The 72,089-nt window shown below is 45.5% G+C and overlaps 2 protein-coding genes across 2 annotated transcripts; both read right to left on the reverse strand.

The window, feature by feature from the left end:
• Positions 1–27,649: 27,649 nt before the first annotated feature.
• Positions 27,650–27,988, reverse strand: LOC109786612 (antimicrobial peptide 1b). Its single transcript, XM_020345190.4, has one exon. It carries the CDS (start codon positions 27,986–27,988, stop codon positions 27,650–27,652), a length of 339 nt encoding a protein of 112 aa, XP_020200779.2.
• Positions 27,989–34,326: 6,338 nt separating this feature from the next.
• Positions 34,327–43,989, reverse strand: LOC109786614 (multiple C2 domain and transmembrane region protein 5). The gene is given in 7 exon segments (XM_045233512.2): positions 34,327–35,883; positions 36,164–37,305; positions 41,408–41,578; positions 42,121–42,244; positions 42,349–42,968; positions 43,038–43,793; positions 43,887–43,989. Coding segments are annotated over 6 exon segments (3,444 nt in total). The 5' UTR covers positions 43,200–43,793; positions 43,887–43,989; the 3' UTR covers positions 34,327–34,658.
• Between the last annotated feature and the right edge of the window lie 28,100 nt (positions 43,990–72,089).

Consider the following 72,089-nt stretch of genomic DNA (forward strand, 5'->3'; position numbering starts at 1 on the left):
AAACCTTCACAAATTTACATAAGGTTCCTGAATTTTTAAAAAGTTAACTAATTTGGAAAACAAACATGAACAAAATTGTTTGCAAGTGTCAAAAATATTGGCAAATTTGAAAAAAAAAGTCATCAAATTGAAAGAAATGTTTGTGAATTAAAAAAAAGTACGAATTGGAAAAAAGCTCCAAAGCTCAAAACACAGATTTTGTTTCTTTAATGCTTTCTCTTTCGTTTTTTTTGATTTGTTTGTGTTCAACCGTTTTTCTTCATTTCTTTCCATGGTTTGCATTCGTTTCAACAGATTTTCTATTCTTTCTCATTGTTATTCTTTTTTCTTTGCTTTTTTTCTTGGTTTTGAATTATATTATTTTTTTCATTGTTCCTTTAGTGGTTTTCATGGTTTTCCATGCTTTTTGCATTTGTTCCTATGGTTTTATTTTTTGTTTGTTTCTTTATCGGCTTTCAGTCTTTTTTTTATTTTACTCTGTTTTCTTTTAATTTCATTCTACATTTTTTGTAAACGTGAAGGACATTTTTCTAATACAATTCTAACATTTTTAATACATGGTCAATATTTTTTCTATAAATATTTTTAACTTTTTTGAAATTCTTGATTAAAAAAATTAAGTACATGATAAATAGTTTTTGAATACAAGTTTGATATTTTTGGTTAACATTTTCCTATTCACTTTTCAACATTATCGAATTTTTGGTTAACATTTTCCTAATACAATTTTGATATTTTTCTTAATAAATGATCAAAAAATTCTATACACATTCAACATTTTTCTAATGTTTGACTAACATTACTCAAATACTTTTTTAACATTTTTTTAAATGTTTGATTAACATTTTCTTAATACTTGAGCAACTTTTTCACACATATTGTACACATGAGCAACTTTCTGTACTGTTAAAATTAACTATAAAGTAGTGAAACTTCAATAATACTCCATCTGTCCATATAAATAAGACGTTTTGGCAGCTCAAACAGAAATGTTTCATATTTAGGGACAAAGGCAGTAGTTATTATGAAAAAAAAGAAATTGACTTAAAGTTCAACAAAACATTATAGTATTATGTGATTGCAACATCAAATCGCTGCCGCATGCACATATGTGACGAGAAAACCCACTGAAAAAAATTGACCAAGTAATAGCCAAAAAAATAAGCACAAAAAAAATTTATTAATAAACAAAGATACCTAGCAAAAAAATATTAACAAAAAATTACATATGTTATTCTAAGGTGGAATGAATTAAGGGCAATGGTATTAGCCTAAAAGAAGGAAGAGAATGAAAACAAATACAAAGACAAATGTTATTCTAAGGTAGAATGAATTAAGGGCATTGGTATTACCCTAAAAGGCGAGAAAGAAAATGCAAAAACTAAGAATAATGATTTTCCTATGGTAGAATGAATTAAGAGATGAAAGGATGACTAGAGAGGGAGTGAATAGCTAACATTTTTTAGATTTTCTTTACCAATTTAAACTTGGGAAACACTTTCCGTCAATAGTCTGATACAAAGAAATCGTCAAACCAATCTCGCGACGTTGATTTCTTCGTTCATCCCACGGCTGGGATTTCCCACCAAATCATGTTTCAACCTTCCGCTTTTACGTGCCCACGTCTCCTCTAATTACTCCGGGTCATTAGGTAAGTTGCGGTCTTCCCCATTTAATAGATGTAGGCTACGGCATCGCCTTCCCTGCTACAGATCAACCGCCGCCGATGGCTCCAGATCCACCATATCATCCAGCTCTTTCTACAATGCGCCTCCTCCACTATGATTAACGGCGTTCTCTAGCACCCCCACCGGATGCTCCTCTGGTTCCACCGCATCGAAGCGCTGCTGCCTCGGTACGTGGTCTCGGTGCCCATAACCAACATGGGATTGCCCCCATCAGGCTCTAGAAGGTTGATCCCATCTCCTTTCGCATGTCGTTTTTAGCAGCTACGACAGTACGCACAGCCGATTGTGAACAACACACGCAGCCGATTGCATGAATTGACTCGTAGCTAATATGTGATTCTGATTTTCGAATTTCTATGCTACGAGTCAGAAGCCTTCTGGTGCTATGACCTATGTTCTAGTTCATCTATTTTTCTATATGGTTTGTTGATCACAAATATCTACACCTACGCTTGGTGCCAAGTATACTGATATGTGATTTGAAATTTCTATAGCTCCAACAAGTCTTGCATGTATTGTGATAACATCAATTGTTTGCTTCAGAGCATCCATGCAGTGCTTATGATGTATCCTGTGTATATATATGCTTTTGCCGCACTATAATCATGCTTCTCAAATTTGGTTGATACATCCTATCACTTATGTTTTAGATCAAAACTGTCTTTTTTCTCACATGTGCTTCCAGTGTACAGATTTTGTGCACCGCATGATGCCAAATTGCCAACAATGCATCATTGGTTTCTCAAACATCCCGTACTACCCACTCCCCCACAATGTCGATGGTGTCGGGAGGTGGTGGGGTCACTGATGTTGCTAATATCAAATGCCGATGCTTCTAGATGCTATTAGTTATGTTGTGATAGCTCAAGATTAATGCTTCCAATATCCATGATTCGTAAGCATCGTACATTTATCTCCTTACAACAGTTTGTACTGTACATGCTTCTTCAGTCCAGATAATTTGCTTCCAACCCAAATTATGTTAACTTTTTGGAATGTAGGTGACATAGGCATCTGTGAGTTCTGCTCGCCGCCGCCCTCGATGACGTGGTGGCCATAGCCTTAAGTTGTACCTGCGACATTGATGGTGGCATGGAAGCTGTTGATGATGATGTCCATAGAAGGGATAATGTGCTAGCATCTGGACCAAGTTGAAGCCAATTTTGATTTCTTTGGATGAAAATAATATTTTCTTCAGAAGAAGATTCTAACATCTCAGGAAGCAATGTTTTATTTCTGGAAACAAATATTTTTTGCTGTTGGAACCAATTCCATGTTACAGTAGAAACAAATTTTCGGTTCTTGTATTGTCTATGCATAGCAAACATAATACAGTGCTATATTGTACATAAATTTTCACTCGATAGAAGCAATCATCCGCTGGCATGGAAGCAATTTCTCAGCAAGTAATGTGACTAGTTACATGTTTTTTCTGCTTCATACAACTTGTGTTCATGCTTCCATGGAAGCATGCTTCGAGTACATTTTGTTCCTCTGCTGCATACAACTTCCTTTCAGCGACGCGGAGCACGTAATGAAGTATATAAAGCACGTATGGAAGTATCACATGTAAGGAAGCAAGCACATGGATAACGGAGTAAAGCAAATATTATTGTGCACACATGTTTATGAGAATTAGAAGCCTACGATTTTGGCTATCAGAATGAAGCAAATATTTAGGTCAACGGAAACATGTTATACGAACCGATGAAGCAAGTTAATTTCAGTCAATGCGGAATCAAATTTTCAGCATAGTTTTGGTACACTAGAAACGAATGGAAACTAGAACTTTTTTTGGTGTAAACAAATGTTTTAGTTGCATTGGAAGCAAATTTTGGTAACATTGGATACAATTTTCGCTCCATATGGAAACAAACTGCATGGTGCGGAAGCTTTATTTCGCTAGATTTATTATTTTCCTTTAAAATATAGAATTAGTTTGCTAAGATTTATTTTGCTTCCTTAAAGCATGGATTTGTTTCCTCAAATCTCGCGACTTGTGGGCAGTTATTACTTTCCTCTTATCACGTAAGGGGAAAAGGCATTACTGACGCGGGTCCGTCCCTTTCAATCGTACGCTCAGATAGTTTTCAATCTAACGACAACTAAGTGGTCTGATGGATAGCTAGGGATCAGTAGTCTGATCCCTAGCGGTTCCCAAGAAGAAACATGAGTTGTAAAATGTCAAGAAATACATATACTTTTTCCTTCTTGAAGTGACGTGTGAACATTGTTTAATGTCATGAACACCTTTTTTATTGGTACAGACATTTTCTACGAATTACGCGAACAAAATTTTACATTCTTATGAACATTTTTTGAAAATTTCATTCACAAGTTTTTTAAATGTGTCGACATTTTTATTGGTATGAATATGTTTTTAAATTACGTGAAAAATTTGTTTACACGGTGTTAACATTCTTAAATGCACTGTGACATTTTTAATGTAAATAAATTATTTTTAATATATATTTAAAATATTTCAAAATAGAAATAAAAATCCAGGAAAAACGAACGGACTAAGAAATGAAGGAAAGATGAAACACGCTAAAGGGACTGCCCACTAAGCACTAATGCGTCGCTTGATGTAAAGCTACACAACCAAGTTAGACACATTCTTTATTTTCTTTCTTTCACTAAGATTTTGATCGTCCGTAGGTCAAAAAGCATCGTTCCTAGCCCCCGTTCCGGAGGTGCGTCTAGCATCGTTGGTGGGCGTGTGGAGGTGTGTCTCCGGCAGATCTATCTTTGGTGGATTTGCTCGGATCTCGTCGTTGTTCGTCTACGTTCGTGTGTCTTCGGTTTTTTTATCAGCGGCGGTTGCTGTTCTGGGGTGCTGGTCCTATGGGGCCTTAGCACGACAACTTCCCGACTGTCTACTACAATAAGTTGTGCCCGGCTCTGACGATGGAGGGCGATGACGGGCGCGCCTTCGGCTCGCCTCGGTGCTTGTAGTCGTCGCTAGGTGGTCTACGGATCTGGATGTAATTTTTATTTCTGGTGTTCGTTATACTGTCATGATTGAAGATGAATAAATTGGAAGTTTTTCAGAAAAAAAGAGCAATAATTAGATTTTCTTTTTTTAAGGTGAAAGAAAGATTTAGAGCGTCCGGTGATCCATACCTAGGCCGAGCGACATGGATCCGTTGAAGCAAACAATAAACACGCAGATAACAGGTTTGTTTGGTTGAAAAATATTAAGATCGGTCGATTATCTACCTAGGCCGGGAGACAGGGATCCATCCAAGCAAACAATAAACACGCATATAACAGGTTTTTTAGGAGAAAAAAATGATTTAGATCATCTGATGATCTACCAAGCCGGGAGACAAAGATCTGTCAAAGCGAACAATAGACGCGCAGAAAACAATTGTTTGGAGGTGAAAATAAAAGATTTAGATCGTTCAGTGATCCACCTAGGCCGCGATTGAAACAGGGATCCATCCAAGGAAGAAATAAACACGTAGATAGCAGGTTTTCGTAGGTGAAAATAAGATTTAGATCGTCTGATGATCAACCTAGCTGGAAGATAGAATCCGTCCAAGCAAACAATAAATGCGCAGATAACAGGTTTATTTAGGTGGAAAAGAAGATTCAGATCGTTCGACGATCCACCTAGGCCAGGAGACAAGGATCCGTCCAAGCAAATGATAAATGCGTGGATACCAGTTTTATTTAGGTGAAGGAAAAGATTTAGATCGCCTGACGATCCAACTAGCCCAGAAGACAGATCCGTCAAAAAATAAATGCGCAGATAACAAGTTTTTTTAGGTGAAAAGATAGGTTTGGATCGTCCGATGATCTTTTTTAGGGCAATCGTCCTATGATCTACCTTGGTTGAGAAGACAAGGATTTGTCAAAGCAAACAATAGACCCGCAGATAACAGGTTTTGGGCCACTCAACCAATCCCACAACTTGAGCTACATTCTTTAATTTTGGAAATCTCACCTCTTGGGCTGGTGTGCCCAAATCTATTTGTACTAGAAGGGTTGGAGGCGCTTTGCTGCGTCATTGGTGTTGTTTAGATTTTTTTAAAGTACTCCCTCCGTCTGCAATTACTTGTCGCATACATGGATGAAAATGGATGTATCTATAACTAAAATATGTCTAGATACATCCATTTCTATGACAAGTATTTTCGGATGGAGGGAGTACTCGTTTTGTTTTAAAATATAAGGTGTATTACTTTTTTGAGAAGTCCAACCTCTTTAGGTTTGATCAAATTTACGAAGATTTATATCAAACATTGTAATATCAAATGGTGTTATTAGATTCATCATGGAATGAATTTCCATATTTTTTTGGCTTGATATTGTGATGTCGATATTTTTGGCTCTAAACTTGGTCACAGTTAAAGAAATTTGACTTTCCAAAGAACTAACACCCCTTGTATTTAGGAACCGGTGGAATATTTAGTTTGGCGGATGGGGGAGACAATGGAGTGCCTTTTATGTTTATTTATAATGTGGTTATTTGGTGAGTCTGTCATGGTGTGATTCTGTGTTATGCGCTAATTAAGTCATTCTTTTGAGGGTATATTTTTGCGTTGGTGGCTACATGTACTATATTGATGTTATAGTATCATTACATGGTGGCGTTTCTTTTTTTTTAGGTAATAAAAGGGTGCACGCGGTCGATATGTTTTTCCAGCCGGTTGGTGTTGATTGATTTGAAAAATCCTTGGCCTGATCAAAATCCTAAACCAAATTCAAAATTGAATATCTCAATCGAATAAAAGAGCTTTAAAAGTAAGGATTATGATGAATTAAAATAATTAAATAGGAGTGCTTCTTGAGAAATTATTGACCTGGTCAAAATCAGGTGACGAAGTGTAAACTGAAAACTCAATTAATTGTGAGAACATAAAAATTAGGAAGCATAGTATACAGTATAAAAGAATAGAATGAGAGCTTTGAGAAATTGTTGACTTCGTCAAAATCGGGTGATCCAATTTCGGTTGGACACCTCAATTTATTGTGAGGCTTTTTACCCCTAAGAGCTTAGTGATGTAGTAGATTGCGCCACGCATGTGATGGTGTTATGGGTGTGCACAGAGCCTAACTCTTTCCGATCTCGCGTGCGCAGTTATTCTGTGGCCATTATTTTTTTTATACACCATAGAAGCCCATTTTCAAAGACTACCTGCACAAAAATATAAATAAACAAAAGTAAATACTCAATCATCAACATCAGCTTGATATAGATGCCAAAATTTTCATGTGTTTTGCGAAAAATGATTTCCAAAATATTGTCGCTTGACACTACAGGAAAAATGGTCGTTGCCGAGTTCCATAACACGGGATCATGGAAAATGGGATGTAAGCCAAGTACGGGCCTCGGTAATCAGTAAGAGATGACACAGATAAGGTGTTACTAAGGGCCTCGCAAAGAGTAGTCGGCAAACAAAGATATTTTGATGATATTATAGTTATAACTTCTTCACAAAGTGCTACTAATGCTCTTCTGCATGATCTAAGTTTAAAATTTATCTTGAAAGATCTTGGTGATCTACACTTCTTCCTAGGCATTAAAGTTAAGAAGATTCAAACTGACATAGTATTGAATCAAGAAAAATATGCTAATAAACTTCTAACTCGCATGGGGATGAAGGATAAGCCTTCACCCACACTATTATCTTCTTAGAAAAACTTTTAGCATTTGAAGGGGAGCCACTTAAGAAAGAAGAAAGCACAAAAATACAGGAGTGTTGTGGGAGCACTACAATACTGTTGGAATTAGCTAATTTTTTTAAATAATACATTTTTTTATTAAATTACAGAAATATTACGCTGAAAAAATAATTTTCAAAAATAATACACCGTCGGCCCGCTGCAGGCCGACTGAGCCTAGTCAGCCCACAGCAGGCCGACTGGTGGCCCATCTGCTTGCTGCTAGCCGATTGGGCTGTCGGCCACCAGATCAAGTCCAGTTGGCCGACAGGGTCAAGTCGGCCTGCAGTTGGCCGACAGGGTCCAGTCGGCCTGCAGTGGGCCGACAAGGACTAATTGGCCTGCTGTGGGCCGACTGGTGCATGCCACCATTTTTTTCCGAATGATCCCTGGTTTTTTTGTAAAACTATGACGTATTTCGCACAACCCTTTCCCGCCATATGTTCGCGCCAACTATTTCCCGCCACCCGTTTCCCGCCACCCATTTCCCGCCAACCCTTTCCCGCCATACCGCAGTCGTTCTTTCCCGCCATTTTCTCCTCTCTACCTATAAAATCCCCTTCAGACGGAGGTGGATAAGCATTGCAGTGTAGTGTAGTTGAGATGTCCCATTATCCTTTCGATCGTAGTTTTCACCCTGGGATGAGCAGGACTCTTCTGAGGCTAGCTACCGATTTCAGGATGGATAATAGGATAGTTCCATGGGACGAACTCACCGGTAGTGACACCATAATGAATGAGTTGGCTCACCAATTACGTAGGTCTGGGTGGCCTGAAAGGACTTATGAGGAGGTACGTAAAGAACTTCTTAGGTTGCATGATAGGTGGAAGAAGGTAGTGGTGCCGAAGAGTGAAACTTTCAGAAGGATTGCAGCAAATAATCCATGTTTATGGACTGAGGAGAGCGAGGACGAAGATGATATCTTCATGCCGCCGCTTCCGGGTTCTGCATCGTCGAAGGGCAAGAGTTCTTCATCATCAAAGGGCAAGGTTTCTGCATCGTCGAAGGGCAAGAGTTCTTCATCGTCGAAGGGCAAGAGTTCTGCATCGATCGAGGATGACGATGATGACTTCATGTAGTTTTATGCTGTATGTTGTGAGTTCAGTTACGTACCATTTAATTTAGATGTAGTTCTATCTAGTTGTTTGTAATGTCTCGTTGTATGAATATTATGTTCTATCTAAATATGATCTTGTAGTTCGGATAACAGAGTACTAAAATAGAGTAGGCATATGTCTCGTACATAAGTACATAGTCATTTGTCTCATACATAGAATAGACATAAGTCTCACACAGAAATAGATGGTAATGTCTTGGAATGAGTGATCCACACTTGAGCAGTTAAGAGGGGTGATTAGAGACTAAATCATCAAATAATTCAATTCAGAAAATTGGAAATAAAAAAATCAATTTTTTTCCAAAATTTTCAAAAAAAACCAACCGGTACTAAAGGTCCCCCATACCACGGCGCGAGCTCACGCCACGTGGTGGGCCTTTAGTGGCGGTTCGTGCTGAACCGGTACTAAAGGGGGGGTCTTTAATCTCCACCCTTTAGTGCCGGTTGCAGAACCGGCACTAAAGGCCCTTACGAACCGGTTTTAAAGCTCTGTTTTCTACTAGTGGCATCGCAGCCCCAAACTTTAAGAAACGGCAACTTTGGTTTCTTGCCAAATCACAGTTCATAAGGCGTCGTCTCAACGGATTTTGATGGTGCCCTATTTAACATGAATGCAGCCGTCTCTAAAGCATAGCCCCAAAACGATAACGGTAAATTAGTAAGAGACATCATAGATCGCACCATATCTAGTAAAGTACGATTACGACGTTCGGACACACCATTACGCTGTGGTGTTCCGGGTGGCGTGAGTTGTGAAACTATTCCGCATTGTTTTAAATGTAGACCAAACTCGTAACTCAAATATTCTCCTCCACGATCAGATCGTAGAAACTTTATTTTCTTGTTACGATGATTTTCAACTTCACTCTGAAATTCTTTGAACTTTTTAAATGTTTCAGACTTATGTTTCATTAAGTAGATATACCCATATCTGCTCAAATCATCTGTGAAGGTGAGAAAATAACGATATCCTCCACGAGCCTCAACATTCATCGGACCACATACATCAGTATGTATGATCTCCAACAAATCAGTTGCTCGCTCCATAGTTCTGGAGAACGGCGTTTTATTCATCTTGCCCATGAGGCACGGTTCGCAAGTACCAAGTGATTCATAATCAAGTGATTCCAAAAGTCCATCAGTATGGAGTTTCTTCATGCGCTTTACACCGATATGACCCAAACGGCAGTGCCACAAATAAGTTGCACTATCATTATCAACTCTGCATCTTTTGGCTTCAACATTATGAGTATGTGTATCACTACTATCGAGATTCAACAAAAATAGACCACTCTTCAAGGGTGCATGACCATAAAAGATATTACTCATATAAATAGAATAACCATTATTCCCAGATTTAAATGAATAACCGTCTCGCATCAAACAAGATCCAGATATAATATTCATGCTTAACGCTGGCACCAAATAACAATTATTTAGGTCTAAAACTAATCCGAAGGTAGATGTAGAGGTAGCGTGCCGACGGCGATCACATCGACTTTGGAACCATTTCCCACGCGCATCGTCACCTCGTCCTTAGCCAGTCTTCCCTTAATCCGTAGTCCCTGTTTCGAGTTGCAAATATTAGCAACAGACCCAGTATCAAATACCCATGTGCTACTGCGAGCTCTAGTAAGGTACACATCAATAACATGTATATCACATATACCTTTGTTCACCTTGCCATCCATCTTATCCGCCAAATACTTGGGGCAGTTCCGGTTCCAGTGACCAGTCTGCTTGCAGTAGAAGCACTCAGTCTCAGGCTTAGGTCCAGATTTGGGTTTCTTCTCCTGAGCAGCAACTTGTTTGTCGTTCTTCTTGAAGTTCTCCTTCTTCTTTCCTTTGCCCTTTTTCTTGAAACTGGTGGCCTTGTTAACCATCAACACTTGATGCTCCTTCTTGATTTCTACCTCCGCAGCCTTTAGCATTGCGAAGAGCTCAGGAATAGTCTTTTCCATCCCTTGCATATTATAGTTCATCACGAAGCTCTTGTAGCTTGGTGGCAGTGATTGGAGAATTCTGTCAATGACGCTATCATCCGGAAGATTAACTCCCAGTTGAATCAAGTGATTATTATACCCAAACATTTTGAGTATATGCTCACTGACAGAACTATTCTCCTCCATCTTGCAGCTATAGAACTTATTGGAGACTTCATATCTCTCAATCTGGGCATTTGCTTGAAATATTAACTTCAACTCCTGGAACATCTCATATGCTCCATGACGTTCAAAACGTCATTGAAGTCCCGGTTCTAAGCCGTAAAGCATGGCACACTGAACTATCGAGTAGTCATCAGCTTTGCTCTGCCAGATGTTCATAACATCTGGTGTTGCTCCTGCAGCAGGCCTGGCACCCAGCGGTGCTTCCAGGACGTAATTCTTCTGTGCAGCAATGAGGATAATCCTCAAGTTACGAACCCAGTCCGTGTAATTGCTACCATCATCTTTCAACTTTGCTTTCTCAAGGAACGCATTAAAATTCAACGGAACAATAGCATGGGCCATCTATCTACAACAACATAGACAAGCAAGATACTATCAGGTACTAAGTTCATGATAAATTTAAAGTTCAATTAATCATATTACTTAAGAACTCCCAGATAGATATCCCTCTAATCATCTAAGTGATCACGTGATCCAAATCAACTAAACCATGTCCGATCATCACGTGAAATGGAGTAGTTTCAATGGTGAACATCACTATGTTGATCATATCTACTATATGATTCACGCTCGACCTTTCGGTCTCAGTGTTCTGAGGCCATATCTGCATATGCTAGGCTCGTCAAGTTTAACCCGAGTATTCTGCGTGTGCAAAACTGGCTTGCACCCGTTGTAGATGAACGTAGAGCTTATCACACCCGATCATCATGTGGTGTCTCGGCACGACGAACTTTGGCAACGGTGCATACTCAGGGAGAACACTTTTATCTTGAAATTTTAGTGAGAGATCATCTTATAATGCTACCGTCAATCAAAGCAAAATAAGATGCATAAAAGATAAACATCACATGCAATCAATATAAGTGATATGATATGGCCATCATCATCTTGTGCTTGTGATCTCCATCTCCGAAGCACCGTCATGATCACCATCGTCACCGGCGCGACACCTTGATCTCCATCGTAGCATCGTTGTCGTCTCGCCAACTATTGCTTCTACGACTATCGCTACCGCTTAGTGATAAAGTAAAGCAATTACAGGGCGATTGCATTGCATACAATAAAGCGACAACCATATGGCTCCTGCCAGTTGCCGATAACTCGGTTACAAAACATGATCATCTCATACAATAAATATAGCATCATGTCTTGACCATATCACATCACAACATGCCCTGCAAAAACAAGTTAGACGTCCTCTACTTTGTTGTTGCAAGTTTTACGTGGCTGCTACGGGCTGAGCAAGAACCGTTCTTACCTACGCATCAAAAGCACAACGATAGTTCGTCAAGTTAGTGTTGTTTTAACCTTCTCAAGGACCGGGCGTAGCCACACTCGGTTCAACTAAAGTTGGAGAAACTGACACCCGCCAGCCACCTGTGTGCAAAGCACGTCGGTAGAACCAGTCACGCGTAAGCGTACGCGTAATGTCGGTCCGGGCCGCTTCATCCAACAATACCGTCGAACCAAAGTATGACATGCTGGTAAGCAGTATGACTTGTATCGCCCACAACTCACTTGTGTTCTACTCGTGCATATAACATCAAGGTATAAAACCAGGCTCGGATGCCACTGTTGGGTAATGTAGTAATTTCAAAAAAAAAAAAATCCTACGCACACGCAAGATCGTGGTGATGCATAGCTGTTGGAAATATGCCCTAGATGCAATAATAAATGGTTATTATTATATTTCTTTGCTCATGGTAATTGTCTATTATTCATGCTATAATTGTATTGTCCGGAAATCGTAATACATGTGTGAATACATAGACCACAACCTGTCCCTAGTAAGCCTCTAGTTGACTAGCTCGTTGATCAACAAATAGTCATGGTTTCCTGACTATGGACATTGGATGTCATTGATAACGGGATCACATCATTAGGAGAATGATGTGATGGACAAGACCCAATCCTAAGCATAGCATAAAAGATCGTGTAGTTTCGTTTGCTAGAGCTTTTCCAATGTCAAGTATCTTTTCCTTAGACCATGAGATCGTGCAACTCCCGGATACCGTAGGAGTGCTTTGGGTGTGCCAAACGTCACAACGTAACTGGGTGACTATAAAGGTGCACTACGGGTATCTCCGAAAGTGTATGTTGGGTTGGCACGGATCGAGACTGGGATTTGTCACTCCGTGTGACGGAGAGGTATCTCTGGGCCCACTCGGTAATGCATCATCATAATGAGCTCAATGTGACTAAGGCGTTAGTCACGGGATCATGCATTACGGTACGAGTAAAGAGACTTGCCGGTAACGAGATTGAACAAGGTATTGGGATACCGACGATCGAATCTCGGGCAAGTAACATACCGTTTGACAAAGGGAATTGCATACGGATTGATTGAATCCTCGACACCGTGGTTCATCCGATGAGATCATCGTGGAGCATGTGGGAGCCAACATGGGTATCCAGATCCCGCTGTTGGTTATTGACCGGAGAGGCGTCTCGGTCATGTCTGCATGTCTCCCGAACCCGTAGGGTCTACACACTTAAGGTCCGGTGACGCTAGGGTTGTAGAGATATATGTATGCGGAAACCCGAAAGTTGTTCGGAGTCCTGGATGAGATCCCGGACTTCATGAGAGGTTCCGGAATGGTCCGGAGGTGAAGAATTATATATAGGAAGTCAAGTTTCGGCCACCGGGAAAGTTTCGGGGGTTACCGGTATTGTACCGGGACCACCGGAAGGGTCCCGGGGGTCCACCGGGTGGGGCCACCTACCCCGGAGGGCCCCTTGGGCTGAAAGTGGAAGGGAACCAGCCCTTAGTGGGCTGGGGCGCCCCCCTTGGGCCTCCCCCCATGCGCCTAGGGTTGGGAACCCTAGGGGGGGAGCTTCCCCCTTGCCTTGGGGGGCAAGGCAACCCCTTCCCCCCTTGGCCGCCGCCCCCCCTTGGAGATCCCATCTCCCAGGGCTGGCGCACCCCCCCAGGGGCCTATATAAAGGGGGGAGGGAGGGCAGCAACCTACAGCCTTGGGCGCCTCCCTCCTCCCCTGCAACACCTCTCTCTCTCTCGCAGAAGCTTGGCGAAGCCCTGCCGGAGACCCGCTACATCCACCACCACGCCGTCGTGCTGCTGGATCTCCATCAACCTCTCCTTCCCCCTTGCTGGATCAAGAAGGAGGAGACGTCGCTGCACCGTACGTGTGTTGAACGCGGAGGTGCCGTCCGTTCGGCACTCGGTCATCGGTGATTTGGATCACGGCGAGTACGACTCTGTCATCCACGTTCATTGGAACGCTTCCGCTCGCGATCTACAAGGGTATGTAGATGCACTCCTTTCCCCTCGTTGCTAGTAGACTCCATAGATGCATCTTGGTGAGCGTAGGAAAATTTTAAATTATGCTACGATTCCCAACAGTAGCATCATGAGCCAGGTCTATGCGTAGTTACTATGCACGAGTAGAACACAAAGCAGTTGTGGGCGTTGAGTTTGCCAATTCTTCTTGCCGCTACTAGTCTTTTCTTGTTTCGGCGGCATTGTAGGATGAAGCGGCCCGGACCGACCTTACACGTACACTTATGTGAGACAGGTTCGACCGACTGACATGCACAAGTTGCATAAGGTGGCTAGCGGGTGTCTATCTCTCCTACTTTAGTCGGAACGGATTCGATGAAAAGGGTCCTTATGAAGGGTAAATAGAAATTGGCAAATCACGTTGTGGTCATACGTAGGTAAGAAACTTTCTTGCTAGAAACCTACAAACCACGTAAAAACTTGCAACAACAATTAGAGGACGTCTAACTTGTTTTTGCAGCAAGTGCTATGTGATGTGATATGGCCAGAAGATGTGATGAATGATATATGTGATGTATGAGATTGATCATATTCTTGTAATAGGAATCATGACTTGCATGTCGATGAGTATGACAACCGGCAGGAGCCATAGGAGTTGTCTTTATTATTTTGCATGACCTGCGTGTCATTGAATAACGCCATGTAAATTACTTTACTTCGTTGCTAAACGCGTTAGCCATAGAAGTAGAAGTAATCGTTGGCGTGACGACTTCATGAAGACACAATGATGGAGATCATGGTGTCATGCCGGTGACGAAGATGATCATGGTGCCCCGAAGATGGAGATCAAAGGAGCATGATGATATTGGCCATATCATGTCACTATTTGATTGCATGTGATGTTTATCATGTTTTTGCATCTTATTTGCTTAGAACGACGGTAGTAAGTAAGATGATCCCTTATAATAATTTCAAGAAAGTGTTCACCCTAACTGTGCACCGTTGCGAAGGTTCGTTGTTTCGAAGCACCACGTGATGATCGGGTGTGATAGATTCTAACGTTCGAATACAACGGGTGTTGACGAGCCTAGCATGTACAGACATGGCCTCGGAACACACGCAATACACTTAGGTTGACTTGACGAGCCTAGCATGTACAGACATGGCGTCGGAACACGGAGGACCGAAAGGTCGAGCATGAGTCGTATAGAAGATACGATCAACATGGAGATGTTCACCGATCTTGACTAGTCCGTCTCACGTGATGATCGGACACGGCCTAGTTAAACTCGGATCATGTTTCACTTAGATGACTAGAGGGATGTCTATCTGAGTGGGAGTTCATAATCAGATGAACTTCATTATCATGAACATAGTCAAAAGGGTATTTGCAAATTATGTCATAGCTTGCGCTTTAGTTCTACTGGTTAAGATATGTTCCTAGAGAAAATTTAGTTGAAAGTTGGTAGTAGCAATTATGCGGACTGGGTCCGTAAACTGAGGATTGTCCTCATTGCTGCACAGAAGGCTTATGTCCTTAATGCACCGCTCGGTGTGCTGAACCTCAGCGTCGTCTGTAGATGTTACGAAACATCTGACATACACGTTTTGATGACTACGTGATAGTTCAGTGCGGTTTAGAATTGTGGCATCAAAGACGTTTTTGAAACGTCGCAGAACATGTGAGATGTTCCGAAGACTGAAATTGGGATTTCAGACTAGTGCCCACGTCAAGAGGTATGAGACCTCTGACAAGTTTCTTAAGCCTGCAAACTAAGGGAGAAAAGCTCAATCGTTGAGCATGTGCTCAGATTGTCTGAGTGCCACAATCGCTTGAATCGAGTGGGAGTTAATCTCCCAGATAAGATAGTGATAGTTCTCCATAGTCACTGCCACCAAGCTAGTAGAGCTTCGTGATGAACTATAACATATCAAGGATAATTATGATGATCCTTGAGCTATTCGCGATGTTTGACACCGCGAGAGTAGAAATCAAGAAGGAGCATCAATTGTTGATGGTTAGTAAAACCACTAGTTTAAGAAGGGCAAGGGCAAAAGGGATACTTCATGAAACAGCAAGTCGTTTGCTGCTCTAGTGAAGAATCCCAAGGTTGAACCCAAACCCGAGACTAAGTGCTTCTGTAATGAGAGGAACGGTCACTGAAGCAGTACTACCCTAGATACTTGGTAGATGAGAAGGCAGGCAAGGTCGACAGAAGTATATTGGATATACGTTACATGAATGTGTACTTTACTAGTACTCCTAGCAGCACCAGGGTATTAGATACCGGTTCGGTTGCTAAGTGTTAGTAACTCGAAATAAAATCTGCGGAATAAACGGAGACTAGCTAAAGGTGAGATGACGATATGTGTTGGAGGTGTTTCCAAGGTTGATGTGATCAAGCATCGCATGCTCCCTCTACCATCGAGATTTGGTGTTTGCGTTAAGCATGATTGGATTATGTTTATCGCAACACGGTTGTTCATTTAAGGAGAATAATGGTTACTCTGTTTATTTGAATAATACCTTCAATGGTCTTGCACCTGAAATGAATCTCGATCGCCGTGATACACATGTTCGTGCCAAAAGATATAAGATAGTAATGATAGTACCACATACTTGTGGCACTGCCACTTGAGTCATATTGGTATAGAACGCATGAAGAAGCTCCATGTAGGTGGATCTTTGGACTCACTCGTTTTTGAAAAGATTGAGACATGCGAACCATGTCTATTGGTATATATGCATGAAGAAACTCCATACAGATGGATCGTTTGGACTCACTTGATTATGAATCACTTGAGACATGCAAATCATACCACATGGGCAAAATGACTGAAAGTCCTCGTTTTCAGTGAGATGGAACAAGAGAGCAACTTATTGGAAGCAATACATTTTGATGTACGCAATCCAATGAGTGCTGAGGCATGCAGTGGATATCGTTATGTTCTTACTTCACAGATGATTTGAGTAGATGCTGAGTGTATTTACTTGATGAAACACTAGTCTGAATTGTTGAAAGGTTCAAGTAATTTCAGAGTGAAGTTGAAGATCGTCGTGACAAGAAGATAAAATGTCTGTGATATGATCATAGAGACGAGTATCTGAGATACGAGTTTGGCGCACAATTGAGACATTGTGGAAAGTGTTTCACAATTAATACCGCCTGGAACACCATAGTGTGATGGTGTGTCCGAACATCATAACTGCACCCTATTGGATATGGTGCATACCATGATGTTTCTTATCAAATTACCACTATCGTTTATGGGTTAGGCATTAGAGACAACCGCATTCACTTTAAAAGGGGCACCACGCAATTCCGTTGAGACGACACCGTTTATAGAAACCTAAATTGTCGTTTCTTAAAAGTTTGGGGCTGCGATGCTTATGTGAAAAAGTTTCAGGCTGATAAGCTCGAACCCAAAGCGGATAAATGCATCTTCATAGAATACCCAAAAACAGTTGGGTATACCTCCTATTTCAGATCTGGAAGCAAAAGTAATTGCTTCTAGAAACGAGTCCTTTCTCGAGGAAAAGTTTCTCTCGAAAGAATTGAGTGGGAGGATGGTGGAGACTTGATAAGGTTATTGAACCGTCGCTTCAACTAGTATGTAGCAGGGCACAGGAAGTTGTTCCTGTGCACCTACACCAATTGAAGTGGAAGCTTATGATGGTGATCATGAAACTTTGGATCAAGTCACTACCAAACCTCGTAGGACGACGAGGATGTGCACTACTTCAGAGCAATGCGTGATCCTGTCTTGGAAGTCATGTTGCTAGACAACAATGAACCTACGAGCTATGGAGAAGCGATGGTGGGCCCATATTCCGACGAATGGCTCAAGGCCATGAAATCCGAGATAGAATCCATGTATCAGAACAAAGTATGGACTTTGGTGAACTTGCCCGATGATCGGCAAGCCATTGAGATAAATGGATCTTTAAGAAGAAGACGGACATGGACGGTAATGTTACCGTCTATGAAGCTCGACTTGTGGCAAAGAGTATTTTCACAAGTTCAAGGAGTTGACTATGATGAGTTTTTCTCATCCGTAGCGATGCTTAGGTCCGTCGGAATCATGTTAGCATTAGCTACATTTATGAAATCTGGCAGATGGATGTCAAAACAAGTTTCCTTACCAGTTTTCGTAAGGAAAGGTTGTATGTGATACAATCAGAAAGGTTTTGTCGATCCTAAGGATGCTAAAAGGTATGCTAGCTCCAGCGATCCTTCCAAGGATTAGAGCAAGCATCTCGGAGTCAGAATATACGCTTTGATGGAGTGATCAAAGTTTTTGGGTTTATACAAAGTTTGTTAGAAACTTGTATTTACAATAAAGTGAGTGGGAGCGCTACAACATTTCTGATAAGTATATGTGAATGACATATTGTTTATCCGAAATGATGTAAAATTTCTGGAAAGCATAAAGGGTTGTTTGAAAGGAGTTTTTCAAGGAAGACCTGGATAAAGCTGCTTACATATTGGGCATCAAGATCCATAGAGATAGATCAAGACGCCTGATGATACTTTCAAAAGACAGCATACCTTGACATGATTTTGAAAGAGTTCAAAATAGATCAGCAAAGAAGGAGTTCTTGGCTGTGTTACAAGGTGTGAGTATTGAGTGAGACTCAAGACCTGACCACAGCGGAAGATAGAGAAAGGATGAAGGTCGTCCCCTATGCTTTAGACATAGGCTCTATAGTATGCTATGCTGTGTACCGCACATGTAGTGTGCCTTGCCATGAGTTGGTCAAGAGGGTACAATGGTGATCCGGGAAAGTATCTCATGACAGCGGTCGAACTTATCCTTAGTACCTAGTGGATTAAGGAATTTTCTCGATTATGGAGGTGGAAAGGAGTTCGTCGTAAAGGGTTACGTCGATGCAAACTTTGACACTAATCCGGATGACTCTGAGTAGTAAACCGGATTCGTATAGTAGAGCAATTATTTGAAATGGCTCCAAATAGCGCGTGGTAGCATCCACAAGATGACATATATATTCGTAAAGCACACGGTTCTGAAAGGTTCAGACCCGTTGACTAATAACCTCTCTCACAAGCATAACATGACCAAACCAGAACACATTGAGTGATAATCACATAGTGATGTGAACTAGATTGTTGACTCTAGTAAACTCTTTAGATGTTGGTCACATGGTGATGTGACCAGTGAGTGTTAATCACATGGTGATGTGAACTAGATTATTGACTCTAGTGCAAGTGGGAGACTGTTGGAAATATGCCCTAGAGGCAATAATAAATGGTTATTATTATATTTCTTTGTTCATGGTAATTGTCTATTATTCATGCTATAATTGTATTGTCCGGAAATCGTAATACATGTGTGAATACATAGACCACAACCTGTCCCTAGTAAGCCTCTAGTTGACTAGCTCGTTGATCAACAGATAGTCATGGTTTCCTGACTATTGACATTGTATGTCATTGATAACGGGATCACATCATTAGGAGAATGATGTGATGGACAAGACCCAATCCTAAGCATAGCATAAAAGATCGTGTAGTTTCGTTTGCTAGAGCTTTTCCAATGTCAAGTATCTTTTCCTTAGACCATGAGATCGTGCAACTCCCGGATACCGTAGGAGTGCTTTGGGTGTGCCAAACGTCACAACGTAACTGGGTGACTATAAAGGTGCACTACGGGTATCTCCGAAAGTGTCTGTTGGGTTGGCACGGATCGAGACTGGGATTTGTCACTCCGTGTGACGGAGAAGTATCTCTGGGCCCACTCGGTAATGCATCATCATAATGAGCTCAATGTGACTAAGGCATTAGTCACGGGATCATGCATTACGGTACGAGTAAAGAGACTTGCCGGTAACGAGATTGAACAAGGTATTGGGATACCGACGATCGAATCTCGGGCAAGTAACATACCGTTTGACAAAGGGAATTGCATACGGATTGATTGAATCCTCGACACCGTGGTTCATCCGATGAGATCATCGTGGAGCATGTGGGAGCCAACATGGGTATCCAGATCCCGCTGTTGGTTATTGACCGGAGAGGCGTCTCGGTCATGTCTGCATGTCTCCCGAACCCGTAGGGTCTACACACTTAAGGTCCGGTGACGCTAGGGTTGTAGAGATATATGTATGCGGAAACCCGAAAGTTGTTCGGAGTCCCGGATGAGATCCCGGACGTCACGAGAGGTTCCGGAATGGTCCGGAGGTGAAGAATTATATATAGGAAGTCAAGTTTCGGCCACCGGGAAAGTTTCGGGGGTTACTGGTATTGTACCGGGACCACCGGAAGGGTCCCGGGGGTCCACCAGGTGGGGCCACCTATCCCGGAGGGCCCCGTGGGCTGAAAGTGGAAAGGAACCAGCCCTTAGTGGGCTGGGGCGCCCCCCTTGGGCCTCCCCCCATGCGCCTAGGGTTGGGAACCCTAGGGGGGAGCTTCCCCCTTGCCTTGGGGGGCAAGGCAACCCCTTCCCCCTTGGCCGCCGCCCCCCCCCCCCTTGGAGATCCCATCTCCCAGGGCTGGCGCACCCCCCCAGGGGCCTATATAAAGGGGGGGGAGGGAGGGTAGCAACCTACAGCCTTGGGCGCCTCCCTCCTCCCCTGCAACACCTCTCTCTCTCTCGCAGAAGCTTGGCGAAGCCCTGCCGGAGACCCGCTACATCCACCACCACGCCGTCGTGCTGCTGGATCTCCATCAACCTCTCCTTCCCCCTTGCTGGATCAAGAAGGAGGAGACGTCGCTGCACCATACGTGTGTTGAACGCGGAGGTGCCGTCCGTTCGGCACTCGGTCATCGGTGATTTGGATCATGGCGAGTACGACTCCGTCATCCACGTTCATTGGAACGCTTCCGCTCGCGATCTACAAGGGTATGTAGATGCACTCCTTTCCCCTCGTTGCTAGTAGACTCCATAGATTCATCTTGGTGAGCGTAGGAAAATTTTAAATTATGCTACGATTCCCAACACAACGAGAGGGGAGAGTGTGTCTACGTACCCTCGTAGACCGACAACGGAAGCGTTGACACAACATAGAGGAAGTAGTCGTACGTCTTCACGATCCGACCGATCCAAGTACCGAACGTACGGCACCTCCGAGTTCAGCACACGTTCAACTCGATGACGTCCCTCGAACTCCGATCCAGCCGAGCTTTGAGGGAGTGTTCCGTCAGCACGACGGCGTGGTGACGATGATGATGTTCTACCGACGCAGGGCTTCGCCTAAGCACCGCTATGATATTATCGAGGTGGATTATGGTGGAGGGGGGGTACCGCACACGGCTAAGAGATCCAAGGGATCAATTGTTGTGTCTCAAGGGGGTGCCTCCCTCCCCGTATATAAAGGAGTGGAGGAGGGGGAGGGGGCCGGCCACCCTTGGCGCGCCCCATGAGGAGTCCTACTCCCACCGGGAGTAGGACTCCCCCCTTCCATGTTCGAGTAGGAGAGGAGAGGGAAGGAGAGAGAGGGGGAAAGGAAAGGGGGGGCGCCGCCCCCCCTCCTTGTCCAATTCGGACTTGGGGGGGGGGGGGAGGGGCGCGCGGCTGCCCCTTGGCCGCCTCTCCTCTTCCACCACTTGGGCCCATAAGGCCCAATAACCTCCGAGGGGGTTCCGGTAACCCCCCGGCACTCCGGTATATATCCGATAACCCCCGAAACCATTCCGGTGTCCGAATATAGTCGTCCAATATATCAATCTTCATGTCTCGACCATTTCGAGACTTTTTGTCATGTCCGTGATCACATCTGGTACTCCGAACTACCTTCGATACATCAAAACACATAAACTCATAATATAACCGTCATCGAACTTTAAGCGTGCGGACCCTACGGGTTCGAGAACTATGTAGACATGACCGAGACACGTCTCCGGTCAATAACAAATAGCGGAACCTGGATTCTCATATTGGCTCCCACATATTCTACGAAGATCTTTATCGGTCAAACCGCATAACAACATACGTTGTTCCCTTTGTGATCGATATGTTACTTGCCCGAGATTCGATCGTCGATATTTCAATACCTAGTTCAATCTCGTTACCGGCAAGTCTCTTTACTCGTTCCATAACACATCATCCCGCAACTAACTCATTAGTTACAATGCTTGCAAGGCTTATAGTGATGTGCATTACCAAGTGGGCCCAGAGATACCTCTCCGACAATCGGAGTGACAAATCCTAATCTCGAAATACGCCAACCCAACAAGTACCTTCGGAGACATCTGTAGAGCACCTTTATAATCACCCAGTTACGTTGTGACGTTTGGTAACACACAAAGTGTTCCTCCGGTAAACAGGAGTTGCATAATCTCATAGTCATAGGAACTTGTATAATTCATGAAGAAAGCAATAGCAGAATACTAAACGATCAAGTGCTAAGCTAACAGAATGGGTCAAGTCAATCACATCATTCTCCTAATGATGTGATCCCGTTAATCAAATGACAACTCATGTCTATGGCTAGGAAACATAACCATCTTTGATCAACGAGCTAGTCAAGTAGAGGCATACTAGTGAAACTCTGTTTGTCTATGTATTCACACAAGTATTATGTTTCTGGTTAATACAATTCTAGCATGAATAATAAACATTTATCATGATATAAGGAAATAAATAATAACTTTATTATTGCCTCTAGGGCATATTTCCTTCAACTCCCACTTCTATTTCAGAAGCTTATTCATCTCCGGATGCTGACTACTAGAAATAAGCTGTGCATAGTGAGATGGATTCCATCATGGCTAACGGGACATGGGAGATCACTGATCGTCCTTATGGGCTAAACCTGTAGGGTGTAAGTGGGTGTTTAAGAAAAAGCTTAGGCCCGATGGTACAATTGAAAAGTACAAGGCGCGGCTTGTTGCCAAGGGATATACCCAAAAAGAAGGTGAAGATTTCTTTGATACTTATGCGCCTGTGGACAGATTGACCACCATTCGAGTACTACTCTCATTGGCCGCCTCACACAATCTTCTTGTCCATCAAATGGACGTTAAGACAGCTTTCGTAAATGGAGAGTTGGAGGAAGAAATTTACATGGAACAACCCGATGGTTTTATAGTAGATGGTCATGAAGGAAAAGTGTGTAATTTGTTGAAATCTTTGTATGGTTTGAGACAAGCACCTAAGCAATGGCACGAGAAGTTCGAAAGAACTTTGACATCTACGGGATTTGTTGCAAACGAAGCCGACAAGTGTGTGTACTATCGCCATGGTGGGGGCGAAGGAGTTATATTATGTTTGTATGTTGATGACATACTTATATTTGGAAGAAATCTCAACGTCATACAGGAAGTGAAAGATTTTCTGAATCAAAACTTTGAGATGAAAGACCTTGGAGTAGCTGATGTTATCTTGAACATCAAGCTTTTAAGAGGTGGTGATGGTGGGATCACTCTCTTGCAGTCTCACTATGTGGAGAAGATTCTGGATAGCTTTGGATATTTTGATTGCAAACCTTCTCCGACACCTTATGATACGAGTGTTTTGATTCGGAAGAACGAAGGAGAAACAACGGATCAATTGAGATATTCTCAAATCATTGGCTCGCTTATTTATTTAGCTAGTGCTAGAAACCTGACATCTCATTTTCTGTGAGTAAACTAAGCCGGTTTGTTTCAAACCTGGGAGATGTTCATTGGCATGTACTTGAGAGAATAATGCGTTATCTGAAAGGTACTGCGAGTTATGGGCTTCACTATACCGGGTATCCAAGAGTATTTGAAGGTTGTAATGATGCAAATGGGATATCTGATGCTGATGAGCTTAAAGCGACAAGTGGTTATGTGTTTACACTTGGTGGTGCTGCTGTTTCCTGGAAGTCTTGCAAGCAGACCATCTTAACAAGGTCAACAATGGAAACAGAACTCACAGCATTAGACATGGCAACAGTTGAAGCAGAATGGCTTCGAGAACTTTTGATGGACTTGCCGGTGGTTGAAAAACCAATACCAACTATTCTAATGAACCGTGATAATCAAACAGTGATCGTCAAGGTAAACAGTTCTAAGGATAATAAGAAGTCATCAAGACATGTGAGAAGGAGACTGAAATCTGTCAGGTTCATGAGAAACCCCAGAGTTATAGCGTTGGACTATATAAACACATCAAAGAATCTGGTAGATCCCTTCACAAAGGGTTTATCACGAAATGTGATAGACAATGCATCGAAGGAGATGGGATTGAGACCCACTACATAAGTTGTTCATGGTGGTAACCCATTCTTTGTGATCGGAGATCCCATGTATTAGAATTGGCGAGACAAGCTATTGGATAACTGAGAGGAGAATATTTATTTGATAAAAATCCACTCCGTTATGATGCAATTCTCTCCTAATCTGTATGGTAGGCTGATGTTTATCTTAATGTGTTCTGAATGGCTTGGGTAGGCAAAGATGTTGTCCTACAGAACGTCTAGAAAGAACACACATATATGAGTTAGACTGTTAAACGTCGCGGTCTGTGAGAGTTGGGTGTTCTCTAATAAACTCATGAAGAGGCCCCGGAGTATGACGTATATGCTCCTACCCGCGGGAAAGTTTTCAGCGGTCTAGTATCAGTCAAGGCTTTTACGTGAAACTTGTTTGCACAAAACTTGTTGTTCAAGGCGTAGTCCACTGTTCAAGTTGTGAACGAGTGTAGCATGGAGTTCTAGGTGGAATTTCAACTTAACAGTCTCCACCGAAACACCGGTATATAAACAATGTTTTGGAACCGTAGGCAAATTTTATGTGCCTCTGGGATCTGGTGGGGGATTGTTGGAATTATTGGGCATAACCCATATAATATTTCATATTTTCTGCCAATAATTCAAAGTAAATCCCAGAGGCTCATGTTGCCCATCCATGCATGACAAGGTTGTCTGGAAAATTGACCAATGCTACGTGTATGCGCTGTTTTATCACGCGAGAAGAAAGTTGAAACAAGTGATGCGTAAATGGGAGAAGAAACTGAACACTTCGTGTGAGTTTTAGTGCGCTCGTTTCTTCTCTCCTTAATGGTTTTTAGTGCGTCTGTTTAATGGTGTTTATTGCATCGGTTTCTCTTCTACTAATGAAGGCCCAGTTTCAACTCTTCTAACGTATATAAGAGGTCGCTCCTCTGTTGTTCAAAAAAAAGTACAACAACCTTTCGTCTCATTCCAAAGCATTGAGCCGCCTATCTCTTTCCCATCTCTCTTCCTGGCGTGCACCGGGAAGTGAGACAGCAGGCCTCCGAAACCCCGCCTCTTGTGGTCCGGTACGGGAGAGGGGCGATCAGGTTTTTGGGGAGCGTCCTTACGCGACTGCTGGAGTCTTGTTCATCATGACTGTGAACGGCGACATCACTGACGACGAGTTCCCCAATGATGACTTCTTCCCCGACGTCAACGACCTCTTCAGTGACATGATGATCGGGACATCTGCACTTTCTGCTACTGCGCCGTATGCCATCTTGTCCTCACTGTTAGGGCTAGCATTTGGTTTATTGCTAAAAGCAATTGACATGGATATGATGCATTTTGCTTATGATTTTGATTGCATGAGTAGTCTCAACGAATTGTTGCTAGTTTTTAGTTTCATCAATATATTGCTATTCAAGTTTTATCCATTATTTTTCTGGATTAAACTAAACGGGAAAATGCCTAATTATTCAACAAATACTTGACACTGAGACAGCCAAACATATCCTTTGTTGTCAACAAGGTTTTTCGACCATTTTGTCTTTTGTGCCGAAACTATTTATAAATCACAGGTCAAAACAGATGAAATCAAGGTGCATTACTTGAATGCGACTGCGGGTACATGTGAAGAAATTATTAAGAAAGTTGTATTTACAAGAGAATTAGTGGTTCCTATTGTAATGCATGACTACTTACTCTCCGTGCTTTAATTGAGAATGGATACAGGGTCGTCGAGCGAAACCTTTAGTGGGGGGCAGACCTACATTGTTTTGTTGACTTATAAGCGTGTCGGCCCTAACTCTAAAGCCCCAAACTTCCAGAATTTACTGCATGCACCTACTATGAGTTTGAGTCTTCGGTTCAGATGTTCGAACTCTACTCTCGTTAGTGTCTTTTCTGATACTTACTAGACAGAATGTAGTGATGACAAAAAGTCAACTGGAGGTTTTGCAGTGTTCTTTGGTTCTAATCTCATTTCATAGAGTGCCAGAAAGCACGCTGCAATATCAAGGTCAAGTACAGAAGCCGAGTACAAGTCTTTAGCAAATATCACTGCTGAAATCATTTGGTTGGAATCACTGCTTAAGGAGTTAGAAATTAGGCAAGAAAGTATCTCATGTCTTTGGTATGATAATTTGGGAGCAACCTATCTTTCTGATAGCCCAGTCTTTCATGGCAGAACCAAACACATTCAAATTGACTTTCATGTTGTACGAGAAAGGGTTGCAGAAAAGAAGTTAGACATACGGTTCATTCCTTCCAAAGATTAAGTAGCCGATGGTTCCACTAAAGCTCTGCCAGTCAAGCCATTTGCGGAATTCAAGGAAAAACTTAATTTAGAATGTTGAGATTAAGAGGAGGTGTTAGACATACAATAGCAGTAGTCTGTTGTCATCTCAACTGAATATATCTCTCCCTCGTAGCTATCCATTGTAACGGATGTATCTAAAGGATCGATCGGTCCATCTCCTTGTAAGCCATGGCAAGGCCGTTTTGCCTAAGATAAATATAGACCACACGGCTCTTTACGGAGAGTAGAAACATTTCCATCTAACAGCGTCCATACCGACACAGCACAGCCTCGCGCAGACGGTTAACCTGGACATGCATGTATCAGCTGATCGATCGCTGGAGCAGAGAGTTAACTTGGGCATGCATGCATGTGTGCGTGCGTGCCATGCACTGTTTGGATAGTCACTGTGTCAAATTAACGTTGCATGTAGTGGTGCAGACACTTGACTTTTCATATATATGATCCGATCCACGCACGTCGTCCATGTACTAGTCTACTTGTTGAGAAACGAATGACAGGCTGCCTGGTGGTGGCCACTGAAAGTGGAACTGATGGGCATGCATGGGTCATGGATCGTTGAAGCAAATGTCCCCTGGCCTGGCCGTGGGTATCTTTGGCTTAGCTCTAGCTTGCAAGTGGAGGGGCTGATCAGCTAGCCATGTGCCCATGCAATGCAAGCATTTTTCTCTTGGTTTTTCTTGTGGGATAGTAGCTAGCCATATCATGTCTGAGTCTTGACTGATCCATCGGCCGTTTGTGCGCGCGTCACACCTGCGCACACGAGATGGACACGTACGTGCGTACTATGGCGGTCGGGCTACGCTACATAATGCACCAGGTCGACCGACCCGCGCGGTGCCTTTTTTTTTGTCTTGGAACTAGATTCCTTGACTGCGCAACATTTTTCTTCTAGCACACTGATTTTTTTTTCTTTTTCGAAAAGGAGGCTCCCCGCCCTCTGCATCGGAACGATGCATACGGCCACTAGCACACAGATTCTTTTAGAAAACTAACACACTGATTAACGTAGATATACGCACGTCACAGGCGCCATACTATCACAGACGACTGCATACTCATCATCATGCAAATGTATATTAAAGACTGAATTGCAGAGCTCTAATATTACCACCGGCAAGTTCTCTGTCCCATTTCTTATTGAAGACAAAAAGATGCTGATGCACGATAAGACAAGACAAATGGGAAATCATACGTCCATTTTTTATATATTTTTTCACATACTAGTACTTGTCGAGATTATTCGTCCAGGGCTCACGCTCTATGTAGTCACCGGGCGTCTTCACTGCGACGCGAGCCCAGCCGTTCAAGGGCCTCCGGTTGTAGCAGTCAAGTTTAATCCCCTGGCCGACGCCGAGGACGCCGCAGTAGCTCTTGTAGAACCCGGTTCGGCCGGCAACGCCTGCCCCACGACGTCGTCCCGGCAGCCGCGGCACTGGCTCTGGCAGCTGCCGGCGCCGCAGTAGGCGTCGCCACTGCCGCAGAAGCCGTATTTACCGCAGCAGAGGCAGTTGGGGCACTTTGCGCCGCGGGCCTGGTCGCCGCACCTCTGGGCGCCGTTCACGGCCGTGGCGAGCACCGCCGCCAGGACCACGGCCAGGAGGATGGCCGCCACCCTCGGGGCTCTCAGTACCTTAGCGGACATGTGTGGCTTCAGGATCTTGGTGCCTCATAAAACATGGCGCCGAGTGTCGCCATTTATACAAGAACCTTTGGGATGGTAGCTAGTGATGTCTGTCTGACTGGCCCATCGGCATGCATGGCCGTTTGTATGCGTCACACCTAACCTGGGCACACGAGATCGACACGTCCGTACCTACCACGGCGGTGGGGTGGCACGTGGATGGACACGCGGTGCTTCTTTTTTCGACGGACTATCTAGAAACGATACCATATAATCTGGCAAAATCGTTTATTTTGCAGGGAGAAGGAGCATGTTTGCGTTTGGACCCTTGTCGTTCCAATCTCGAGTTCTTTTCAAATGCACACAATCATCACATTTAGACATCACTTAACGATTCATGGCCGAGTGCACCGCATAAAAAAAATAACAATGTCAAGAAAAGGAGAAAACGACTGGTCTTCTTGTGCTGCAAATCAGAGTCGGTAACGACCAGCTCTAAACTATTAATGCATTTTCATATTGTTTCTGATTGATCGTAGGACGATTTTTTAGTTATGTTTCCCAATAGTCTGACACCTATCCTGAGAAGGCATGCTCGTCGCGTGAATCCGCGGCGTACTCTAGATTGCCAAACAAGATGGTCTGGCCTGGGGGTGGAGTTCTCTACATGGCCGAGATAGCCAGTCGAGTCGGCATGTGGCATGATGCTACCGAAGGCGAAAAGTTGTCCGGGGACGAAGATATCCCCGCAACCGATACTATCATCGATCCGAAGATTTTACATCGAGCTCTTGTGACTACACAGTGGGACCTGCATGGGCCACCAACGTCGGTGCTAAAACCGGCGGTTCTCGGGTAGGGGTCCCGAGCTGGTTATCTGAGCAAGGGGCAATGTTATTATCTATTTCACACTTGTGCTCAAAGTAACACCATGTTTTTCATATAGAGAGTCTCCTATATAGTTACTTTCGTATAATTAGTGATAATTTTTTATTATAGAACTTGACTTGTATATTTCGATGATGACTTCCTCAAATGATCGAAGACTTAGAGCAAGCAAGTTGGATCAACACCCACTAAGTTTTCATTTTGAACTTTTATACACTTATAGCTTTTAGTGCATCCGTTGCATGGCAATCCTTACTTTTTGCATTGGCATCCATTGATGGGAATCTTCATAGCCCGTTGATTAGCCTCGTCGATGTGACACCCACTATATATGTCATGAATATTTTTTAAATTATGCATACTAAATTTTCTGTTCACAAACATTTTCAACGAACGAACATTTTTAAATACATGTTCAAAAAAATTTGAACACATGTTAACTTTTCCATGTATACATTAAACATATTTTAAATACACACTGAACATTTTTACATTTATTCACAAACAATCTGATGGGTTGCAAATTTTCTAAATATTATTTATATGTTATGATCATTTATTTAAATGTGCAAATCTCCTTTAAATTTCAGGAACATTGTGTTTAATTGTACTAATGTTTTTAATATTTTGTGAATTTATTTTAAATTGCATGAAAACTTCAAAATTGTACTCTCTCGTGGAATCTATATAGGGTCTAATGCGTTTTTTGAGACTAATTTTGGCCAAGTGTTAGAGCAATAATATATGACATGCAAGTTACACAAAACATACCGTCAAATTCGTACGTGAAAAGAGCTTCCAATGATATAATTTTCACAATATACATCTCATGTATTATTAATCTTATCAATAGTCAAAGGCGGCCTTGAAAAACGCATTAGGCCCTGTATAGATGGAAGAAGGAAGTATGAAGTATTTTCATAGAAGTGGACAGTTGTTAATGTCACAAACCTTTTTCTGAATGGTGATACTTTTTTAAAATTACAAAATTTAAACCTGTATAACAGAACGTGCACTGGCGTTTTGAGTGAAAAAACAAAAAACGCGCTAGCAACGGAACAACAGGAGCAACAAGCGCTCGTGCTGCACTGGGCTGGGCCATTTGGAGGGCCGCTTCAGGAGACGTTGGTGTTGGTCTGACGGGAGCTCACGCAGGCACGCTATTGTGCCCTGCCCAAAACGCGAGTGTTTGCTGGCTCACACGTACCTTCCGTGTTGACTGGTCACTTGGTTTGCTGCGGATTGGTTGTAGTTGACAGGCCAATTGTTGACTTTTAAAACAATAAAAACACAAAAAAATTGTGAATTCAAAAAACATCATGAAATTTTAAAAATTACAGAAATTTGAAAAGAAAATCATTGAATTCAAAAAAGTTAAAAAAATCATTGATTTTGAAAAACAGTTCACTGATTTTAAAAAAATTCATCAATTTGAAAAAAGTTATCAAATATCAAAATAAATTTCACCAATTTTGGAAAATTTTCTTCTAAAGTTCATGATTTTTAAAGAAAATTCATCAAATTTGAAAAAAAATCATCGATTTTCAATAAAAGTTCAAAGAAAAATGAAAGAAAGTTCATCGATTTTGAAAAAAAGTTCATCAAACTTAAAAAAGTCCATCAATTTTACAAAATAGGAAAAATAAAATGAAAAGAACAAAAATAAAAAAAGGAAAACAAAAAAAGAAAAAGGAACAAGAAAAAGAAAAGGAAAACAAAATCAAATGAAAAAAGATAAAGGTAAAAAAGATAAAACCACATAAGACCGGCAGAAAAACCTGAATAAAAGAAAACCGACCAGAAGATACCAAAAGTTTCCCAAACCCGCTGGGAAAGCTTCTCGAAGCTTCCCTAATCCAGGAACAGATCCCTCCATTAAGTGTTATATGCATCGGCCCTTTATATATATGGGCCGGTCCGTTTGCAAGAATACCCATTGGGCGCTTAAAGCGCTGAATAGGAATCACCATCCCTCACTCTCGTGCCACTACCACTACATCTCGCTTCACGCGAGTGATCCTTCCATCTCGTCTAAAACTTTCTCCCTTAAAGTTGGGCCGGCCTTCTTTTTGTTTTTGTTATTGCTCTATGTTCAACTACCGGTGGTTGTAGTCTCGCGCGGTGCACGTACAGGTTTGGCGCAGTTTTTTATTATTACTTTATGTTTTCTTTTGGTTTTAGTTTCTTTGTTGTATTTTTGTTTTTCTTCATTTTTTCATCTTTTTTCATTTTCTTTATGGTTTTCACTGTTTTTTTTCTTCCTTACTTCTTTTTTTCTTGGTTTTCACTAGATTTTTGCTTTTTTTTTCCTTTTTTTATTTCTTGGTTTCTTTGTTTCTTTCTCGCTTTTCTCTACTCTCATTCTTTTGCATTGGCTTTCTTTGTCTTCAATTTTTTTGGGTTTCTTGTCGACTATAATCAAGTTTTTTCGACACATGTCAACTTTTTTTAGTACACATTCAACATTTTTCATATACATCATAAACATTTTTTATTTACATGTTTAACATTTTCAAATATATGATTTTTTTTGACTCAAAGGCAAGCTTGTAGCCATCTCTACACATAAGAGATCCGCTAACAAGATTTTTATTGACGGAGGGGACATAATGCAAGTTCTTTAGCCGCATGATCTTTCCCGAAGTAAACTTCAGATCGATCGTGCCAACACCACGGACAGAACCACTCGAACCGTTGCCCATCAGCACGGTGGAAGTCCCTGCGGTCTGATAAGACGAAAACATGGAAATATCACCGCATACATTCACATTAGCACCCGTGTCAATCAACCAATCAGTTGAATGACATACTGAAAGAATAGTGGGAAATATAGCATACCCAACATCCTTCATGTCAATGTCACCAACAACAACATTAGCGGTCTAGCCGCCTTCCCCAAGATGACGCTTGTCATAACGATTGGGGCAACTAGGAGCCCAATGGTCAGGATCTCCGCACACATGACAAACACATTTCTTCTTGTCATTCTTCTTTTTGAAGTTGGTGTGCTGTACAACCTTGTTCTTCCCATCAAATTTTGCTTTACCATCAAACTTGCCCTTGTTCTTGAACTTGTGTGGTTGGAAGTTTTTCTTCTGTACCAGATTGGCACTAGATCCTCCCTCAATACCTCGACCACATGTATCCTTTGCTCTCGCCTTTTCTTCCACATCAAGAGCACCAATGAGATCCGGAACGGAAAAATGTTGTCTCTTGTGTTTCAGAGAGGTAGCGACGTTCCTCCACGAGGAAGGAATCTTAGTGATGATGCCTCTGGCAACAAACTTGTACGGTAACATACAATTGAAGTGCTCAAGTTCTCTAGCAAATGACTATATCTCGTGAGCTTGCTCAACCACGGAGCGCTCATCAGTCATCCTGTAGTCATAGAATTGCTCCATGATGTACATCTCAGTGCCGACATCTGAGCCCCCAAACTTGGCCTCGAGTGCGTCCCACATATCTTTTCCATTATCAATGGATGTATATCAACTATGTTCTCACCAAGAACACTCACACTAGTAGAAAACAGGGCTTTGGTTCGGGCCTGGCCAGCCCATTAGTCCCGGTTCTGCACAAACCAGGACCCATGGGGGGCATTCGTCCCGGTTCATGAGCCCAGGGGGCCGGCCGAGGCCTCGTGGGCACTGGTCCCGGTTCGTCTAGACCCATTTGTCCCGGTTCTTGGCACGAACCGGGACCAATGGTCCTCGCTCTTGGCCCACATACATTGGTCCCGGTTCGTGCCAAGAACCGGGACAGAAGGGGGAGCTTTAGTCCCGGTTCCAGCCACGAACAGGGACAAATGAGTTGCCTATATATACCCCCTCGCCGCAGCAGAGCACTCCACAGTGCTCTGTTTTTTTCTGGCGTTGGATGTGACGGCGCGGGCGGAGTACCGAGGAGTCGCCGGCGTCGGCCAGGGCCTGGGGCACAGAGGAGTCCTCCTGGTCAAGGAGATCGGAGAGAAGAAGAGGATGGCGGCGGGAGGACACATGAGGGCAAGCGTTGAGAGGATCGGCCGTCCAGGCTCGTGAGGACGGCAGCGATGGGAGGATCGCGTTAATGGTACTGTGTATAAAAATTCCCATCAAAGCAAGTAAAATATACCAGCAATGCTTGATTGATTCTGATTTATTTTTTATAGACATTTTCGGATTTGTAGGGCATGTGCCCACGATCCTCTTACGCCGTACCTTTTTTTGACATGTATGATTCATGATAAGAAATGAAAATCACATCAATGTAAGGTAATATCCCACCAATGCTTGATTGATTGTGATTAATTTTTTTATATGGTAACTAATCTGATGGGTTTATGTGGGCGGTGAAGCGAAAAGGTAGGTGGGAGGGGAGACAAAAAATAACCGGTCAGAAAAAATGGACGAAAAAAACAACCATGGACGCAATCCTACAAACTACTCCATTAGGAGTAGAGATAAGATTTTTTTGTCATGTTTTACTTGTTAATTTCCTTAAAATCCATTATTTGTTTCCTAAAAATCTATTATTTGTTTACCAAAACAAATTGCATTAATGAGAGAGATCGATTGATTTGGATAAATTAGGAAAGTTAGATCCGTGATTTTTTGTACATTAGGAAAGTGCTAATTTTTTGAAAGAAAAGAGTGGTGAGAAAAACAAACCAATGGATTAGAAAACCAATGGGAGGGGGTGGTGGGAGGTGGGACGAAGAAAAACCGGACGAAAATAAACCGTACCAGGCTACTCTGATATTATACTCTGAGAGATTGATTACCATCCGTGAGTTAAGCTGGGTACTAAAGAAGAATCTGATTGTGATACGTGAATTGATTGTTGCCTTGTACGTTTGGTTTTGGTATTTGAAGATTGATTACCATCCGTTAGTTGGGTTACCGAAGAAGAAATCAATCACCACATGTGAATTCATTGTGTTACCAAATAAACGTTGGGTTTGTCCGGCCAGTGGGAGGGGGGCGAATAAAAAACCGACGAAATTGGGAGGTGGGAGGGAGGACGAAAAAAAACAGGGGAGGTGGGACGAAAATTAACCGCGGAGACTATCAACTGCTCCATTAGGAGTAGAGATTGTTTGTCATGGAGCTGTGGCTGGCCGATTTACATGAAATTAATTCCCTCAGTTGTGGTGGCAAATATAATACACATAATCCATATTGTCATGCACTAGCGTGTGTGTGTGAAATAGATGGATGGTCCCGTACCCAATAAGATGGATATGTGTGTGTGTTAGAGAGAGAGAGGGAGGGGGAGAGGGGAGAGAGAGTGAGGAAGAGGGAGGGAGAGAGTGTGTGTGTGAGGATTTGATGGTAAAAAAGTCGTCAATGTTACTTGATATGTATGAGAATATTAACATGATTAATATTTTTTAACTCTTAAAGTTAATTTGGCCCCGTTGCAACGCACGGGCATTCTTCTAGTATTATTAGGACTCAAGAGTCCAAGTCTCGACGGTCTCTTTTTTTTCCTTTGCATATAGATTTGCAGGTATGATTTATTAGCATGTATGTCACGTCAAATGTATATCATTAGGAGTCCTAGTCTCAACCATCTTCTTTTTTGCCTTTTTTTAGAATCTCCTTGTTTTGCCTTTGCATATACTTTTTGCACGTACGTTTTATTGTAACGTATGTCACGTCCTGGCATAGTCTTTTGTTTGCTTATTAATCCTAGCCATGAATCCGAGATCTAACAGCTTAATTAATTCTAATGATTTGGAGTCTTTATTGGTGCCTCCAGTTAGTAAATCTAAAATATAAGATAAGATAGTATTACATAGAGACAAATGTACACGCAATGACCTTTATATCATCATGTCGTCCTTGGAGGGCAGACGGCTGTAGAAGTTGAAAAACAGATTGGTGCTGTCCCGGAACCACGGGGGCCGGAGGAAGTAGAGCCCCGTCACCATAGCCACCACCCGGTACGGCATCCCGGTCAAGTAGAGTACGACTGCCACCATCACCAAGAGCGTCATGAAGACGAGCGTCACCCTGGGGTCGCGCCAGCGGAGCAGCGACTGCGCGCGCTCCCCTTGTGCAGCCAGGTCGCCCAGCACCGTCTGCACCCCGCCGGCGACACTGCGCAGCCGGTCATACCGCATCTGCACGATGTTGCTCGGCTTGGACGTCGGGAACGTGTCAAACTCCTCGTCCAGCTCGTCCGGGTGTGCGAGGTCCGCGCGGGACAGCACCGCGTCCATGTGCGGCAGCTTCCGCGGCCGCCGCCGGTAGTTCCATGCCATAGTCATGCTCAAGCACAGGAATACCATCGGCAGGATCAGCTTCGGGTAGCACACCAGGTTGAGGTATACCACGTGCACCAGAATCGTCGTCAGTGGGTTCTTCCACTTGCAGATGCCATCGAACCACTTGCCGACGGCGACGACGCCTGAGAAGAGCGAGGTGATGCGGTAGAAGTTGGCCTTGCTCTGTCGCAGGCTGAACATGCGGGAATCGACGTCGAGCATGTACTCCACAACCTCCCTCCGCAGCGGCGGCTCCGACCTGCCCAGCCGCGTCACCACCATCTGCATCGCCTGGAAACGGAGGTAGTCCAGCTGCAGCTCGGAGATGGGGTTGGTGTGGTGCATCTTTGGCAGCAGTGGTTTGCCGTACATGGCAAGCATTTTGGCCCACGACTTACAGGTGAAGCAGACTGCAAGTTGGAGCTGCCCCGTCTTCTTCAGCCCGGACGGGGTAAGCGCCATGAGCGGGTAGTACTGGGTGTACATGCGGTCCGTCTCGAGGGTGGCGAGGCGAACGCGCACCTTGCCGATCCTCTGGTCATTGGCAACGCCGTGGGAATCGTTGAAGACGGCGATGGTGATGACGGTGCTGACGTCGAATACATCCCAGGTGTGGTGCTCGTTCCACTGCGGCGCGGTGGTGTTGAGGAGCGTGCGTGTGCGCACCCACTTCTTGCCGTGCTTGGCGACGACGTACGGGTTCTCCACGCCCGAGGCCAGGCCACGTGCGCCCAGGACTTGCACCTTCAGGATGCCAATGGCGCTCTTGCGGAGTTTCTTCACCGTACCCAGGATGAAGAAGAAGTATATACGTGTTAAATATATATTTATAGTATTGATTAACAAACGAGCTTTGCTACATGTATCTACGGGGCCGGGGTTTACGGAGGTTAACTTTGAACAGTGAAGACCAAAAACCAAAATAACGTTGACTAATCCTACTTCCTTGCAAATTTCCAACTTCAAATATAGTAGTAGTTCCCCGCAAAAAAAAAAATATATATATAGTAGTAGTTCGTTTGGGACATGACGAAATTGCTAATGAATAGTGTCAGAACGCTGCCGCCGGCTGGAGGTCGCTGATGTACTGCGCCGGTTCGTACGTCACGTGGTACGCCGTCTCCAGGCACACCCTGAGCTGGATCTTGCTGCAGGCCAACGTTGTGGACGCCGTTACGTCCACTGCCGCCTCGTCCCCCAACATCACGTGCGACAAGCTGAACCACTTGGACGGCAAAGACTTGGCCACGTCCTTGTGTGGCACGGGGATGATAACGCGGCCAATGGGCTCGTCCCTCCCGCCATCGACCTTCTCCTCCACGGTAACTACCAGCGGGTCCTCGGACGGCTCGCTGGCCACGAACAAGAACTCCTCGTTCCACGTCGGGTTCGCCGACCCCTGCGGGAGCCCCAGCCGTGTCCGCCTGATTTGTCTTCCCATCTGGATCTCGGCAATGGCTTGCGCCGGCGGTCTGTCCTTCTCAGTAGTGCCGATGAGGTCCTGTGCCGCTATGACGGCGACTTTGAGGTAGATGAGCTTGGGGCAGTAGTACACCTTAGTGCGCGTGTTGGTGAGCCCCTTCCGGGAGAGGGTGTGCACATCCGAGTGCCACGCCTCCGGGAAGGCCTCATCGGCGTGCGTGCCAAGCCAAACGGCAAGCATGATCTCACCAAGGCTATGGCCGTGGCGGAACCTCTCGCCGTGTGCATCAGAAAGGTGGTACCACTCTGGGGCCAACCGGTTATCAGGCGGGAGGCGGCTAGGGATGTCGGACATGTTGAAGACGACGTGGCCAACCAAGTCATCATGGAGCATGCCCTTGTGCTTGACGATAACCTGCAGCTGGTTGCACTGTAGGTGGGTGGTGGGGAACGCGAACATCTGTCGCCACACTGGGTTGGCAATCTTCTCCAGGTGCCGCGTCACACCGTTGAAGTCGCCTAGCTTCACCTCCACGTAGGGGTCCAGCAGCGTACCGGTGATGTCCATGGTGGGCAGGTCCCTTGCCTTTACGACGCTCACACACACATACGATATCGGCTCCACCATGTCGTACGCCGATGACATCTTCGTCGCCACCATTGGCGCTGCAAGCGGGCCAAGCTTCGTGGATAGCGGTTGCTTCGTCTCGACGAGACCATAAGCCGAGCCTGGCAGTTGAGCCGACTCGGGAGAAAAGTAAAATATTTCGTCAAACAAGCCCTACAAAAATTAGCTTTAGCAGTCATTCATGCGCCTGGAAACGGGAATTTAATTCGGAGCTCGAGCACAACAGTGAATTCAAAACAATTACTCCCTCCCTTCGGAATTACTTGTCACAGAAATGGATGTATCTAGACATAATTTAGTTATAGATGCATCTATTTTTATCCATTTTTGAGACAAGTAATTTGGAACGGAGGGAGTAGTAAGGAAAAATAAGAATCGGTGGTGGTCTAAGAAACAATTTTTGAGAACAAAACTTTTATCTAAACCTCCACACGAGGTATTTCTTCATGAAATTTTGTATCCACTTAGAAGACATTTTCACCGTCGATACAATTCAGATATTTTTAACTCTTTTTCAATTACTGTTCATGCAGTTGCACAAGAGCCCGAGGTCCAAAACACCTCTCCCGAAACTGGAAAAGCATTGAAACCAGCCGGCTGATTTCTGTCAACACATGGGTCGCGCGCCGTTAACGGACTGCTCGTGATCCAGCGGTCCAATTTCCCTCTCGCGTTCGTGATCCAGCGGTCCAATTTCCCTCTCGCGTTTTGCTAGTGTACATCGAGGAGTCATTCTGGGCACCATCCACGTCTTTTCTACAATTTTCTCTCGGTTGTCTGCACTGACAGCTGGGCCCTCAAAGCTTGTACATAAATTTTGGAAACAACAGGGTGCTTTCAGCAAAATCTGCAGTGCCAGATGTCGGCTTATGATTGGCGTTGGGCATTTTTGCACCTGGAGTGTATATATGTTTGTGCGTGTCGGGGTTCACTTTTAGTACATGTATGTTTGTGGACAAAAAAATTCATCAGGAACCGTGAAAGTTTCTGAACCCTAGCTAGGGTGTCTTTACTTGTAAGCGAAACGAAACATTTTCCTACATACCCCTATTTCATCTGTAAACTACATAGAAAATGCCACTGGAATCTGCCCCGGCCACTCATCCGCCTGTCGTGCACATCGAGCCCGGACCCCGGACGCCGCCCCGCCTCCCCTTCCTCAACAGTAGGTCGCCGTACGCCACCCCTAGCTTCTCCAGCCGCCGCCGCCCTTGCCTCCCGCTCGCCCACCACACCAGACGCCGACGCCGCCCTCCCTCTTCCGCTCGTCACAGGACGCCGCTCTCCTCCCCCTTCTCTGGCCGCCTCGTGCTCCGCCGCTCCACACTCCTTGGTCCAGATCCAGCTGACGCCAGGTCGAGCGAAGGGATGAGCGAGCGGCAGGGCTATTGTGGCACTACGGTGTGTCTAGCCCATCCATCTACTCTCCTGGATGGGCGCACGTGGCCTACCAGTGGCCATCGTTGATGACTTGGTGTGTTGGAACCAAGGATCGACAGACAATCACAAGAACGCAAGGAGAAGAATTTTCATCCTTTCTATTCACTTGGCTCCATGAACAAGATGCAATACACCAGCTTATATAGCCCAGCACACAGGACCGGCCACCACGTACGCACGTAGCCAGTACCCACTAACCAACCCCTACATGCATGTCCATATCCAGCTGATGCATGCACGCACTAATAGGGCAGCCCACTAGCCAACTAACTAGCCTACACATGCACGCCTCGCCACTCTCGCCCAGGCCGCACACACGACGCCCTACCGTACGTGGTTTTATTCCAACATGTTGGATGTATGGATGGACTGTATGAATGAAATACAGTGTATTTATTTTATATCCACAAATAGTTACTAGAGGCGTGCAAGTTCACACTGCCACCTGCCACCGGCAATAAGACACACGCTACCAGTTACCAGAGGCTAGTTATTATTGCAAAAAAAAGGTTTTATTCTTGAAACAGGGATGTGTGACTAACAGCGTCTTCAACAGACGCGTCAATTAAACCACACGCTGAAAAAAAAACACTATAAGTGCGCGGGGATCAAAACTAGCGCTCCAGCAGCCATGCAAAAATCACGCACGGTAAAGGTGGTTGCGCGCGCTGGGAAAACTGAATCGCGCGCTGCTTATTTGCTGCGTCCGCTCGCGCGCGTTGGAATCTCACCAACCGCCACAACTGAACCACCAGGCGCCGGCGCCTCTGCCCGCAGCTTCCCCATATGCTCCGGCGACCCGCCGGCGCTTCCCTCATCTATCCCCAGCACGCCGCCGCTGCTGCTTCCTCCATCTTCTCTCCTCGCCGCCGCCCCTCGAGCGCTGTTGCCGCTGACGAATAGCGACCGGCGGCGGTTTGCAGCTCGCCGCCCACAAGGTGTTTGACAAAACGCTTGCAAGGTATATATTGCTAACTTTTTATCCAGTTGTAGATGAATTTGGTGCATGTTGTTTGTCTTTCGAAATTAGTTTAAATTCAACTTTGTAGATGAGTTCGTCCAACGATTCTTTCGACGAAGAATTCTATTTTCAAGAGGAGGAGGACGTCGCAATGATCCTAGCTATGCACGTCAATAAAAAGCCGAAGCACGGTGGATCGGTTACCGGTCGTCAGAAATTGTGGAGGGACAGGATCGATGCCCACAACAGATTGATGAGGTACTATTTTATGGAGAATCCAATATACCTCAAGTCCTACTTTCGGCGCCGTTTTAGGATGCGCACCAAGTTGTTCAAACACATTGCAAAGAAACTGGCGAGCCATGATCGGTTTTTTCAGCAAAGGAGGAATGCCGCCAAAGAACTCAGGCATAACATCTTTCAAAAGGTGACAATCGCTTTACGTATGTTGGCATTACGGTATTCTGGCGGATCTAGTTGATGACCACATGGCCGTGGGTGAGAGTCAAGCCATCATGTGTGTCAAGCGCTCTGCAGTCGGAATTGTACAAGTGTTTGGTCCCGAACATTTGAGAGCTCCCAATGCCGAAGACACTGCAAGGCTTTTGGAGATGAACAAAGCTCGCGGGTTCCCGGATATGCTTGGCTCCATAGATTTCATGCAGTGGAGTTGGAAGAACTGTCCTAAGGCATGGCATGGACAATTCCACGGCCAGAAAAAGGGTTTCATATAATCCTTGAAGCGGTGGCCTATCAGGAGACTTGGATTTGTCATGCTTTTTCGGAATGCCGGGATCTTTGAATGACATCAATGTTCTTCAATGGTCACCACTCATGAATAGGATTGCAAATGGTGAAACTCCACCGGTGGAGTTTGTAGCAAATGGTCATACATACAACTATGGGTACTATCTTGCGGACGGCATCTACCCAAGGTGGCATACATTTGTGAAGCCGTTGTCAAAACCGTAAGGTAAGAAAAATCTTGGTTTCCACAATACTTAGGCGGCGGCTAGGAAAGATGTGGAGAGAGCCTTTTGGGATTTTGCAAGTCCAATTTGCTGTTGTGAGAGGACCAGCTAGATTTCGGGATCAAAAGATCCTTTGGTACATCATGCACGTCAGAGCGATCATGCATAACATGATCATCGAGAATGAGCGTGGGCAACATTTTAGACTATTCTCAGTATGAGTTGATGGGACAACCCGTGCGAGTGTGCAGGAGGGCTGCGAGGGTGGCCCGCTTTATTGCCTCCTATCATACCATTCGATGTGCCGAAACGCATGATAACCTTCAAAAGGATCTAATCGAGGAGTGGTGGTCATGGAATGGGCGACAAAACTAGTTTGATGTTGTATGCTTGTTGTACTGTTGACTATTTATTGCATTGTTCATGAACTATTTGTTGTATTGGAAAGTAAATGATTTGTTTTAGTTGTAATAATAATGGAACTATTTGTTGTTGATTTATTTTATGTGTGTTTGATCTTGTTTAGTTCTATGTTGAATGAGAAATGTTGTTTCTGTTAGACGCGCGCGCTGTAGTTTAGCGCGCCTGCTAGACGCTTCTGCGGCGTGCAATATATAGCGCTTCTGCTAAAGAAAAATACCTCCCGAGCGTGCAAAAACGCTATTTCGGTGCTGCAAAAAAATATTAGCGCGCCGCACGACCGTGCGTCTGTTGGAGGTGCTCTAAAGCAAATAACACCATAGGACTGTTGGCCATGTTCCTCAAGCATCAAAGCCCATACTCTAGCAGCTCAAGTTGTTCTCTAGTGCAAGGATCCGAGTGGTATATGTAGCAACTTCGAATTAAAGGAATAAATTCATAAACTCTCAAATTTTCAACATACCTGGATACTTTCTATTTCATGAAGCCTGTCAATTATGTCTTGTGCACTAGCTGGCCTGTCCTTTGGATTGAACTGTATGCAATTTAAAGCTATCTCGTGGCATACACGTATTTGTTCGTAGAGCGTGTCTTGTTTTGATCTCTCCAACCTATCACTCCAACTTTCAACTACCTAAAAGAATCGCAGTGGTGAGTTATGGCCTAAGAAATCGATCAGCAACATCTTTTCTATATAGGGAACTCCAATATGTATAGTATATACCAGCCACATGCATTCAGGCAGCAACCTAAGTTTTAATATTCGACCAAAACAAGTAAAAATGAAATGTTAGTTCCTTCTTCCAAAAGATAACCTATGTATCTATATTTATTTGTTTGACCTTTTCCTTTCCATGTTTGCCTGTACTTTTTTTAGTAGTGCCAGGTTTATTCAGATACTTATATTTCTTACGTACCTTCAAAGACTTGGGGTACTTGTATACCTTTTAAGTTTCTATTTATTCCTAAATAGGACTAAGTTCATTTGCCCTTGGCAAATGGTAACTTTACATGTGTGCTTCCAGAAATGATACTATGCAACATCTCAAACTAAAATGTAATGAAAATTAATGTGCGAAGTAGAAGCGTGACAACTATTGTAAAGTTGTCTATTCTTAGCCAAGAAGGAAATGGAGCTTTTATCTTTGTAACAATGGCATAATATATTGTTCTTACATCCTCAGTAGCTTGATGTCCCCTTTGCCCGGTTAGTATTTCCATGATAATAATGCCAAGACTATACAAGTCACCCCTACGTGTGATTCCACTCCCTTCATAACGTTCTGGTGCCAAATATCCCCTGTATGAAAATATAAAAGGTATGATTGATTAATCTACAAATAGAGTGCAATTAAATCACATAGCACAAATGACTGAGCTTTCAAGAGGGGTTCACTAGCTTACATTGTTCCTGATATATTTTTGGTAAGCACTTGACTTTGATTTTCATCTAAGCGTCTTGACAGGCCAAAATCAGTTATTTTCGGTACCATGTCATTGGTGAGCAGTATATTGGCGGGTTTCAGATCCAGGTGAATAATACGATTGTCATGAAGGTATTGCAAACCCTCACAGATCCCTTTGATTATTTTGTAGCATGTTTCCCACTCACGATGTCCATCTATCAAGGGGAGAGGAGAAACCGGGTTTAGAATTTGAGATACTTAATGTGTAATCTTTTAAATAATGAATGTTATATACTTGTATGGCACATTACGCAATTTTTAGTACATGAAGAAACTAAGGAGAAAAGTTAGAGGTCATATGGTCGTACTGATATACTTATCAAGACTCCCTTTTGGTATATACTCAAAGCAAAACAATCTTTGGTTGACATCTGCCATGATAAGTTTCTCATCATATCTTTCCATATTTCTTTGTCTGTCATCACAGTATCCTAGAAATCGTACTACATTTTTGTGTTTTGCCCGCATCAGGCATTCAATCTCCCGGTCAAATTCTGTTTCATGCATATAAGCTTTGGATAGCCTCTTCACAGCGACCTCCTTATCGTCAAGTTCTCCCTATTACCAACATGTGTTAGCATCGGTATGGATTTTCAAATCAAGCGTGATTAATATTTGAATGTATACCTTATAAACAACTGCGAATCCACCGCGTCCAATCTCCAGCTCATCAGAGAAATTCTTTGTGATGCCCTCCAAAAGTGATAATGGCAGGGCCTTGGGCTCAGCGGTTTCGTCGGCTAATATTTGCGCTAGGACATTCCTTGCAGCAGTGGCTTTGTGGTCCATGTGTAGTCAGTAGGTTTTTTTATGCTGGACACAATAGCAAGGTTATCATGTATATATGAACAATTGTTTTGGCGGCTGAACTGAGTATTTTTACCCAGGGGTACCGTAATTTGCGGTTGCCATGGATACCAAGAAATACCGCTCGAAATATTACAAACATTATTTTGAATTCAATTTCTTTTAGCATACATACAGCACATAATTATTGAACTCTTTCGGTGCAAAATCAATATGCTAGCATAGTCGTAGCTAACCTGCTATAACTTCGGCGGTAAGGTTGCAAGTTCGACCCCTGCTAGCAGCCTATTTGTTTTTCACATTTTGTAAGAAAAACAGAAGAAAAAAATGCACCACCAGGTAACCAAATTCGAAGTTTGCATATATAGTATAAGCCTATATACTAGCTGCTAGATCCAAATCCCCAATTACCCAGGTAGCTAGTTGATGAAGTAATATCTATATGAACAAATTAAGAGCAGTAATATCTATATGAATAAATCTCCAATCACGTTGTGCACGTACTGCTGCGAGTCGAACTATCCCCGAGCCCGTTCGGCTTTCAGCGTAGTAGCTAGCTGCAGATCTGCAAGAGAGCTGCGATCAATGATGAATAAGCAGACGGCAGATCCGCAGTTGCAAATAACAAGCCAACCTACATATATGCATCTCAGACAAGATCTACACTACCTGGAGGCCTTGTTGCTTGCTGCCGAGTGAAGTGAAGGCGATGGCGGAGCTTCAGATCGACACACCCTGCTGCTGCTGCCGCCGCCGAGTGAAGGCGAGGGAGAGAATGGGAGGAAGGGGATACAAAGACAGACAATCAGTGTACACGTTTTATAATCAGGGAGCCGTCTGCCTCTAGGTGAGCATGAGTGTTTGCGTCCAGCTACAGGCGAGGGTTATTGCGTGCATGTGAGGCCGGTAGCAGGTGAGCGTCGGCGTGTGTGGGCGGCAGCAGGTCCCCATCCCCACGTAATGACAACGTGGATAGGCCAGCAGCTGAACCGGAGAGAACAACAAACTGCTGTCCGTTTGTCCTTCTATATTCCCGTATTTTATACTACCAGGACAGCTCCTTTCCCCGCTGTCTGTTGCTTCTATTTTGATAAAAGGCAATTTTATTATCTTAAAATGTAGCATACAGATACAAAACATTAATAGCAACACCCAGCATCTGCATAATCAAAATGCACGTTATCAATCCTAGAAGTCTGACAAAACAAAAAAACATGAAGACGACACTGACAAATCAGCAAAAGTAAAGTCCTACAAATCGACACCATGCCTATGTTGAAAGAGGCGGATCAATCCCTAGGTTATGTTTTCACCCATGTTGGAAAAAAAACATCCGTAGCCACCTGCCCCGTACACACCGTCTTGAACAATGCTTGGTATTCCGCTCGTTGTAGCATAAACCACGTTCGAAACTAGTGCGTACACTGAAAAATAACCCGCAAAGCAGAAGCATTTTGTCGTGAAAGACCAAATCATTTATACATAGCCAAAGCTATCAAATTAAGGCATACACTCTCATCCTTATTAGTGTATTGACCCTATTTGAAATATTGTTCAACTAATTACCAAAAACTATTGTGGGTGGATATAAATTTGACGTTATTCGGATGACCGCCAACGTAAAAGTGAATACTTGCATTATCAAAAGATGTTTGATTGTCTTGTCTGAATACAAGAACAACACTTTTTGCTGCATGGCCAGTTGCGCCGTGCAAGATTGCCTTTAGATAACACAACTCCCCTAGGAAGATACCACATGAAGATTTTCATTTTTTGTGGTATCTTGGACTTCCAAAGTTTCTTGTTATTACTCATCGATACCTTAGAATTTGTGAGCGCATGATACATACTTTCTACTGCAAAAGACCCTGTTGTAGTAAGGTCTTAGCGGAACACATCCTAACCTTGTGTTAGGTTAGTCGAATCCAGCAGGGATAAAAAGTTATTCCATGACACAAGTCGGGGGTGAATCAAATCCCGCCCGAATGAAATATTCGCTGGGGATAAACTAAGCACCTGCACAATATTATTGTTCTTATCGTGAGCAATGGTGTGTAAGACTCAATATTGTTCTCAAAGACTTGCATTGCCTCGCCAGATGTCTTCCTAGAAACAAATCTCCGGCCCATCCTTTATCACGAAAGACCCAAAGCAAAAGAGATGTTTCTTTACCACCATTAGGCCAGCCCAAAACCTTGAGTCGCCAGATTTTTCAATATGCCTAATACATCATCTTTTTGTCTAGATACTTGTTGCGCAACATGATTTACGAAACACCATCCTTAGTAAGAAGTTTACACATCCATTTACTGAGTAGGGCCTTATTTACCTGTAGGTCATGAACACCAAGGCCACCTTAGTTTTTCGGCCTACAAACCATGCTCTATTTGGCTAGCCTATATTTCTTCTTTTCACCTTGTCCTTTTAAGGAGAATCTGGATCTAAAATAGTCAAGTCTTTGCAGGACCCCTTTTGGGAGTTGAAAGAAAAAAAGAAAGCATATAGAGAACCATATTTGTGAGGACAAAGTTAATCAAAACCATATGTTCTCCAACTGAGAGCAGCTTGTCTTTTCAACTTCTCAACCATTTGTCTAGACGCTCCTCTACATGCTTCCACCTGTCAATGGTGAGACGCTGATAATGAATCGTTATTCCCCAGATATTTAATCAGGAATTGGTCATCTGCGCAATCAAACAGGTCAGCATAACTGTCCGCCTCCTCAACAGAACAAATCACTTTTTTATGGAAGTTAATTTTGAGACCTATAATTTGCTCAAACGCTGAAAGAAAGAGTTTAGGTTTTGAGCCTTCTAATACATCTTCAATTTATATATAATTTTTACGCCTCTATAGTATTTGTACGTGTGGGGCATTGCGTTGACGTTGATACGTACGAGTACAATTTATTTACATGTCCTACAAGAACTCTTATATTTCGTCTCCTATATCAACCCCAAATATCCGCATCAATGTCGACATGTGCTTGTAAACACCTTCTTCATAGTGAAATTACGCCTCATGTGTCTGTCGGTATTTCCCGTATGGGGCTTTCACGTAAAATTTGTCTAGTTTGTTTACACAAACACACACACACACACACACACACACACACACACACACCAAATGCCTAGTTTCACCAAAGTTGCCGTTATTCCGAACATTGTTATAAATTGAACCTTTTCGAAACAAATGGTTTCACTCTAATGGAGTATTACCTGAAGTGGTTTGCAAGAATGAAAATTTGGGATGCAAACTGTTATAGAGCGAAAACAAAGAGTCTAAGTGATTCCCTCATTTCATTGCAATGTGAGAGACCCAGTTATATACATAATGAATGGATATGTTAGAGAGACACCTTTCTCCAACAGACACCTTATAGGAGGCATCCCTCCCATACAATTGATGACATATTTTTTTTCTCAACAAAAAATACGCAAACATGATTACCCTGTACTTACAGCTAGTTTCCAACTTGTACCGATGCTCGAGTCACATGGATGCATGACGATCAATGTGATAACAGTTGCCTAGTTGCCAACCCAAACGGGAGTGGCGTTTTGGCACATGAGAGCGCGCCCTCCTGGTTTTTAAAAAGTGTTTTATATGTATTTTGAAATATCAAAAAATTCCAAACAAAAATTTGGCGCGTACATCCCGATATTGTACATGCTCACAACGACATTTTGTAAAAACCGACAACTTATGTGTCGCGTGTGAAAAGACAAAATCCGATGTTAAATGCTTGTCACAAGACATCCTTTTGTCTTTTTTACACAAGCCACAAAAAATATTGGTTTTATCTGAAATTTGATGTGCACACATATAATGTCGAGATGTATGCGTCAAATTTTTGTTTGGAATTTTTTCACTCTTTGAAATATTTTTTACGCGGGCAGGAGCGCACGTTCTCGGGAGCATGAACGGATTTCCCCGAACTTGTACCCTCATTTTCTCTCCTTCTTGAGATCCATGCCGAATAGTTTCGTGGACTTCGGGAGTACCTATCTACTATACGGGGTCTTGGATAATTAATTGTAGTCACACTAGCACTAAAATAAAGTTCTTCTTTTTGGCTTTTCCTAAAGGGGGTCGGTCATTGATGAGGTCTAATTAATCATAGCCACACACATTATTGATGCTGGAGAAGACTAGATCAGGTCATTTCTTTTCTTATTCCCATAAGAAGATTAAGAACCATCTTCTATTGAGCATTGGGTGTAAATATAATGTCGTGGTGTAAATCTCATCCTCACCGTCCCATTGCCAGTTCCTTTTTTTCTTGTTCAAATCTGTTGCTGTTCAAGCTGCACCTGTGGGTTACCTCTTCAACAACATTTCAAGAGGATGATCCTCAGGTTAATTCCTCTCGCAAATAATACGACTAGTTCTGTGGGGCATCTAGTTATCTTGCATGCCTTTTACATTTTTCTAAAAAACGGAGGATTACCCTCCCCCTCTGCATCAAAAGATACACACAATCATTTATTAAGATAAATAAATTATCATGTGTCAAAACCATCTCAAATAATGAAACAAAGGCAAGACATAAAACAAATAGATATTATAGGCAAAAATAGGAAATCATGTCTAAACATTTATTTCATTATTGGATCGTCATCCAAATTGGTTGTATGTAGCCCTTACTATTGTTCCACATCAGTTCCACCCAAAGTCCATAAGCTCCCTCGTGTCCGCATGGTGTAGTAATAACCAATGTACTGTCCATCTAGACGCTCGGTAGATGACCTGCAAACTTTATTGTAATATTTGTCCTGTTAAACACACAATCGTTCCGACAAATGTCTTTTACATTTCGTCCACTACAAATTTCTAAAGCCTAAATTTCGAGGTTTACACAACATCCAATTAATAATCAATTGTCCCATGGATCAGGTAATTTATTTTCTCTTTCCCGTGGATAGATTTGATTTTACCACCTCCGCTTTATGTCTTTAAGAGTAAGATAAATCAAATGGCCCACCTTTTCTAATCATATCGATTATTAAATTCTGCAAATCAGGGATATCAGCAACGTATATCATCTACAGCACTGGCATATTGTTAGAATATAGATTAGAGATGCATCTTTTTTGTGCCTAGGCCCTGTTTGCAGTGGCTTCCCGTTGTGTATCCACCAGGGTAAGATTTAGATGTTCTAACGAACTTCGTGCTAGTTCCTTCATTTGTAATAATTCTACCAGAATGTTTTCGATCTAGATCCTTGACCCCCATGCATGTGGCAGGGTGTGATAGGTGGTAAGCTGGGTGGCTGGTGTTATGTGATGTCCCAGCCAAGCCAAGATCTATGTGCTTTCGCGGTCGTATGAGCAGCTCCACTACGTCTATACAAGATACTTTCGAGAAGGGGTAGAGGGGAGAAAAGAACCTAGCCGCCGCCTGCCTCTAGGTGAGCATGTGTGTTTGCGTCCAGCTGCAGGCGAGGGTTGTTGTGTGTATGTGAGGCCCGTAGCAGGTGAGCGTCGGCGCGTGTGGGGGGCAGCAGGTCCCCATCTCAGATTTTATGGCCTCAAGCCATTTCGCAGAATCTGGGCTCATCATCGCTTCCTCATAGTTCGTAGGTTCACCATGGTCTAGTAACATGACTTCCAGAATAGGATTACCGTACCACTCTTGTGCGGACCGTACTCTGGAAGACCTACAAGGTTCGATCTGAAGTTTCATGATCATCATCATTAGCTTCCTCATTAATTGGTGTAGAAATCACTGGAACTGATTTCTGTGATAAACTACTTTTCAATTCGGGAGAAGGTACAATTACCTCATCAAGTTCTACTTTCCTCCCACTCACTTCTTTCGAGAGAAACTCCTTCTCTAGAAAGGATCCATTCTTAGCAACGAATATTTTGCCTTCGGATCTGTGATAGAAGGTGTACCCAACAGTTTCCTTTGGGTATCCTATGAAGACGCACTTCTCCAATTTGGGTTCGAGCTTATCAGGTTGAAGCTTTTTCACATAAGCACCGCAGCCCCAAACTTTAAGAAACGACAACTTTGGTTTCTTGCCAAACCATAGTTCATAAGGCGTCGTTGAGGGAGTCCCGGATTAAGGGGTCCTCGGGCTTCCGGCCTATGTGACGTGGGCCGGACTGATGGGCTATGAAGATACAAGACCGAAGACTCTCTCCCGTGTCCGGATGGGACTCTCTTTTGCGTGGATAGCAAGCTTGGCGTTCGGATATGAAGATTCCTTCTTCTGTAACCGACTTTGTACAACCCTAGTCCCCTCCGGTGTCTATATAAACCGGAGGGTTTAGTCCGTAGAGGCAATCATAATCATACATGCTAGACTTCTAGGGTTCTAGTCATTACGATCTCGTGGTAGATCAACTCTTGTAATACACATATTCATCAAGATCAATCAAGCAGGAAGTAGGGTATTACCTCCATAGAGAGGGCCCGAACCTGGGTAAACATCATGTCCCCCGTCTCCTGTTACCATCGACCTTAGACGCACAGTTCGGGACCCCCTACCCGAGATCCACCGGTTTACACACCGACATTGGTGCTTTCACTGAGAGATCCACTGTGACATCAAAGACAGGATTGATGACTCGCCTTGTTATCAAGGACAGTATCACCTCCGGAGGAGCCCTGGCCCCAGGCCAAACCCTCCGGCTGGGCGGCTTTACTATGACCGCCCATCCAGCCGTTAAGCCAACGATGACTTCTCGGGTCATCGAAAATCGCCTCCGTGTTGACTCCGAACACTCCAAACGGATGGATCTGACGGACTTGTCGTCTTTAAACGAACTCCTGGATCGCATCGCCGCCTTGGGGGTCGCTACATACTACGATCGGATTGGGCTTAAACCCGATCAGAGAGAAATCAAATCTCCACCGATCACCCATCAGATAGCGGTAGTAAAGGAGCAAAACAACAACTCTTCCTCTATATTGAGGACGAACTATGTTCGGATTTCCGAGCTCGAAGAGCCGGATACCTATCTGCGGAATGACACGCCTTGTCCTCCGAACCTAGAATCGAACGACGGGCCTGAAAAATCAGTTGATATCCCGGAGCCCGAACTATTAAGCTCGGAAGTTTCTCAAACTCCATATCCCAAATTGGGTCAGGGTTCGGATTTAAAGCCACCCACCCACCCAGTTATACGTGATCTCACGTACATACGACAACAGTCACAGGGAAATAGTCCATCACTTTTGGGCAAGATTCCTCCTTGTCAAAGACAAGATTAAAGATTGTCGCGACGAAGACTCGATCTCAGTATTCTGCAACAATTGCATGGACGAAGGAATCCTCAACGCCATCAACCACCGTCGCGTATTACACTTCGCTAACTTGGCAATCATAGTACAGAAGTGTTGTGCAATGGAAAGCGCCTGGAAAACTCAGGCCGCTCGCTGGGAACCACCGGTTTCCACTCAACCCCTTGTACGGGCAAAAAGGATGCACCCTCGTGGGGTGCCCGACCCAATAGTAAAGAAATCTAAGCCCATTACGGGGCGCGGAACCGTTCTAGAGGGATGGCTCGATAGGCCATGCAAAATACACACAACACCGGATACCATACCAACCCACAGCCTTAGAGCATGTTGGATACTCTGGCAAGTGGCCAAGAGCAGCGAAGATATCCTCACCAAAAATGCCTCAGAGCAACACCCCCTGGAAGACGACGACCTCGGAGTATTGACGGTCTTCGAGACCTTCGCTTCAAACAATAGGCGCAAAAGGGCACTCCGCGACCTCGCCGAAGTCTGCCAAGTCGCAACAATAAACCCCTGGAACGACACGACCATAACTTTCAATGCCAGTGACGAACCAAAATTCAGGACAGTCCGGGCACCAGACGCCTTGGTCCTCAGTCCAATCGTGGACGGCTTTCGGCTCACCAAAGTACTCATGGACGGCGGCAGCGGACTAAACCTCATCTACGAGGACACACTCAATAAAATGGAAATAGACAGGAGATGCATCGAACAAAGTAGCACGACCTTCCTAGGAATCATTCCCAGTTGGGAGGCGCAATGCACAGGAAAAATCACACTCGACGTGGTATCCGGCGCGCGCGGAGAATTATCGGTCCGAAGAGATAACCTTCCAAGTGGCCCCTTTCAATAGTGGATATCACGCCCTATTGGGGCGAGATGCATTTACACGCTTCCAAGCTATACCTCATTACGGGTACATGAAGCTCAAGATGCCCGGTCCCAATGGTATTATCACTCTTGCCAGTGATCTGGACATAGCACTCCACGCCGAAAATAAAACCGCATCCCTCACTACTAGGAAAAGGCCTGCTAGTGGCGCACCTGTTTTGGCTACTAATGGCGCACTACAGGTGCGCCACTAGCATCACGCCATTAGAATTTTTTACTAATGGCGCACCACGCAGTGCGCCATTAGTATATCCCACGGTGCGCCATTAGTATGCCTCCCAGGGGCCATATTTACCCATGTGCTGTACCTTACTAATGGCGCACTAGTTGATGATGCGCCGCTAGTGTGCTCTGACTTAGTAATGGTGCACCACATAAGAAGTGCGCCATTACTAACTTTTTTTTTCAATTTTTTTTTATTTTTTTATTAATCACATGTCACTATGGCTTAATCTCGGGTCAATATGCTTAATCTCAAGTCAAATCGCACTCCGTGGTCAAACTTCCTGAAAGGTCACCCATTCTCACACTACTCCAGCCCGAGCACGCTTAACTTCGCAGTTCTATCCAACCCTAGCACCACCTCACTTAACAGGCACTTGTTGATATATCTATCATATCAGTCCAATTAAACCTTGTTGATGTCTAGGACTTTGTTCATGTTCATTAGTGTGATGAAATTTTGAAAAAATATTTCAAACTTCCTGGTCATATTACGTACCATATTTTGAAAAAAAAATCCAAAAAAAAATTCAAAACCAATTTTTTTTCTGTTACTAGTGGCGCACCTAGCAAATGGTGCGCCACTAGTAAGTTTGAATTTTTTTTCCATTTTCCCCCCTCTAGATCTTAAAAGCCCCATATCTTTTGTTCTGTTAACTTTTCGAGTAGATGATTTTTCATATAAAAAACTTTTTCATCGGAGTTCGTATGCAAAAGTTATGCCTATTTTACAAATTCTCAAGAGATTTTGCAAAAAAAGACGAAAATTCATGTTTGTAAATTTTGCTAACAACTAGACCACATATTACATGGGAATCTTATTTTTTTTGACATTTCTATCTTTTTATTTTTTTAACTGAAAAGGCGGTCCGGGGGGGTGCATTTGGTGAAGTTTCTGTAATACTCAGAAAGTTAGTAATGGCGCACCACGTAACAGGCGCGCCATTAGTAACCAGGGTTACTAATGGCGCGCCTGTTACGTGGTGTGCCATTACTAGTTTTGCAAAAAAAATAAAAAAATATTGTTAGTAGTGGCACACCGTGGTTGTGGTGCGCCATTACTAGTTTGAACTAGTAATGGCGCACTGTACCATGGTGCGCCATTACTAGTTTTAAAAAAAAGGTAAACAAAAATTTGTTAGTAGTGGCGCACAGGGTGTGTGGTGCGCCATTACTAGTTAAAACTAGTAATGGCGCACTCTATCTTGGTGCGCCATTAATAGTTTCGGAAAAATAAAAACAATAAAAATTTGTTACTAATGGCGCACGGGTTGAGTGGTGCGCCATTACTAGTTAAAACTAGTAATGGCGCATTATGCCCTGGTGCGCCATTAGTATTTTTGAAAAAAAATATGTTAGTACTGGCGCACCATGGGTGTGGTGCGCCATTAATGTCTATCACACTAATGGCGCACCAACACATGGTGCGCCACTGCTATATAGTAGTGGCGCACCATATGTCTGGTGCGCCATTAGTGTCCATATTACCTATAGCCCTTTTCCTAGTAGTGCCTGGCCCTCGAGGCATTGTCTAAAGCCCTCACGGCCGAAGAGTTAACCGCACTACGCTCCATGGTGGATAGGGACGACGTAATCCTGGACAAGCGACCCAAATCCACCTCTTTCAAACCAACAGACGAAATCGTCAAATTTCAGGTCCACCCAACGGACCCCAAGAGGACAGCCTCTATCGGGGCACAGCTGGACCCAATGGTGGACGCCGCATTACGAGCGTTTCTACACGAAAACTGGGACATATTCGCGTGGCACCCTTCTGATATGCCAGGAATCCCACGCAGGTTGGCCGAACACAGCTTCAATATTCTAAAGGGGTATAAGCCGGTCAAGCAAACACTGCGGCGCTTTTCCGAACCCGAACGACAAGCTATGGGGGAGGAGCTAGCCAAGCTAATTGAGGCCGGATTCATCAGAGAAATAAAATATCCGGACTAGGTAGCAAACCTGGTGATGGTACCAAAGAAGGATAAATCCTGGCGCCTGTGTGTCGATTTCAAAGACCTCAACAAGGCCTGCCCTAAGGATCCCTTCCCCCTCCCCCGCATTGATCAGATCATCGATGCCACCGCAGGACACGACTCACTGTGTTTCCTCGACGCATACTCCGGATACCATCAAATCAAAATGAAGGAGTCCGATCAAGCCGCAACAGCATTCATCACCCCATACGGGCCTTTCTGCTTCAACACTATGCCTTTTGGGCTCAAAAACGCCGGCGCCACCTACCAACGCATGATTCAAACATGCCTGGAGAAACAAATTGGCAAGACAGTTGAAGCATATGTGGATGACGTAGTCATCAAGACTAGGCATGTCGAGTCACTAATAGACGACCCGCGTCTCACATTTGACAACCTCCATACATATGACATCAAGCTCAATCTGGAAAAGTGTGTTTTCGGCGTTACTGCTAGGCTTTATCATTTCCAATAGAGGAATTGAGGCAAATCCAGCCAAAATTAGGGCTTTATCGCAACTGGCTATACAACAGACCTTAAGCAGGTCCAAAAACTAGTCGGATGTGTGCCAGCTTTAAGCCGCTTTATCTCCAGATTAGGAGAAAAAGCATTGACACTTTATCGTCTTCTCCAACGCACCGACCACTTCGAGTGGACGGATGCGGCAACGGTTGGACTGGAAGAAATAAAGGCTCTTTTAGCGAGCAACCCAATCATGGCCGCGCCAAGCGTCGGTGAACCAATGTTATTACATATCTGCAACTCACCAGGTGGTGAGCGCGGTGCTCGTTGTTGAGCGAGAGCAGGACGGACACAAATTCCCACTTCAGAAACTGGTATACTACGTATCCACCGTCCTCACACCCTGCAAATCCCGGTACCCTCATTACCAAAAGATAGCATACGCGGTCTTCATGGCATTCCAGAAGCTACGGCACTACTTCCAAGAGTGCTCCATCACGGTGGCTTCCGAAGTGCCACTCAATGACATAATTAACAACCGCGACGCTACGGGCCGGATTGCTAAATGGGCCATTGAGCTCCTACCATTCGACATAGCATACAAACCACGCCGGGCCATTAAATCCCATGTATTGGCCGATTTCATCGCCGAATGGACAGAGGCCAATCTCCCTAAAGAGTATGGCACATATTCCAACTGGGTCATGTACTTTGATGGCTCTAAAATGCTGGCCGGTTTGGGGGCAGGCGTCGTTTTAACGTCCCCCACTGGAGACACAGTCCAATACGTACTCCAAATACTATACACAGACTCCAACAATGCAGCCGAATACGAGGCCTTATTCCACGGTCTTCGGATGGCTACCTCCATGGGCATACAACGCCTGGAGGTGCGCGGGGACTCAAATCTCGCCATATCTCAAATAAATGGAGACTTCGACACCAAAGATCCGAAGATGGCGGCCTATCGTAATGCTGTACTCAAACTATCAGCTCGGTTCGAGGGACTCGAGTTTAATCATGTGGCTCGAGAAAGCAATCAAGCGGCGGATGTCCTTGCTCGCATGGGCACCAAGCGTGACCCCGTCCCGCCTAACATCTTTTTGGAAAGACTCTTCAAGCCATCCGTGGTGTGGCAAGATGAGAGTGGCAACACTAGTCCGGATCCGATTATACCCCAAGATTCCGAACACAATACCGATATCATTGGGGGCTCAGCCACCGAAACAACACCATCGGCCCATCTAATAATGGCAGTAATTGCCCCATGGACCAAACCATTCTTGGCCTACCTTAATAGGCAAGAGCTCCCCGAGGACCAGAATGAGGCTCGCTGCATTGTTCGGCGCTCGAAAGCCTACAAGGTCCATGATGGAGAGCTCTACAAGAAAAGTGCTACTGGAGTTCTTCAAAGATGTATCTCCGAAGAAGAGGGACGGCAGCTCCTGGCTGAAATCCATGCTGGCCTCGGTGGTCACCACGCCGCAGCTCGGGCCATTGTAAGTAAGGCCTTTCGTATAGGTTTCTTTTGGCCGATGGCCCAAGCAGATGCACGGGACTTGGTCCAACGTTGCGTCGGATGCCAGCTCTTCGCCAATCAAAGCCATATGCCACCTACCGCTCTACAAACAATCCCCATTACTTGGCCTTTTGCGGTCTGGGGGCTTGATATGGTCAGACCCCTTAAAGTGGGAAGCCATAAGAAAAAATATCTGCTAGTCATGGTAGATAAATTCACAAAATTGATAGAGGCCAAACCAGTAAAAACGGCCGAATCCGGACCGGTGATAGACTTTATATCCGGTGTCGTGCACCGTTATGGTGTCCCACATAGCATCATCACCGATAACGGATCCAATTTCACAGCCGACGAAGTGAAATCCTGGAGCGCTAAATTAGGCATTAAGCTCAATTACGCCTCGGTCTATCACCCACAAACAAACGGGCAAGTCGAACGAGCTAATGGTCTTATTATGAGCGGAATTAAGCCTAGACTAGTGCGGTCTTTGAAAGAATCAGACAAGCACTGGGTTGAGGAGCTCGACTACGTACTCTGGGGGCTGTGGACCACGCCCAATTGCACTACCGGATACACACCTTTCTTCATGGTGTACGGCGCAGAGGCCGTGTTGCCCTGCGAATTATTCATGACTCACCTCGAGTGCGCATGTATGAAGAGAGAGAGGCTGAGCTTGATCGGCAGGACAGCTTAGATGCCCTGGAGGAGGAGCGCGACGTCACATAAGCCCGTTCTACATTTTATCAACAGCAGGCTCGCAGATATCAAAGCAGAGAAGTGCGGGCCAAGACTTATAACGTTGGCGAATTCGTTCTACATTTTCCGGAAAAAAAAGGACAAACTCAAGCCCAAATGGGAGGGTCCCTTCATTATTGATGAAGTTCTCACTGGAGGAGCGTACCGCCTGCGTGATGCACCAGATAATTGATTAGAGCCGAACCCGTGGAATGCCGCCAGACTCCGAAGATTCTACGCCTAGAGTCGGACTCTTTGTTTGTCTTCTTCACCTTCTTTAGTTTCCATTTTTTCTCTCTTTATCTTTTTTTTCTCGCTCTGTAGCTTTTTGCGCAGCTACACTACACACCTATGTCGTACACATCTTCAAAAATGTATACGAACATAATACCTGGGGGCTTCTCGTATAGAAGCTTTTTTATTTTCCGAGCATCAAGCTCACCACATATGTGTCTTTTCCTCATATGTACCTTTTCTTCGCCATTATATGCATCGTTATGACTTAAGTTTTGGCCAAGCTGAATTGCCTGGCTCCTGTGCTTATACCCTACGTCCCCGTTTGTTAGGCTAGGGCATAAAGGGAGCACCTCTGCAGTTGTTACTGCCGGGTCATCCGGATGTGTACCTCAGACTGGGTGAAGCCGAAAGCTAGCATTTTAAGGGAATATTCGGTCGGCAGACTAAAGACGTTTTACACTCATTACACTATGAACCCCCAGATGTTACTTATACTGCGAGTTTTTCAATCACAGTTCGGGCATGCACACTAACGCATGTTCACCCAGGGAAAGGAATCCTTAACGGAACTATTCTCCCTAGAAGATGTTTCTTACAATCACAATGTAATATAACATAGCTAGCCGGATACAACTTGTCTGTTCAAGCAAGTATGACCCCTACACCTAGTTTTCATGCATAACCCGGTCTATATTGCCACTCCGGTATTCGGAATCACTCCGCACCTTCAGGTCCAGAGGTCGAAGTGAAAAGGTCTGCCATGACAATCGTTTTACAATCCGGCTAGGGATAAATATGTCAATTGAAGTACATAGTCACTTGGACTCAAAAACTTCTTCTTCTATGCCGTCTAAAAGGCTGTCTAGCCTGCAATCCTGTTGGGAATATCTTGCGGCTATCTTTACTTGGTCATATACCAAATTAACTGGAATTTCTTTTCCATCCGACCCTCGAGGTCCGACTTGGGCCATATGATTCGGATCAAGCTTGGTATACCGTGTTTTCACCATGGCCCAGGCCTCTCGCGCACATTCTCGGCAGGCCGATATCTTCCATAACCGAAAATGCCGCCGTGCTCCTTTGAACAGCTCCACGAGCTCCTCCATACTTCCTGGAGGGGAGGCAAACGGCCATAAGGCCTTGGCAACACTCCGCATTGCTTGCCGAGCTCGCTCGTGCATTTGGGACAGCTCTTGTAGCATGTCGCCTTGAGATCCGGACATTTCCTCTTCGGGACGGCCGGTCATCATACCTGCAGACATAAATATGTCAGTTCCTTTCCTCGCCAAATTACATGGAGGCACGTTCGAAGGCATACTGAATATGCCGCCTCGTAGCCTCTTATTTTCCTTCACGGAGTCGGGCAGCTGGGCTCGCACATCTTTTAGTTCTTCGCCCAGCAAGGTATTGGAATCCTGCAGTTTGTTTTTCTCCTCCCTGACCCGTGTTAGCACACGTTCGCCCACGGCCAGTTGCCTTTTGGCCTCTTGTTCGCCCACTTGCGTGACTTTCAGGTCCTTCTTCAGTAGATCTGACGATCCTAACATGCGAAATGCAACAGTATTAATATTGCTGGTCTTTGATTACATTTTCCTCGATGGAGGGGAACATTACCAGGTGGTGCCTCTTTGGATTTCTCCAGTTCGGCAGTTGCCGCAGCTAGCTGGGTCCGGCACTTTTCTTAATCCCGAGACAGCACGTTGTTCCTCTCCGTGAGTACCTAGTTATACAACGATCCTCAAATCAGTTGCTTCAACTATTTCGAGTCTCGGGGGCTACTGGTATATGATTATTAAATCTATACAATACGTCCTTACCCCATATCTTTCAAATGCTGGTCTGTGGCTCTGGTAAGCCCATCCCGAGCAGCTCGAATGTATGCATCAGCCAAACTGAAGGCCTCGAATGCCTCTTTTGTAAATCTGGGATCGCGAAGAGCGGCCCTCCGGCATTGATGATTCATGGCACTCTGCACTTCAGAGTTCATGACGGATACATCATCCGAATCCTCTACTGTAGGACAATCCGGTGTCATTTCCGTACCAGCCTCTGTCCTTAAGGCGGGGTCTGGAGCCTGGCTGGTGGAGGTGTGGCCGGCAGGATCCCCGGACATAGTCCGGCGAATGCTCTTCCTGATAAGACACAGCGGACAATGTCACAGTTTGATGTAACTGCCTAGGGGCATATTTAAAAAGCCATACCTCTTTGATGAAGGTTCAGCCGTGCCTTCATTTGCCTTCCTCTTCGAAGGCTTGCCCGGTGCGGGCGTTGCTCTCTTATAAGTCGCCTCTGGTGCCGCACGGCGTGCCGAGCGCCTCCCCTTTGGAGCACGAGACAGTGCGGTGGGTGAGGCATAATGAGGAGGCTTGGTCGAAGGAGGTGTCTCCCGGTTATTTACATGCGAGGCAGGTGAGGGAGTCCTGGACTAAGGGGTCCTCGCGCGTCCGGCATGTTAGCCATGGGCCGGACTGATGGGCTGTGAAGATGTGAAGACCGAAGGCCGCACCCATGTCCGGACAGGACTCTCCTTGGCGTGGAAGGCAAGCTTGGCGATCAGTTACGTAGATTCCTTTTCATGTAACCGACTCCATGTAACCCTAGATCTCTCCGGTGTCTATATAAACCGGAGAGCGTAGTCCAGATAGGCGGATACTGATTATCATAGTCATACAGGCTATGCCTCTAGGGTTTAGCCATTACGGTCTCGTGGTAGATCAACTCTTGTAATACTCATATTCATCAAGATCAATCAAGCAGGAAGTAGGGTATTACCTCCATAGAGAGGGCCCGAACCTGGGTAAACATTATGTCCCCCGTCTCCTGTTACCGTCGACCCTAGACGCACAGTTCGGGATCCCCTACCCGAGATCCGCCGGTTTTGACACAAACATTGGTGCTTTCATTGAGAGTTCCACTATGTCGTCGGCAAAGGGTTCGATGGCCCCTTCGATCGTCTATAATGACGTGGTCCAGGGAGAAACCTTCCTCCCCGGACAGATCTTCGTATTCGGCGGCTTCCTACTGCGGGCCAACTCGCTTGGCCATCTGGAGCAGATCGACAGCTACGCCCCTGGCCATCAGGTCAGATTCGGAAGCTTGAACTACGTCGTGGACATCCGTGGAGACTTGATCTCGACGGATTTGAGACCGCGGCGACCGCTCCCCTTCGCCCCGATAAGCATGGCTTAAACCTGTCATCAGGCCGCATCCAGGAGATAGCTCCTATAACAACTACGGCCTTAGATCTGGAGCAGATTGAGTCATCCGAAGATGGGAAGCTCAACCCCATCACGGAGGCTGCCGATTCCGCGGTGTTGGAGCCGCACACAGATTCTACTTCATATGATATCTGCACCAACGGAACCCCGGACTCGTCTCCGGCGATAAGCTCCGAACCCTGCGAGTCCGCGGATACCGAACTCGATCGGTTATCGATCTTCAAGTTCAGCGCCGCAGACGTCTTTCAGCACTCACCTTTGGGCGATGTGCTAAACTCTTTTAAGAACCTGTCCTTGGCAGGGAACTCATAGCCGAACTATGTCCGGTTCGGGCCAGGGGCTGAGGAGGGAGAATTTTGTTTCCCACCCACCACCCACTTCATAGCCACCGTCGGTGACTTAACCGACGTGCTTGACTACTGCTCCGAAGACATCGACGGTATGGACGACGATGCCGATCAGGAGCAAGGCCAAGACCCGCCATTTACTGGACGTTGGACGACCACTTCCTCATATAATGTCTACATGGTAGACACGCCGAAAAATAACAGCAGCGATGACAGGGAAAATCCAGCAAAGGAGGACCCTCCTAAAACACAACCAAAGCGCCGGCGTCAGCGGCGCCGCTCTAAATACCACCGCCGTAGGGACAGCAATACCGGCACAGGAGACGACAACACTCCGGATGGCGCCGAAGAAATAGAAGAACCCGATGAGCAAACTGTCGAACGAGACAATCGGGAGCCAGGGCAAGTCAACCCTGACGAACAGGCCATAGAAGAAGACTTGGAGGACGATAGTTATCGTCCGCCCTCCGAGGACGAGACGAGCCTCGGCAACGAAGACTTCATCATGCCTGAGGACCCTGTGGAGCAGGAGCGCTTTAAGCTTCAACTCATAGCCACTGCAAAGGAGCCTGAAGAAGAAACAGCAGCAGCTTCAAGCTGAACAAGACCTGTTCGTCGACAGATGGACTGACATCCTGACAGCTGAAGAATACGGCCTTAAGCGCCCAGCCAAGAGCTACCCGAAACCCAGATTGCTACCTCAGTTCGATGAGGAGGTGCCGGAGCCCATATCTCCCCCGCGCAATGCAGAACGACCACCACGAGGTCTAGACTGTGCGGCGGACGGACCACCCCGCGGTCGGGATAAAGCAGCAACTCAAGCCGAGCAGCAGCCTGCCCCACCATCCCGTAAAAATAGAGACAGAACAACTCGAGCTCACACGTACGACCTCCAGCAGACCTTGGACAGTAGAGCAGGACATACAAGATCGATCTACGGATCACGAGGACATGCCTCAAGACACGACGATGGCTACCTATTCGGACGTGACAAGCCTAACCACGCCCGGGCCGAATTCCGCAGATGGACTCCATCAGAGCTATGTCGCGATGCGGCCCGATATAGAGGTGCCGCACACCCTCTCTGTTTCACAGATGAAGTACTGGATCACGAATTCCCCAAGGGGTTCAAGCCCGTCAATATCGAATCATATGACGGCACAACCGATGCCGCGGTATGGATCAAGGATTTTATTCTCCACATCCATATGGCTCGAGGAGATGATCTCCACGCCATTAAATACCTCCCACTAAAGCTCAAAGGGCCAGCTCGGCACTGGCTTAATAGCCTGCTTGAAAATTCTATTGGCAGCTGGGAGGACTTGGAAGAAGCCTTCTTGGACAACTTCCAAGGTACATACGTCCGGCCACCAGACGCCGATGACTTAAGTCATATAGTTCAACAACCTGGAGAATCAGCTAGGAAATTCTGGACTAGGTTCCTAACTAAAAAGAACCAAATCGTCGACTGTCCGGATGCCGAAGCCCTAGCGGCCTTTAAACATAGCATCCGTGACGAATGGCTCGCCCGCCACCTCGGCCAGGAAAAGCCAAAATCTATGGCAGCCCTCACGGCACTCATGACCCGCTTTTGCGCGGGTGAGGATAGTTGGCTGGCTCGCAAAAAAAAACAGCTAGCGAGGCAGGCCCCTCCGAGGTTAAAAGCAGCAACGGCAGGCTCCTGCGCAACAGGCATAAACGCCGAAACAATAGCGACAACACCGATGACACTGCAGTCAATGCCGGATTCAGTGGCTCAAAGTCCGGTCAGCGGAAGAAGCCGTATAAAAGGAACAATCAGGGACCGTCCAGCTTGGACCGCATACTTGATCGTCTGTGCCAGATACATGGCACCCCAGATAAACCAGCCAATCATACCAACAGGGATTGTTGGGTTTTTAAACAGGCCGGCAAGCTAAACGCCGAAAACAAGGAAAAGGGGTCACAAAGTGAGGACAATGACGAAGAGCCCTGGCAACCGAATACGGGGGGACAGAAGAAGTTTCCCCCTCAGGTCAAAACAGTGAACATGATATATGCTACACATATCCCCAAAAGGGAGCGCAAGCGCGCACTCAAGGACGTCTATGCGGTAGAGCCAGTCGCCCCAAAATTTAATCCGTGGTCGTCATGCCCGATCACCTCTGATCGTCGAGATGATTCGACTAGTATTCGTCATGGCGGTTCGGCCGCGCTGGTCCTCGATCCGATGACCGATGGATTCCACCTGACACGTGTCCTTATGGACGGCGGTAGCAGCATCAACCTGCTCTATCAGGATACAGGGCGGAAAATGGGCATTAACCCCTCATGGATCAAGCCCACAAAGACTACCTTTAAAGGAGTCATCCCCGCCACAGAGGCCCGTTGTACAGGCTCAATCACGCTGGAGGTTCTCTTCGGTTCTCCGGACAACTTCTGAAGCGAAGAACTCATCTTCGACATCGTCCCCTTTCGCAGCGGCTATCATGCACTGCTCGGACGAACTGCGTTTGCTCGATTCAACGCGGTGCCACATTATGCTTATCTTAAGCTCAAGATGCCCGGTCCACGCGGCGTTATAACAGTCAATGGAAATACAGAACGTTCTCTCCGTACAGAAGAACACACCGCCGCCCTAGCAGCAGAGGTACAGAGCGGCCTTCTCAAGCAGAACCGGAATCCGACTGCTGAGCCCCTAGACACCATCAAGAGAGTCCGAACTACGCTGCGGAGGACAACTCGGCTCGTCATGAGCTCGATTAGCAATCCGGCCTCCGTCCCGGTCCCGATCACATAGTGGCGCTAGTACCACGCATACATAATTACGCACTTGAAATTCCATGGGCATCGACGGAGGCACAACTAGCTCGTGATCCACAGTTCGGCTCGACCGACCCCGGACACACATATACTTTTGCTATTTGTTCCTTTTTTTCCTTTTCAGGTTTCTTTTACATAAGCCTTCTTTCATGGCCTGCTTACTGGTCCTTTCAAAGGATAAGTACACAAGGATGGCAAGAAGCATAGGCGTGCGGGGGAAGTTCTAGAGGACACTTCGATGATCACTCTACCCGTAGTCAGGACCCACACGCAGCTCGCCTTTGGTTGTGGTATTTTACATAGCCGGTTGCTTAGTATGCCACTTTGTATCAATGCGCCTTGACGCATTAATTCAATTATAACGGAAAATGGTTCGCGGCCAAAGTAAAGGGCCCCAGATATTATCTCTGCTCTATTTCTATTTTCCTATTAATAACTCATCTTCTTGCACCCGTACACTTTGGTACGTGTAAAATTTGCCAGGGGCTTTCAAACGCCCCACAGCACGGCAACAAAATCCGAACACTTCTTCTTGATAAGTTCGGCACCTCGAATTTAGCATTATATGCATTGACTCCGAATCATGTCTTTGGTCAATAGTTGGGTTGCCCGGCTCCTGTGCTTGCTACCTTACGTTCCGCTACATCGGCTAAGGTAGTAAAGGGAGAACTACTGCGATTGTGCCCTGGTTCATCCGGATGAGCACCTCAGTAGAGAAAGCCAAAAACTGACTGTCATGATGAGGCGAGAGTCGGTCAGCTGTTCGGAGGTCGTAAATCGTTGGAGATTTTTTCCGCATTGCGCGAAGGATCGGTACTTCCTGATCGGGCGCTTATAGTACTCTAGTCATATACTAGGGGCTGCGCCAACAATTTTATTTGTCAAACTCCTATGGCTAAGTGAGGGTGTTAATGCCGCATAATCCGATTGCCTGGTTCATTGCGCTAAACAACTCCTTCAAGGACCATATAATTGGATCAAGATTGTTTAGAAACCATCCCGAACACCTCCGTACTACCTACGCGAGGGCAGAAGCCGACGACTGGAAAACCCTCAGATTTAATACACCACGGCCACACAGGAGGCGAAATTTTTCAAAGCATACATTATATTACATACCCACTCTGTCTCATTATACATGGCAGAGCCAATTATAAAATATTCATTCGAATATCTCATCTTTCGAACACTGTGCCGCTACAAGGCGGGACCCTCTAGAACGTCCCCAAAGTACCGCTCAGGTGTGTAGTACTCCTTGCCTTTGGGCGGCCCCTCGTTCATGAGCTTGACGGCGTCCATCTTCGCCCACCACACCTTGACTCGCGCGAAGGCCATCCACGCACCCTCGATGCATGCTGATCGCTTGACGACGTCTAGCCGAGGGCAAGCGTCCACCAGCCGCTTCACAAGGCCGAAGTAGCTGCTGGGTATAGCTTCGGCTGGCCACAGCCGGATTATTAAATCCTTCATGGCTAGTTCAGCCACCCGGTGCAGCTCGACCAGCTGCTTGAACTGATCGCTAAAGGCCACTGGATGTTCCGGCACAAGATATTGTGACCAGAACACTTTTTTCGCGGACTTCCCTTCTTCGGCCCGAAAGAACTCCGCGGCATCGGATACACTATGGGGCTGATCGGCAAAAGCTCCTGGAGAACTCCGAATCCGGGTTAGTAAAAGATACTTCCTTTTCACATACTTGCTTTGCACACTGAATGCCTTACCCACCGCGATCTTCCTGGCCTCCTGGATCTCCTGGAGGGCGGTCTGGGCCTCGCTCTTGGCCATTTCGGCGCTTTGGCGAGCCTTGGAGAGTTCGGTCTCTCGAGCCGATGCCTCATTCCCCAGGGTCTCGCACTTTCTCACAGCGTCCAGGAGCTCTCGCTGGGCCTCTTTGACCCGGGCCTCGAGCTTCTTACGGGCGGCCTGCTCCTGGACTACCTTATCCTCGGCTTCAGCCAGGGCCTTGTTCAGGGCCTCGACCTCGGTCGTGGCTCCTACATATGTCATAACCTTTTTGGTCAGTGCGTACTACTTCATTCTTTCAGAATGTACAACCAGTTGCTGCATACCTTGCTTCTCTTGAAGCTGCCGCCTCGCCTCGTCGAGCTCTGTCTCGGCCCGCTCCAGGCTTTGCTTTAAGCCAACGACTTCGGTCGTATGCGCAGCCACGGCCAACAGCGACGCCTGCATCACAATTTAATACAAACTTCATTAGTTCCCTGCAATACAAAATCGATCCTCTGTCAGGCCTTTCTTTCCGAATACCGTATAGTGTCTCAGAGGCTACTGACTATATTGGGATTTTCTCTCTTTGTGTCGCTTACCTCGAAACCTGTTAGCAGGCTGCTGCAGGCTTCGGTCAATCCGCTTTCGGCAGACTGAATCTTCTCAATCACCGTGCCCATAAGGACACGATGCTCCTCCACGGTGGCGGCGCATTGTAGCGCCTCCATCATATTAGTCGGTGCCCCTAGATGGACGGGGGTCACCGGTGGAGCTGGGGCGCCCCCTCATTCGAAGGAGGGTGCGCTCCGGATTCCGGAGCCACTTCGGTCTCTGGAACCGTGTTCGGCTGAGTGCCGAACTGAGTACAGCCCCTACTTCCAGTCTCCAGGGGGGCGGAATCCCCCTGGTGCCCAGGGATGGAGGTTTCGCCTTCTGGCGCCTCCTGAGCCTCTCCCCGGCCTGGGAAGGTCCTTCGGGACGTCACTTCCTCGTCACCCTCGACCTCAGGGGAGTGAGTGGTCGGTGGTGACTTGCTAGCCATCTCCTTCGGATCTAACGAACCTCCAGATGAGGAACGCTGGATACTGGCTCGGGCCGGACTATAATGATACGATTGAATCATGTTAACACAATGAAGATGATAGGCCGGATACACGGGAATGTGTGAGTCATGGAACTTACGATGCGGCCCGGGGTTTAGTGCGGAGGTGTCGCTCCGGACTGCTGTCGATGTCCCACGCGGCGTTAGCCGCGATGGAGCCCATCCCCTTCTTGGGCGCCCTTGCCTCCAGTTTGTTGGAGGCCGCCCTCTTCCTCTTCCCCTCCTCGGGGGGAGGATTGTTTTCCTACTCCTCTTCCTCCTCGTTATCACTGCCCCCAGCGGCGGAGGAGGGGGTTTCTTCATCTTCGGACAATCCGTCCGAAGTGCCTTTGTGGCGGGTGCCACCTTTGGCCCCCTTGGCCTTCTTCTTGGCCTTCTTTTCCGGCGGCTGATAGGGCGCCGGAACCAGCATCTTCGCCAGGCGCGGGATGACTGTCCCTTCGGGCAGCGAAGCCGCACTCCGGATCCGCCCCGCTCTCTCAATCCACTCCTGAAACGTGCGTGTAAAGCAAGGATAGGTGGTCCTCCCAGGGGAAAAAAGTAAAAGGCACACCTTGAAAGCTCACCTTGCTAGCAGGGTTGGTGTGGTCGTGCCCGCGATCCAAATTCTGGGCCGGGGGCGTCTCGTCGCCCTTAACGAGCGACTTCCAGGCATCTTCGTGCGTAGTGTCGAAGAGCCTCTTCAGGGTCCGGTGCTTCTTCGGATTGAATTCCCATAAGGGGGAAGCTCGGTCCTGGCATGGGAGGATCAGACGGACCAGCATTACCTGGATCACGTCGACGATCTTGACCTTTTTATCCACCATGCTCTGAATGCGCGTTTGCAGCGCTATCAGTTCGTCCGACGAGGACCAGTTGGGCCCCTTCTCCACCCAAGAGGTGAGCCGCGTGGGAGCCCCGGACTTGAACTCTGGAGGCGCTGCCCAAGTAGCATCGCGTGGCTCCGTGATGTAGAACCACTGCTTCTGCCACCCCTTGACAGAATCCACAAGCGTGCCCTTGAGCCATGTGGCGTTGGGCATCTTGCTTACCATGGCACCTCCGCACTCTGCGTGCTGGCCATCCACCACCTTCAGCTTCACGTTGAAGGTCTTGAGCCATAGGCCAAAGTGGGGGTGAATGCGGAGGAAGGCTTCGCACACGGTGATGAACACCGAGACGTTGAGGAAGGAGTTCAGGGTTAGATCATGGAAATCTAGCCCATAATAGTACATCAATCCCCGGACAAAAGGGTGAAGTGGAAACCCCAGTCCGCGGACAAAGTGAGGAAGGAAAACCACCCTCTCAGAGGGCTTCGGGGTGGGGATGATTTGCCCCTTTTCTGGCAGATGGTGGGTGATCTCTTTCGCCAAATACCCAGCCGCCCGAAGATGGATGATGTCCTTCTCCTTGACAGTGGAGGCCATCCATTTGCCTTGGCCTCCGGATCCGGACATGGCTGTATGCTTCCGAAGATAGAGAAAGATGAGAACTTGGGCGCTGGAGCTTGAGGACGAAAGGACGGAGAGATAGATGGCGTGGGTGAGGAAAGGGAATCCTTATCCCCTTATAAAGGCCTTGAAATAACAAGCGCCTCCCCACTCGCCGTAAGATTCGCCTGTTCCCAAGGGCTGTATAAACGACACGGTTGGATTACCCATGCCCGCATTGATGAGAATCCCGCGATAAGGGGACACGATCTCTTCTTCGACAGGACGTGCCAATAGTATCTGTGTCTCGAAACACGGAGCAGCAGACGAAAAACGGTTCGAAATAATCACCAAGCAGGCATGTTGCTGTGTCGCAAAAAGTTGTCAGCAGATTGGACTCGTGGAATATTATACTCTCTACGGTTATGAGAACAGGTCCGGATACAATCGTTACGTCCGAAGACTATTCTGGAGTTCGGAAGGAGGGAACCCGCCTTGCAATGCCGAAGACAAATCTCCGCGCCGGACTCCTCGTCATTGAAGCCAGGTTCAGGGGCTACTGAGGGAGTCCTGGACTAAGGGGTCCTTGGGCGTCCGGCCTATTAGCCATGGGACGGACTGATGGGTTATGAAGATGTGAAGACCGAAGGCCGCACCCGTGTCCGGACAGGACTCTCCTTGGCGTGGAAGGCAAGCTTGGCGATCAGTTATGTAGATTCCTTTTCATGTAACCGACTCCATGTAACCCTAGATCTCTTCGGTGTCTATATAAACCGGAGAGCATAGTCCGGATAGGCGGATACTGATTATCATAGTCATACAGGCTAGGCCTCTAGGGTTTAGACATTACGATCTCGTGGTAGATCAACTCTTGTAATACTCATATTCATCAAGATCAATCAAGCAGGAAGTAGGGTATTACCTTCATAGAGAGGGCCCGAACTTGGGTAAACATTGTGTCCCCCGTCTCCTGTTACCATCGACCCTAGACACACAGTTCGGGACCCCCTACCCGAGATCCGCCAGTTTTGACACCGACAGCAGGGAGGAGGCTGGGATAGTCGGCTATGATGGCCACCTCTGTGCCGTCATAGCTCGCCTGGTTGAATACTCCTTCCTCGAGCTCTACAAATATGTCTGGATCCTCTTCGAATCTGGGGTCAAGGTCCCGGTTATGATCCTCTGGCTGTGGGGCGGGGCTATGGATCCTCGCAGTAACCTTCCGCCATTCCTGTTATAAATGGATGGGTTAATGTCAATTAAACATGACTCAGGGATAGGATTGACTAAAGTGGTGGGATAAAACTTACCCAGCTTGGAGGACTGTACATGGAAAATCCATCTCGGTGTTTAAGACGAGTGAACTCCTCTTTTTTCCCTTTGTACAGTTCGGCCAATATTTTGGCCAAAGCGGCAGGGGTGTCCAGACCCTTCCAACCGCAGCGTGAGGCGTCATCTTCCCCGTTATAGTGCCACATAGGGAGCCCTCTGAATTGGAGCGGCTGCACACCCCGCACTATGGAAGTCGCCATTACTTCGATTATTGATAATCCGGACTGGGCGAGTGCCCTTATCTTGCCCATTAACTATCTTCCTCCTCGAGACTCCTAGGGTGCCAGCTATGGCGTTTCTTCAATGGAGCACTGGAAAACTCGGGAAGGCCCATTCGGATTGGGTCAGGGAGAGTAATGTCCTCAATATAGAACCACTCTGAGGGCCACTCTTCGGATGCCTTTTTGGTGTGCCGGACAGGTATCCGGTCCCGGCTATGCGCCATACCTCGGCACCGCCCACCTCGAATATAGATCCCTTTTGGGTGCGAGGGACGAGGCAGAATAGCTTCCTCCATAAATCAAAATGGGCTTCGCAGCCCAGGAATAGTTAACAAAGAGCAACAAAACCCGCGATGTGCAGGATAGAGGCTGGCGTGAGGTTGTGCAGTTGGAGGCCGTAATACTCCAGAAGTCCTCAGAGGAAACGGTGGATTGGAAACCAGACACCTCTTAACAAGTAGGAAACGAAGCACACTCGTTCCCCTCTGGATGGATTGGGGAAATTCTTCGCATGAGCTTCGCCATTGAAGGAGGTCAACCCTGCCCGAACAGGGACTAGATCCGCGAGGGGAAGAAATCCCTGCGTTTGGAGCTTAACCAGCTGATCGTGGGGGACGGAACATCTCTCCCAGTCGCCTTTTTCGGAGCCGTGGGGGCGGGAGGAAGAACTGGGAATGCTAGCCATGTTGGAATGGTTTCTCCTAGCTAGCTCTAGGGATTTTCCGCTTGATGTGGAATGGGATCTAAGATCCAATCTCTTTAAATAGATGCCTTTCTTACATGGCCGAGGTGTTATGTGCAAAAAATACCCTCACCTCTTGTATTCGCTCGACACGTGGGAGTTGAAGCAATGGAGGCACAGAAGCCGATGGGTGCGACATTAAATGGAAGGCCGAATACAGCTCCCCAAGTCAGGTGCTTTGAAATAATCGAAGGAGGAACCCGCCTTGCAATGCCGAAGACAATCTGCGCGCTGGATACATCGTTATTGAAGCCTGGTTCGGGGGCTACTGAGGGAGTCCCGGATTAAGGGGACCTCGGGCGTCCGGCCTATGTGACGTGGGTCAGACTGATGGGCTATGAAGATACAAGACCGAAGACTCTCTCCCGTGTACAGATGGGACTCTCCTTTGCGTGGATAGCAAGCTTGGCGTTCGGATATGAAGATTCCTTCTTCTGTAACCGACTTTGTACAACCCTAGTCCCCTCCGGTGTCTATATAAACCGGAGGGTTTAGTCCGTAGAGGCAATCATAATCATACAGGATAGACTTCTAGGGTTCTAGTCATTACGATCTCGTGGTAGATCAACTCTTGTAATACTCATATTCATCAAGATCAATCAAGCAGGAAGTAGGGTATTACCTCCATAGAGAGGGCCCGAACCTGGGTAAACATCGTGTCCCCCGTCTCCTATTACCATCGACCTTAGACGCACAGTTTGGGACCCCCTACACGAGATCCGCCGGTTTTGACACCGACAGTCGTCTCGACGGATTTTGATGGTGCCCTATTTAAAGTGAATGCAGGCGTCTCTAAAGCATAACCCCAAAACAATAGCGGTAAATCAGTAAGAGACATCATAGATGGCACCATATCCAATAAAGTACGATTACGACGTTCGGACACACCATTTCACTGTGGTGTTCCAGGTGGCGTAAGTTGTGAAACTATTCCACATTGTTTCAAATGAAGACCAAACTCGTAAGTCAAATATTCACCTCCACGATCTGATCGTAGAAACTTTATTTTCTTGTTACGATGATTTTCCACTTCACTATGAAATTCTTTGAACTTTTCAAATGTTTCAGACTTATGCTTCATTAAGTAGATATACCCATATCTGCTCAAATCATCTATGAAGGTTAGAAAATAACGATACCCGCCGCGAGCCTCGACACTCATCGGACTGCATACATCAGTATGTATTATTTCCAACAAGTCTATTGCTCGCTCCATTGTTCCGGAGAACGGAGTCTTAGTCATCTTGCCCATGAGGTATGGTTCGCAAGCATCAAGTGATTCCAAAAGCCCATCAGCCCGGAGTTGCTTCATGCACTTTACACCAATATGACCTAAACGGCAATGCCACAAATAAGTTGCACTATCATTATTAACCTTGCATCTTTTGGCTTCAATATTATGAACATGTGTATCACTACGATCGATATTCAACAAATATAGACCACTCATCAAGGGTGCATGACCATAAAAGATATTACTCATATAAATAGAACAACCATTATTCTCTGATTTAAATGAATAACCTTCTCGCATTAAACAAGATCCAGACATAATGTTCATGCTCAATGCTGGCACCAAATAACAATTATTCAAGTCTAAAACTAATCCCGAAGGTAGATGCAGAGGTAGCGTGCCGACGGCGATCACATCGACTTTGGAACCATTTCCCACGCGCATCGTCGCCTCGTCCTTAGCCAATCTTCGTTTAATCCGTAGCCCCTGTTTCGAGTTGCAAATATGAGCAACAGAACCAGTATCAAATACCCTGGTGCTACTACGAGTATTATTAAGGTACACATCAATAACATGTATATCAAATATACCTTTCACTTTGCCATCCTTCTTATCCGCCAAATACTTGGGGCAGTTCCGTTTCCAGTGACCAGCCCCTTTGCAGTAGAAGTAGTCAGTTTCAGGCTTAGGTCCAGACTTGGGTTTCTTCTCTTGAGCAGCAACTTTCTTGATGTTCTTCTTGAAGTTCCCCTTCTTCCCTTCCCTTTTTCTTGAAACTAGTGCTCTTATTGACCATCAACACTTGATGCTCCTTTTTGATTTCTACCTCCGCAGCTTTTAGCATTGCGAAGAGCTCGGGAATTGTCTTGTTCATCCCTTGCATATTATAGTTTATCACGAAGCCTTTATAGCTTGGTGGCAGTGATTGAAGAACTCTGTCAATGACACTATCATCAAGAAGATTAACTCCCACCTGAGTCAAGCGGTTATGGTACCCAGACATTCTGAGTATATGTTCACTGACAGAACTATTCTCCTTCATCTTGCAGCTATAGAACTTGTTGGAGACTCCATATCTCTCAACTCGGGCATTTGCTTGAAATATTAACTTCAACTCCTGGAACATCTCATATGCTCCATGACGTTCAAAACATCGTTGAAGTCCCGATTCTAAGTCGTAAAGCATGGCACACTGAACTATCGAGTAGTCATCAGCTTTGCCCTGCCAGACGTTCTTAACATCACCAGTAGCATCTGCAGCAGGCCTAGCACCTAGCGGTGCTTCCAGAACGTAATTCTTCTGTGCAGCAATGAGGATAATCCTCAGGTTACGGACCCAGTCCGTGTAGTTGCTACCATCATCTTTCAACTTAGCTTTCTCTAGGAACGCATTAAAATTCAAAGGAACGGTAGCACGGGCCATTGATCTACAATAACATAGACATGC

This window comes from Aegilops tauschii, chromosome 2 (genome assembly GCF_002575655.3).
Source record: "Aegilops tauschii subsp. strangulata cultivar AL8/78 chromosome 2, Aet v6.0, whole genome shotgun sequence".
NCBI lineage: Eukaryota > Viridiplantae > Streptophyta > Magnoliopsida > Poales > Poaceae > Aegilops > Aegilops tauschii.

What these genes read in the sequence shown, in the direction of transcription:
- LOC109786612 (XM_020345190.4), bottom strand. Translation starts at nt 27,988, where the DNA reads ATGTCCGCTAAGGTACTGAGAGCCCCGAGGGTGGCGGCCATCCTCCTG.